Source organism: Polypterus senegalus, chromosome 10 (assembly GCF_016835505.1).
Source record: "Polypterus senegalus isolate Bchr_013 chromosome 10, ASM1683550v1, whole genome shotgun sequence".
In the NCBI taxonomy this organism is placed as follows: Eukaryota; Metazoa; Chordata; class Cladistia; order Polypteriformes; family Polypteridae; genus Polypterus; species Polypterus senegalus.
In genome coordinates this window covers 132,958,450-133,030,538 of record NC_053163.1, presented here as the reverse complement: position 1 = coordinate 133,030,538, position 72,089 = coordinate 132,958,450, and the positions used below count along the sequence as shown (strand labels likewise).

Here is a 72,089-nt window from a genome sequence, read left to right as displayed (position 1 = left end):
CAATACAAGACTAAACACTAAACAAAAGTGCAGTTTTTACACAGGCAGTCATTTTTCCTTCTATTTATAGTTTTGTTATTTTTTAAATTTTCTTTGGATATCAAATAATATTCCAATTTTAAAAAATTTCTGATTTTTCATTCATCCATCCATTTTCCAACCCACTGAATCCTATCACAGGGTCACGCTGGAGCCAATTCCAGGGCACAAGGCAGGAACCAATCCTGGGCAGGGTGCCAACCCTCCACAGGACACACACAAACACAAGCCAATTTAGAATTACCAATCCACCTAACTGGCATGAAGTGAACCTGGGTCTCCTAACTGTGAGGCAGCAGCACCTACCACTGCACCACCATGCCACCCTGAATTTTTGTTCAGTATTAGAAAATGCTGTCTGAGAGATTTTGGTGGAGTAAATGATTCCTAATACATGTAGTTTTATACCAGTTGGTTTGATCTGCCTTTATCCATGTCTGTCCACTTCTGTCTGTCCAAGACGGCCTGCAGCAGGCTGAAAGTTTGCGGCAGATACATACGAGCTCTTATTGATTTTGGGAGCAGGGGGAGGGCAAGGTGGTGATTTCATTGAGAAACAGAACAAGGCCTCATCAAAAATTCATGGCAGCATCCCGCTTGTCCGTCTATTTTAGGCAGATGGTGACCTGTACAGTATAACACGTGGCTAACTGCCCAACACAACATTCATTGACTGTTTGTGAAGGAGTCACAGGGAGAAGCATCCCCGCCCTCTCCTCTAACTTTCTGCCATCCTACCACAAACACATAAAGCAACTTAGTGTAAAGGCGCTATAAAGTGGTGTGTATGGAAGTGGTTATGCTGATGCACTTACCATAATGTCCTCTTTTATGCCTTTTTAATTAATTGTAGTCATTGTTTTGACTGGCTCTTATTATGTCTTTCTCTGTCTTTCTTTTCCTGGCATGCCTGATGATACTTTGTCTGCCTTAGAGTGCATAGACCTGTTTTCAGATGTGTTAACTAAATAATCATAGTTTATGGTCATGGTGATCCATTTCAGAATGCAACTGAGTTAGGAAAGACAAACCCTGTTTATACACTCACATGACAGTACAGCTGCTTATCTGTGCAATTGTCTAATCAGCCAATCATGTGGCAGCAGAGCAATGCATACATTCATGCAGATACAGGTCAGGAACTTCATCTAATGTTCACATCACTCACCTGAATGGGGAACAAATGAGATACAACAACAATAACAACAACATTTATTTATACAGCGCATTTTCATAAAAAAAGATGTAGCTTTACAGGATGAAGAAAAAGAAAAAAGACAAAATATAAAAATAGAATTAGGCTATACTAATTAACATAGAATAAAAGGTAAGGTCCAATGGCCATGGAGGACAGGAAAAACTAAAGAAAACTCCAGACGGCTGGAGAAAAAAAAAAAAACAAATCTGCATGGGTTCCAGGCCACAAGACCACCCAACCCCCTTTAAGCATTCTACCTAACATAAATGATCTCAATCAGTCTTCATGGTGATCTCGGTGATTAGGACTGTGGCATGATTGTGGATGCCAGGCTGGCTGGTTTGACTATTTCTGTAACTGCTGATCTCCTGGGATTTTCATACACAACAGTCTCTGCAGTTTACTCAGATTGGTATGAAAAGCAAAAAAAAAAACAAAAAAAAACATCTAGTGAGCGGCAGACAGAAACAGCTTATTGAGGGAGGTCAGATGAGAATGGCTAGACCTGAGCTTACATAAAGCCTCCAGTAACTCAGATAACCACTGTGTACAACTGTGATGAGCAGAAGAGCATCTCAGAATGCACAACACAGTGAACCTTGTGGCGGATGGGCTACAATAGCAAAAGATCACATTGGGTTCCACTGCTGTCATCCAGAAACAGAAAGCTGAGGCTGCAGTGGGCACCATCTCACCAAAACTGGAAAGCTGAAAAAATGACTGACTGAAAAAAATGTACCGTGGTGTGATGAATTTCCATTACTGCTGAGGCATACAGATGGCACAGTCATATTTTGGCCCCATCAACATGAATCCATGCAGCCAACCTTCTTGGTGGTGATGATATAATGGTGTGGAGAATGTTTTCTTGGCACACTTTTGGGCCTGTTAATACTAATAAATCATTGCTCGAATGCCATGTCCTGTTTGAGTGCACTCCATGGCCACAATTTACCCATCTTCTAATGCTATGTCCAGCATGATAATGTAGCATTTCACAAATCAGAAGTCATCTCACACTGGTTTCAAGAACAAGCCAATGAGTTCAGTATTCTTCAGTGGCCTTCCCAGTCACTGGATCTAAATCCAATTGGAGACCTCTGGGATGTGGTAGAGCAGGAGATTCATAGCATAAATGTGCAGCTGACAAATCTACAGAAGTTGTGTGATGCAATCATGTCAACATGGAGCACAATGTCATCTGTGGAATCCATACCACAATAGAACTGAGGATGTTTTGAGAGCAAAAGAAAGCCTTACCCTGTGTTAATATATTGTACTGTTCCTAACAATCTTCTTAAGGAGCGTATGTATTAGACATTGAAGGCAGTATGGGTGAAACTGAAGATCTATCGGTCAGTTGTCTCTTGTTGGCCCTCGTACCAAGTGCAAAACTAAAGGGTACAGGGCTTTTGCCGCAGCTACATCTTACATTACATTAAGGAGTTCCCTTCAACTGAATTTTTTAAAGCGAGATTGATGATACATTTCTTATTCTTTCGCTTTCCATGACCTTCAGTGATACTGTTGTTTCCCTCCTCTTAGTTATTTATTTGTTTCAATTTACTGCTGGTTGTATTGTGGTTTATTGTATTTTGTACATTTTATTTTATTTATGTTTATTGTATGTTTTAATGTAAAGCATTTTGGCTACAGCATTACTGATGAAGATTTAAATGATCTCTGTAAATAAATTGAATTTAACATTGAAGCATCCTTGTGCCTAAATAAAGACCAAAAGAGACAAAACATACCAAAAATAAACATATTGTGCAAATGGTAAGTCAATGTTGAGAAAAATATAATACAAAATCAATGAGAGTTGAAGCAAAATGACACCTTTTATTGGCTAACTGAACAGATTACAATATACAAGCTTTTGAAACAAACCAGGCTCCTTCTTCAGGCAAGATGTAGTTAAAAGAATGGAGGGTCTGAGCTGCCTCAAAAGCTTGCATATTGTAATCTGTTCAATTATGCCAATAAAAGGTGTCATTTTGTTTTACTTCTTATTGCATCCATACAAAATCAACAAAAAGTGAAAAATGAATATCTTACTGCCCTTTAGCTCTTCCCACACAGGCGTCATCCCTGACTCAGTGTTAGGGCGCCCAGTCCTCTTACTCTTAGCATATCACACAAACCCTTCTCCACATACATCCTAACCTTACTTACCACTTCTTACTATCACCTGCTGTCCCGACTCCAAGCTCATGAGAACTACTGTGAGAATCACTTCCAGACGAGAATGCCTTGTAAATGTCCTGAGGCCGTTTTGTCAAAACTCCCCCTAATGGCTGCAGGAGTCCCTGCTGTGCTAAGTCCCAACATACTGAGAGGGACAATCAACCGCACAGAGGAATGTCTACAACAGGGGTCCTCAATCACTGTCCTGGAGGGCCGCAGTGGCTGCAGGTTTTTGCTCCAACCCAGCTGCTTAATAAGAAGCACTTATTGCTCAAGTAACACTTCTGCTTCACTTTATTTGCTTCTCTCGTTAAATTATGAACCCTAATTGCTTATTTTAGTCTTAAACAGCTGTATTCTTGGTTTTTAATCACTCCTTAATAGCAATAAGAAGCAAATGACAAAAGAGACCAGCATTTCTCCATTTACCTTTTTTCCATTTATACCTGTGTGTATTTATCATCCACTATTGAGTTTAATTAAATACTTGGAAGGAAAGTGAAGAGAAAAAAGGGAAGGACTGAGAATTACTCCTCCATTTTAGCCTTCAAACCATTTGGATGATATCCTTAGAAAGGGGAAGAAAATCTAGGATATGAGAATGACCTGACATAGCAGAGTTAAAGCACTTACAAGCCATGAAATCAAATTATTGGCAAGAATTGCTTTCTAATTAATCAAATGGGTTAGAACAAAAACCTGCAGCCACTGCGGCCCTCCAGGACTGGGATTGAGGACCCCTGGTCTACAATAATACATGCAGAACATAATGAGAAACCTTTGTCACCAGTTACTGAGCTGAATTTCCCAATATGAATATTATTTAATCTATATTACATGGTGTTTTGCTGTTTGTTTTGCGTTTAAGTTGCATTTCTTTTATTCATTCAATATTTGTAATTATGCCCCATCCAGAGTTGGATAATTTCTCCCCTCAGAGGCTGCCATAATAAGTGTCTTCTTGCCCCTTGCTACCCTATACCTGATTAGGCAGGTTTAAGAATGTTACATTATACTCCACACATGTGTAAAAAGGAAACAAGCTAAACAAAGAACTGCTGGTTTCTTTTTAAAATTTGCTAATCTTATTGCTAATAAGGAGCAATTAAAAAAAACGAGAATACAGCTGTTTAAGACTGAAATAAGCAATAAGAGTTCAAAATCTTAATGAGCGACACAATGAAAATGAAGCAGAAGTGTTACTTGAGCAATAAGTGCTTCTTATTAAGCGAATGGGTTGGAACAAAAACCCGCAGCCACTGCGGCCCTCCAGGAACAACTTTGTCCACTCCTGCCCTAGGAGGTGGTCATCTCCCTTCCGTCCATTATGTTATGTTATTCCCCGACTGGGCAGGGGAATAACAACCATCCCAGCTGGAGTGCCAGTTCATCCATAATGTTGATCATAATGTTTATGTGTTGCTTACCTGCACACACACACCTTAATGTGCTCACGTGTATATTCTGATACTTGTGCTGTCCACACACTTGTATGTATTTGACTTAACAATAAGGCAAAATTTGAAACTCTCAAGTGATTATTTTGAACATACAGGTAAAAGATGATTTTGTGTGTGTGTGTGTGTTTGTGCACCCAATCTTAGAGTGTGAATGACGCTTGTCTCAGTGTGTCCATGTTCACTAATTTTTATGTGTTGTACATGTTGGAGTTTAAATAGTTATATGGGGATGCTTGAGTGTCCACAGACACTTGCATGTAACTACTTTAAATCTAATGTTGACATATATGTTTACGAGTGCTGAGACTTGTGGGAATAGTTTTACTGTTAAGTCATTGCATTTTTATGCATTAAAATAATTCATGAAGTCTGCATGACTTGAACATTTTTCTGTATGCTTTCACCAAAATTAACGCTTACATGGCTGTCCACAGTGGCTTTAGTGCATTGCCTTAGTCTGTTGTCTTGTCTTGCCCATAAGCGTAGTGAGTGTTTTATGGGGGTCACTGCGAGGGCACATGACTGCAGGGGGAGTAAAAAGACACAATCTGTAACCACATTTCCATTTCCCTTTTTTATTCTGGAAGGAAAGCTGATTGCCACCGATTTCATGGTGTCACTTCTAGGTAGCAGATCAGCCAGCCCCCTTTTGGTCAATCAGGATAAAGATGGTGCCAACTGGAAGGAGGCTGTCATTTTATAGACCACCTCCAAGGAGGAACACTTAAGCAGACGTTGCACAGTGTTGTCGGCATTTTATGCAATTTTAGTCACATTTTAGTCTATTGCCCTATGGGAAATCTTTTATGCTGCCTGTCTCCTATTTTGCGCCGTGTGTTCATAGGCTTCAACGAGTGGAGGCTGATGCCTGTACTTGAGCTTCTCAAGCATTGCAATGTATTTGTGCAGGTTTGTCATCTTTATGTACAGTATCTGTGCATAGTGAGTTTATGAATGTATGTATATTATGACCTGTACGGGGAACTGCAGTACCCAAAACCCCAGATACAACCTCACAGACACAAGTCCCAGGTTCAAATAAATGGGTTTATTACTACAAATATTCTTTAATAGGTTTCTTCACAGCTTAAGCACAGGTACAATACAATTCTCACATTCTCCTCTCTCTTCCTCCACTCTACCCAGGCAAGCTTTGTCTTCTTCCACCTGACTCCAACTCTCCTGGGTGAGGCAGAGCGGTTCCTTTTATATTAGACCCAGGAATACTAACCGGTGCCTGGATATTGCCCATAGGAAGCACTTCTGGGTCAAGCTGAAGCCCCACCAAAGTAGGGATAACTAATCCCAGCAGCACCATCCTGGTTACACCCATGGAATTCTAACTGGGCTGCCCCAAGGGACTACAGCTCCCAGCATGCCCTATGGGTGTCAGTATGGGTATTGTAGCCCAGGAATGTCACTGCCTTGTATAGAGCAAATAATCCAAGTGGGCTATCTCCCCCTATACCCACATTATACTCTCCTCTCAGATAGTAAGGATCTTTGGTTATACCCATTTCCACACTGGCACCTCCTGCTAACCTCCTGGCTAAGACAGGACATGCTTTGCTTCTCTACTTGCCCAATCACTAGCTTGGCCTCCTGGCCTGGTAAGGAACCTTGATCGACCCTGGCAGGGATGTCAGCCAATCTTTGCTTTTCATTACAACCTACACTTACGCACGTTCACTGAACATCACATTTTTGTACACTACATGGACACAGTGACTTTAGGGTCTATCAGTATCCATTGTGTACATTTTCTCAAAGAACATCTTGAATGAGAACAGTGTATATAACCAAATGACACCCTATTGTTGAGTTATATAAGTAATTATTTATTTTTTGTTTGTCATATATTTGTTTTTTTAAACATTTTATTGAATTTATTAAAATCAAATAACATTCCATACAAGCAAGTCAAATTTTACAAAACTAGATTAGAATCAAATCCCACCCATAGTTTGTCATGTGTTTTGCAGTTCTTATGTAATGCATACTGTTAATTATTTTTTTGATTTGATAAACTTTATTAAGACCCAGAGAATCCCTGATGTTGTCATTTCGCATGACCCTAGGGAGTCACAGGACATTGTACAGTGCCCCGGGAGCAATTTTTAGGTTAAGAGCCTTGCTTAAGAGCCCAACGGAGTAGGATCCCATCCCCAAGTAATGGGATTTGAACCAACAACCTTCCAGATACCAGCACTGATCCTTAGCATCAGAGCCACCATTCTGCCATATTGCATTCATTTGACATAGTGATTCCTTTGATGTGTTATTGTTTATTATCCTTTAATATTCTTTTTTAATGCACACGCTTGGAGTTTAGCAGCCCACCATTTCACTAACTATTGTACTCTGTTTATAATTATATATGGCAAATTACATTTGATTTGATTTGTATGTGCATTGATTTCCATGTGAGCCTGCATGTACACTGATGCTTGTGTGCCTGTGTGACATTTGTGCAGTGTGTGTGATTGTAAATTCTCCCAGCTCACGTTTGCGTGATTTTACTGAGCGTCTGTATACACACTGATATTTCCCACCTTTATCCTGAGTGCCGCCTACACCTGTCCTCCTTTTTATTTATGAGCTCCTCATACAGCAGCCGCTATCGACGGCTCTTCTGGATTATTGACCCACTGAGCTGGAGGAGAGCCAGTGATTTCCAGTAAAGCTGCTGACTCCTTCCTGGTATGGCAGGCTCATCCCGGACTGCTGAGGTTCCCATAAATGTGTTTCCTGGCTGCTGTCATGGTGGAGGAGGCTGCAGCTTCTACCTGCCTTGTATCTTGTCCATACACCTACTGCGACTCCACATGACCTTGACTTGAAGTTCAAGCCAAATGAGCGACATGTGTGGAGCAGGACTCCCTCCTGAGCCCTGATTTCTTTGACTGTCTCACTCTGGATCTGGCCACTTGGATGGACAAACTGTCCTGGTGATATGCTGGGTCTGACCGCTCTTCCTCTCTCCAGGTTTTCTTTTGTAGAAATGGCAGAAATGAAGGCATTGCAGGTAGGGAAGCCACCCTGTCCCTGGCACCTTATCTTAGGATTTCAGATGCCTTCCTCTCCAGCTGGTGTTCACCACAGAACTTATTTTTTTATAAAGAAAGATGGGTCACTCTGTTGTATTATATTGCCATATCTATGTGTGTGAATTAAAAACTGACTTTCAGACAATATTCACAATATTATTTTGTTTTGCTGTCTTGTTTGAGTGCTCCTAAGGTGATTTGTTGTGTGGTGAGTGTGGCAATGCGCTTGTTTGAACGGACCTCACTAAAAAGCTGAAATTTGACAAAGTCAATGAGGGACCCTCCAGATCAATGAGAAAAATCCCAACACCATGAAATTCCAGAATAGGGCAAAGCCCCCGAGCCCCCAGGTTCTGAGTATTTCTTTTGAAGACAATTACAACTTCACCTGAAGTTGATAACAACTGTGATCACTAGGCGAAGTTGCAGCATCCCAAACCCCAGACACTACATAACAAACACAAGTCCTGGGTGCAAATACATGTTTTATTAATGCAAAAGCCCTCACAGGCTTCTCCAAAAGTTGCACGATCACAATTACAGAAAGTCTTCTTCCTTCCCTCTGTCTCTTTTTCTCCACACCTCCCAGACAAATTTTGCCCATCTTTCACGTCTGACTGCAACTCACCTGGATGAGGTCGAGTGGTTTCCTTTTTGTCAGACCCAGGAGTATTTCTGGTGTTACCACACCAGCACCAGCATTTCCGGGTCAGGAGGAAGTTCTTTAAAGTGGGTACAGTCTGTCATTGCAGCTCCCACTGGTGGCACCCAAGGACCACAGTAGAGGTGCCTAACGGGACTGCAATTCCCAGCCTGCCTTGCGGGTATCCATGCATGCACAGGAAGATGGTCACCTATTGTATCGTGGGAACAAATACTCCATGCGATTGGTCTCCCCCTGTCATCCTGTTAAACTGGCCTCTTGGCTGGGTAAGGAATCTTGAACCTATCCCAGGCGGAACGGCAACCCATATCTGGTGTCCATGACACAACCTATTAAGTTGGAGAGTACTAAAAGAAATTCTTTAATCTGTGATTCAGATTTCAAAAGCATGGAATCACAGGCCCTAAACGTTTTCCTCCATATTATAGACAGTGTCTGATATGAATGATGAGCAGTTTAAGAGTATGAATGTTAACAGGATAAAGGAGAAGGAAGAATTTACTACAAGTAGAAAATAAGGATTTAGTGTTTGAACTTTGACATCACTGATAGAGACATGAGAGCTCCATCAGACTGACCCCCAAGGCCTGAGACCACCAGGAGTCACCACCAGCTGACAGTGGCTCCCCACCTCCCATCCTCAAAAATTATTTCTTCAAATTCTTCTCTCATAGTTGATTCCTTATGTGGTTGGCTTGCTTTGAGATGATGTCCTTTGTGGAAGGCGCTTTATAAAGTAAAGTTTGATTAATTGACTTAGTATTGATAAGACTAAGGGATGTGTCCCACCCATCCCCTTGAAGTTATCACATGTTGAGCAAAGGCAATTGAAGAATAAATAAATGACACCCCCATTCCATTATCTAATCTGCTCATCCAGTTGAAGGTTATGGAAAGTAGATTTTTTTAAACTAGGGGGTTCTGCCCCTGCTCGCCCACCCCCGGAAGATTGTTATTTTCATGGGAATTGTTCCATATGCATTATTTTCACTTTAACTTTAAAACTTTTGTAGAAACAATACTTGTCCTTTATTTATGGCCCTGGACGTGGTTACATCTGTTTTTCTTTTCTCACTTATAACGCTGCTTGCGTTGTGAAGGGGGTGCGGCTGAACGCATGCTAAGGAGATGCTGTCGGATCATCTGCTGTCTTTCTGCTGCTGGCAAGCTGCCTGTTCTGTTTGTCTCACTGCCTGATTATTTCAAAGCCTGTACAATAGCTGTCCTTTTGCCACTTCGTGTCTCTGCCGCTTGTGTTGTAAGGGGTGGGGTGGGGTTTGGTAGTTAGGGTGGCTGAATGCACACTAAGGAGATGTGGTCGGATCATCTGCTGGTGAACTGCCTGTTCTGCTTGTCATGCTGCCCAATCATTTCAAAGCCTGTACAGCACCTGTACTTTTTCCACTTCACATCTCTGCCACTTGTGTTGTGGATGGGGGTTTTGGGGGGTTAGGGTGGCTGAACACACACAAGGAGAAGTGGCTGGATCATCTGCTGGCTTTCTACTGCTGGCGAGCTGTGCGTTTTGCTTGTTGTTTGTTGCTTAAAGAGCTGGGAGCAAGTTGAAGTATCTCTCGCGGGACTTCATATTCTCTTCCGAGAAGATCACGTCTCGTCTCCCTAGTCTCCCTTCCCAAGATTTTCCAAGAATTTTTTTATAGTAGAGAGATATACTTTGGTCAACAGGGCCAGACCAAACAGCACAGGCAAGATCCCTTAGAACAAGAAAGGCGACATATGACAAACCACAGAGTGATATTATTATTATAAATCTTGCACTGTGAACGAAACATGAATTACACACGCAACCTTTCTAAAGAGCAATGGCAAAGTGCCAGACAAGAACAAAAAACATTACGACAGAAAAACTACAGGGATTCCATAACACTGACAACTCCAAACAAGACATTCCCTTTATATTATGGGGTAGGCAATTCCCCGTTCGTTAAGCATATTATATGACTAGATAGATAGATAGATAGATAGATAGATAGATAGATAGATAGATAGATAATTTTAACCAACTCTGGACATATATTCATATATGTAGGACACATCTAGGGCACTCAGACGAAACCCACAAAAACACAAGGAGAACATGCACACTTCACATAACCATTGCTAACGCTCTTTTGTTTTTTTAATTTTCAAAATTACATTACAGTGAATGAATTAGAAATGATTAAACATAAAATGCATTTGCATTCAGATCAGACACTCTATCCCCAAGATTGCAGAAGCACAGAATTCAGCATGGGATAACCAGGCCTGCTGAATTATTTAAAAACAGCCGTAATAAGTGTCTGCCATATTGTAAACAACTTTGAGCTGTGCATCGTAAAGTGAATTTCATTTTTAAGCCAAAAAATTACCTCATTTTTGTACAAAGTTTTAAAAGATAAGGAGTCTTACAGCTGAGCCAGATAAGGCGACTTGTTGCCTCTGTATCATGGAATACCTCAAAAGATTGCTTGTTAGGTGGTGACCTACCATCTGCTATGACTCCAAATAATGTTGTCAGCGAGTTAAGCATTGCTGTGTTTCCAAAGCTCTCTGAAAGATAAGCAAACAACGTTACTCCTTTGAGATCTTCACATGAGACATTCTAGAACATGTGACTCAATGAGATGAATACCTTATGGCAGAGTCTGTGATTAGACTCCTCAGGTCAGGATAAATGTGTACAAATTGCTGTTTTAAAATGTACTAGACCACAGACTGACGAGGACTACATTTTATCTATGCTTAGTTTCCCTTTGTTAGCTGTGTTGTTTTTCAGTCACGTCCCACCATAAAGGATGTGATTCAGATTCATGTTTTATATCAATTATGCTCAAATCCTTGATTCTTGTATTTATATTCACGCTACTTTTGTGGATCATGTGCATTACTCTTTGTGTTTGATTTTGTCTATGTCTATTTAAGCTGCCTGTGTTATTTTCCATGTGTTTGTGGGTGCCCCCCATGAGGTAGGGCATATTGAGAATCACAGCCAGGAACTGCCCTCTGCCCTGTAAATCCAGATGGTCTTCCACTGTTCTTGGCAGTTCATTATAAATGTGCTCCAGAGTTGCTGAATCCTTCTGCCTTTTTCTGTGCTTAGAGCTTTTGTGAATTTCTGGATTTTTGACGTACTTCCCTGTGTTTTGACCTCGCAGTTGGACTCTCTTTTTTGGCTATGTCTGCTTTGCATTGCCTTATTGTTCAGATTAGATTGGATTAAAGAAACTATTAATTCCATGGGGAAACTCAAATGCATATGGTAGCAGAAACATACAGAGTAAAGATATAGACTCACAGGACAGATAATACAGCCAATCAATCTATCAATCAATCAATAAAATGAACAAGTGCATTAGGTGAAAGCATTGAATTGCCTGATAGCAAGACCCCCAGTAGCTCAAGTCCTTTTTTTGTCTTTCTGCTCCACAAAGCTTCTTTTGTGCTTTAGAGCATTTTAAGAAAATAAATCATATTTTTATAAAGATTTTCTGCGTGCCTTTACATCTAGCCAGGGTTTGATGATACACCTCCCTCTAGTGGGAATTTTTGGAACTGTTCAGGACTTATTGAGACTCCCAGTTCATAGCAATTTGAAATCCATCCATCCATTATCAGCGCAGTGGTAGCGCTGCTGCCTCGCAGTTAGGAGACCTGGGTTCACTTCCCAGGTCCTCCCTGTGTGGAGCTTGCATGTTCTCCCTGTATCTGCGTGGGTTTCCTCTGGGAGCTCTGGTTTCCTCCAACAGTCCAAAGACATACAGGTTAGGTACATTGGCAATCCTAAATTGCCCCTAGTGTATGTGTGTGTGTGCCTCTGTGGTGGGCTGGTGCCTTGCTTGGGGTTTGTTTCCTGCCTTGCACCCTGTGTTGGCTGGGACTGGCTCCAGCAGACCCCCATGACCCTGTAGTTAGGATATAGTGGGTTGGATAATGGATCGATGGAACGAGAGTGTAGCTGAACGTTGTAACCTATTACACTGGCAGTGAAAATTTGCGTCACATATTGCATGTCCAACGGTGAAAAATATAAAGTGGCCTCGCGAAGTCCAACGTTTTCCAAAAAGTGAAAGCAGAGCTTCACCTCGCGCTCGTGTCCGCGGGACTGCAGCTTAAGCGCAAGCAGCCAGACACAGACAGCGCCTATTTGATTTGACGTTATTTTTTCTGAATACAAATAAATGGCAAAAAAATTGTACGAAATAAATATCTGTAAAAATCCACTATTTGTGCTTATCCGAATTCAGATTTGGCTCCACCCCTGCATTAGAGGGTAAGGCAAAACATTTAATGTGGACCTAAACCAGATCCAGGATGTCACATCAAACTTAACGCGCTCACATTCAAGTTCTTCACTTATGAATACGTTACGTTAAGCTCGCCGTTCTTACAAAAATGAGCTTGTTCAATGAATGCGCTCTTTTGAACTAGTTCATGCACAGCACTGATGACAGCCACCCTTCAAGAAGGATATTAGGGAAGCTAAAACACAGTTAGAGAGGAATATTGACACATAAGAGGAAAAATGACCCAAAGAGATTCTTTCAGTATTTTATAGTAAAAAAACAGCCAAGAAGGAGATGAAGTGTGTTAGGAACTCTAAGGGAGAGTTAAAATACACAAACAGTGAAACTGTAAATGTTCTAAACTTGCATTTTCCAAAGTTTTCAGACGTGAGGAAATGGATAACCTCCCAAGCAGTAACAAAGACTACTAAGCAGATACTGAGGGATATGGAAATTGTAGAGGGAGAAGCGTTGCTCAGATTAAATAGGCTGAAATGTAACAAATCACCGGGGCCAGACAGAATGTGTACTCAGGTGTCTGACGGGGTTATTGAGTACATAGTCATTAATACATAGTTCATGCATAGTCAGTGCTCACTGGGGAAATTCATAAGGACTGGAAAATAGCAAATATTAACTTGTTATATGAAAAGGGCGATCGGGCAGATCCAGGTAACTATGTTCCATTAAGTTTAAAGTGCATCACATGTCAATGAATGGAAGGAATTATTAAGGATAAGATTGAAAAACACATGGCAAGAACAGGAGTTTTACTCACTAGTCAGCATGGATTCAGACAAGGGAGATCAGGTTTTACTAACATGCCAGAATTCATGAAGAAACATCAAACAGGTAGGATCAAAGTGAAGCTTATGATATTATTTATCTGAATTTTCAGAAGGCATTCATAACGGTCCTACATGAGAGGTTGGGCATCAAACTAGAAGAGGTGTTGGTGGTTCAGGGTGCTGTATAAATGGGGCAGAATTGGCCAAAACACAGGAAGCAGATGGTGGCTGTGAGAGGAACCATTTTAGAATTGTCTGATTTTAAGAGTGGTGTCCTTCAGGGGTCAGTGCTGGAGCCGCTGATATCTTTAATATAAATACGCTATTTGGGTAGGAATCTAAATAACAAGTTGGTGAAGTCTGCAGAGGACACCAAGCTAGGAGGACTGGCAGATAATCTAGAATCTTTTCAATCTTACCAGACAGACTTTGACAGCATACAGGCTTAGGAAGATAAAATTTAATGTAAGTTAAATATAACGTTTTAAATGGGGGAAGTGAAATGATTAGATTTGAATAATACAACGGGAGGTGTCAACCTTGAAAGCACTGCTTATGAGAAGTATGCAGAAGTTATAGAATACTCATTATCAACTTCCAGACAGTGTCCAGAAGCTATTAAGAAAGCTAACAGAATGTGCCTTGATGTGTGGAGTACAAGTCCAAGGAGGTTCTGCTCAAGCTTTATAACACACTGGTGAGGCCTCATCTGGAGTCCTGGGTGCAGTGTTGGTCTCCTGGCTACAAAAAAGGACATAGCAGACCTAGAGAAGGTCCAGAGAAGAGTGACTAGGCTGATTCCAGGGCTACAGGAGTTGAATTAATGGGAGAGATTGAAGGAGTGGAACCTTTACAAGTTAAGCAAAAGAAAATGAAGAAGTGTCATGACTGAAGTGTTTAAAATTATGAAGGCAATACAGTGGATAAAGACTGTTATTTTAAAATGAGTTCAATGGGAACACTGGGACACTGCTGGAACGTTATACATTTTGTGCAAAGGTTTGGACATTTATGATCACAGACAAAACTATAGAAACATGGAATACAGTAAGTTACCAAGTAGTTTGGCGGACAGTAGGTCAAAACTCGACTTTATTTGCTTTTGAAGGAATTAAGTTGATAGGATGTTCAAGTTTTGTTGGGCTGAACAGTCTACAACAACAACAGCAATATTATTATTATTATTATTATTATTATTATTATTATTATTATTATTATTATTATTATATTGACTGTTTCATATTTACCGATCATTGTCCTAATTACCAAAGACCGGCCATAACCAATTCTTCCAGCTGCTGAGTCTTGTTGTATTTGTTGCCGCTGTCGGACTTTTCCTTCATTCCATGTGTTACAGCGCCACCTCGTGGTTTAATAATAGGCTCCAGAGCGCAGTCAAGCACTTCTATTGAAATCCGGTTCCGTCGCATGATTTTTACTGCTTACTTTTGGGAAAAAGTTGAAAACTAAGTATTTAAAAATACATAATATAGCACTTGAAAGGCAATATTAAGCAGTACTCTGTTTTTATTTCGTTTTCTTTTTGTTCAGTGTTAGCCTCTGGAATGATTGTCCTAAGTACAGTTTTTAAAGTAGCTGCAGGCCACTCAGAATTGGCAGAAAATTGGCATTTTGCATCCTCTGCAGTATTGTAAAAAAAAATCCCTAGGCATTCCTCCCACCTAGATAATCTTTATTTTATAAAGAACCTTTTGTAACACTTGTTTCTTTCATTTTCCATGCAGTCAACTGACTGATGCTTAATGTGAATTTCGCTTAGTGTCCACAATAAACTAACAATTCATGAATTATTAAAAATTAGGATTCAGCCAAAAACAGTGATGCATCAACACCCACGCTACGATTTTCTCATACTGAATTATGGATACTCAAAGCACGGTGTATATGGGAGGTATTTTTTGCAAAAAAAAAAAAGATAAAATTAAAATTATAAAATGAAAATGCAATCTCTCTTTTGCAATTTTATTTTCAAGTTCTGCATCATTAAAATGAAATAACCCAGGGCAGCACGGTGGAGCAGTGGTAGCGCTGCTGCCTCGCAGTTAGGAGACCTGAGTTTGCATGTTCTCCCCGTGTCTGCGTGGGTTTCCTCCCACAGTCCAAAGACATGCAGGTTAGGTGTATTGGTGATCCTAAATTGTCCCTAGTGTGTGCTTGGTGTGTGGATGTGTGTGTGTGTTTCCTGCGGTGGGCTGGCCCTATATTGGCTGGGATTGGCTCCAGCAGAACCCCGTGACCCTGTAGTTAGGATATGGCGGGTTGGATAATGGATGGATGGATGAAATAACCCCATTTGCAATTTCATTTTCAGTCTGAACAGCAATGAAGCTGCAAGCATGAAAGCAAAATGCATTTCCACTTTGCATTTTGAAGTTCTCAACACGCAAATAGTGTGTCTCAATGTGCAGGGCTTTGCACTTCGATTTCCCACAATTCTTTGTGCTTCGTGGCTTTAGAGCCACTTGGATCGATAGAGTTTTCACTTTTAATGTGTTAATTCACAGAGATTGTATTTTCACTTTATAATTTAAATTTTTTTTTTTTTCAGAAAATACCTCCCATGTGGCATAAAGTTTTAAAATATGAAGACTTGCGCGAATACAGCCCAGTGACAAAACACCAATGGGCTCGAATCTCACTGGTACACTTTTAAAAACAAGTTTTTTTTAATGACATGACTTTACTGGGTTGTGTAATTCTCTGTTGAACTATTGCTTAACAAGGAGACATTGAATTCTTTGAACAGTCCTTTGTTCATTGGTTATTTGGGCTTTGGAAAGCATCCTCAAATGTGAGCAAAACAGAAATATTTAATGTGTAGTGGGCTACCTACAGGTAGTAGGATATAAACAGATCAAGAAAACCTGAACCTAGCCTGTGTTATTGTATGCAGAAACACCCTTTAAAATCAGGAAATCATTGCATATCACAAGCCTGTTATCATCTGTTAATGGTTATTTACATAATCTGTTATGGGCCTAAATAAATACAGAAAGGTTCTTTCCCTTCACCTGGATGGTTCTTTAGGGAACCACCCAGCAAACATACACATGGTGGCCCCCTGTTGGCAGACCATGGACAGTGTGGGCTTTGGAAAGTCCAATTAAATACTGCACTGGTCCAATGTGTGGTCTGCTACAAGGGGCCCCTTAGCAAACTTCCCCTAGTGGCCCAAAATGGGCTAATATTTAGGAGTACAAGTTCAGTAAGTCCCCCATTGGAGAAGTAATGGTTTGGTAACGCTGGCTAATATAATCACTACCCCAAAGTTTCCCAGTTTTAAATGTTGTCACAGAGTTAGTTACACATCGTCATAGTAAGGTGGCCAGGGTTCACACTCCAGGTCCTCCTTGCATAAAGTTTAATTGTTTTGCCCATGTCTATGTTGGCTTCCTCCGATGTCCTCTGGTTTCTTCCTACAGTCCAAAATGCAGGTTAAGTGGTCTGGTGGTGCTACATTGACCCTATGCTTAATGTGAGTGTGTTCACCCTGTGATGGGCTGCTGTCCTGTACAGGGGTTGTTCGTGCCTGTGCCCATTGGTTGTTGGGATTGACTCCAGGTGCCTGGTAACCCTTACCTGGGGATAGATGGGACTTGTTTCGCTTTCATGACCAAGTTGGGGCTCCCTGTTTGTTTGCCCACACTGGGATGGTATTTTGGGACCAATGTTGCTCCATATTAGCTCACACTGGGCCTACACTGGCTCACTGTCAGTGTGTTTGCTGGGCAATGATGGTTCCCCTATGGCATTGCTCTGAAGAACAAATCTGACAGCTTTATTTTTAGGAGGGAAGTGTGGAGTTTGTCCAGTCTTTACGTATCTACGGGCACTTGCACCGGCTATTCTTGTTTTCCTTTTGTATTCCAAAAGATGTTAAATGGAAACTCTAAATAAATCGCATGTAGGTATGTGTATGTTCCCTCCTACAGAGTGGCATCTCACCCATGGTTGGCACTGGTTTCATAATAAACTGAACACCATTGCTCACTGGCCCAGGCAGTGCATACCCTATCCTGGGTCCGCTGCTCTTCTCAATCTACATGCTTCTGTTAGGTCAGATTATCTCGGGGTACAATGTGAGCTACCACAGCTATGCTGATGACACACAGCTATATTTATCAATTGCACCTGATGACCCAGACACTGTTATTTCACTAACACAATGTCTTACTTGTGTTTCTAATTGGATGAATAGTAATTTTCTCAAGCTAAATAAAGAGAAAACAGAAATTTTAGTGATTGGCAATAATGGATACAATAAGATGATTAGAAATAAACTTGATGCATTAGGATTAAAAGTCAAGATGGAGGTAAAGAACTTAGGGGTAACTGTTGACTGTAACCTGAATCTTAAACTGCATATTAATCAGACCACTAGGACAGCATTTTTTTTACTTAAGAAACATAGCAAAAGTTAAACTTCTTATATCATTGAAAGATGCTGAGAAATTAGTTCACACTTTTGTTTTTAGTCGTCTAGATTACTGTAACGCACTCCTCTTAGGACTACCCAAAAAAGACATACAGTGCATCCGGAAAGTATTCACAGCGCATCACTTTTTCCACATTTTGTGATGTTACAGCCTTATTCCAAAATGGATTAAATTCATTTTTTTCCTCAGAATTCTACACACAACACCCCATAATGACAACATGAAAAAAGTTTACTTGAGGTTTTTGCAAATTTATTAAAAATAAAAAAACTGAGAAATCACATGTACATAAATGTTCACAGCCTTTGCTCAATACTTTGTCGATGCACCTTTGGCAGTAATTACAGCCTCAAGTCTTTTTGAATATGATGCCACAAGCTTGGCACACCTATCCTTGGCCAGTTTTGCCCATTCCTCTTTGCAGCACCTCTCAAGCTCCATCAGGTTGGATGGGAAGCGTCGGTGCACAGCCATTTTAAGATCTCTCCAGAGATGTTTAATCGAATTCAAGTCTGGGCTCTGGCTGGGCCACTCAAGGACATTCACAGAGTTGTTCTGAAGCCACTCCTTTGATATCTTGGCTGTGTGCTTAGGGTCGTTGCCCTGCTGAAAGATGAACCATCGCCCCAGTCTAAGGTCAAGAGCGCTCTGGAGCAGGTTTTCATCCAGGATGTCTCTGTACATTGCTGCAGTCATCTTTCCCTTTATCCTGACTAGTCTCCCAGTTCCTGCCGCTGAAAAACATCCCCACAGCATGATGCTGCCACCACCATGCTTCACTGTAGGAATGGTATTGGCCTGGTGATGGCGGTGCCTGGTTTCCTCCAAATGTGACGCCTGGCATTCACACCAAAGAGTTCAATCTTTTTCTCATCAGACCAGAGAATTTTGTTTCTCATGGTCCGAGAGTCATTCAGGTGCCTTTTGGCAAACTCCAGGCGGGCTGCCATGTGCCTTTTACTAAGGAGTGGCTTCCGTCTGGCCACTCTACCATACAGGCCTGATTGGTGGATTGCTGCAGAGCTGGTTGTCCTTCTGGAAGGTTCTCCTCTCTCCACAGAGGGCCTCTGGAGTTCTGACAGAGTGACCATTGGGTTCTTGGTCACCTTCCTGACTAAGGCCCTCCTCCCCCGATTGCTCAGTTTAGATGGCCGGCCAGCTCTAGGAAGTCAAGAGTCCTGGTGGTTTCGAACTTCTTCCACTTATGGATGATGGAGGCCACTGTGCTCATTGGGACCTTCAAAGCAGCAGAAATTTTTCTGTAACCTTCCCCAGATTTGTGCATCAAGACAATCCTGTCTTGGAGGTCTACAGACAATTCCTTTGACTTCATGCTTGTTTTGCGCTCTGACATGAACTGTCAACTGTGGGACCTTATATAGACAGGTGTGTGCCTTTCCAAATCATGTCCAATCAACTGAATTCACCACAGGTGGACTCCAATTAAGCTGCAGAAACATCTCAAGGAGGATCAGGAGAAACAGGATGCACTTGAGCTCAATTTTGAGCTTCATGGAAAAGGCTGTGAATACTTATGTACATGTGATTTCTCAGTTTTTTTATTTTTAATAAATTTGCAAAAACCTCAAGTAAACTTTTTCACATTGTCATTATGGGGTGTTGTGTGTAGAATTCTGAGGAAAAAAAGGAATTTAATCCATTTTGGAATACATAACACTGGAGCACTTTAAAAAAGTGCTGAAAACACATTACTTTAACATGGTTTTCTCATAACTTCACCTTAATTTAATCCTGATACTCTTTATATTCAATTCATTATATTAACTATTCATGGTGGCCCTAAAATCCGTACTGACCCCTACTTTCTCTTCTGTTTCTTTTCCAGGTTTTCTGTGGTGGTGACCTGCGCCATCACCACCTAATCCAAGCACCATGATGTTCCTACATTGATGGATAAAAAGCCAGAAGTCTACATGACCATCATCATCAAGTCCTTCCAAGAGAATCCTAAATACAAAGAGGACCGTTTCCTTTATGTTAGGTAGAATGCCCAGAGGGGACTGGGCGGTCTCATGGCCTGGAATCCCTGCAGATTTTATATTATTTCTCTCCAGCCATCTGGAGTTTTTTGTTTTTTTCTGTCCTCCCTGGCCATTGGACCTTACTCTTATTCTATGTTAATTAGTGTTGTCTTATTTTAATTCTGACTTTGTCTTTTTTCTCTTCTCTTCATCATGTAAAGCACTTTGAGCTACATTATGTGTATGAAAATGTGCTGTATAAATAAATGTTGTTGTTGTTGTTATTGTTTGATCAGCTCAAAAATGCATTCCCTCATCAATGAGATTTTGAGCCAGAGTACGTCTGGTGAACAGAATGTTAGTACAGTAATAAGCAGGCACTTGATGGTAAGTGTACTGAACTAGAATGAAACCAGTCATTGCTCAGTTGTAAAAGCTTTAAGCTCTGGATGTGGTGTTGTAAGAGTGAGTGAATGGAGTCTGCTGTTTCCACCTTACCAGAGGCTGGTGTCAGTTCTTTCTTGGCTCTTGAGAGACTTTGACATGTAGAAAAACACAGAGACAGTCACCCCAGTTTGTGGACTATTTGCCAGTTCTTTTAATGAGACAACAGTGTGAATTGTGAATTTCCCCTTGGGATTAATAAAGTATCTATCTATCTATCATACAACACTGAGCAAGCCAAACCACTTCTCCACTTCACTTCTACACCGCCCCTCACTAGTTGCTCCTACCTTTTAGAATAAATCAGTAAACATTTTTATTTGAACATGAACTGCTTCTTGGTCAGTCTTAGATGATTTTGCTAATTGGTGTGATATGTCCTTTCAACACCTAAACTAATCATAATTAGTAGGAAACAAATAATCCAAGAAGAAGCACCATTCACCCACAAGAAACATCCATCAAAGACCGGGCATTGGAGATCGTTGACAGTTTTAAACATCTGGGGATAATCACAAAACTGACTGTTAATGAAAATACAGAAGCCATCCTCAAAAATGGACAGCAGCACCTCTACTGTTTAATGGAGCTCAGTCTGTTTAGTGTGAGTTTCTACAATTATGTCACTCTTTTTTAAATCTTGTACTATGGAATTGTAATTAATATATAATCTTTACAAATTATTACAAGTATCTACAGTACTTGTGTGTTCTAGCTCCTACTCTGTTCAATGCTTAAATGGACCGGGTGTTGGGGAGGGTCATGGGGCCCAGCGGCTGTGCGGCATCTGTTGGTGAAGAAAGATTCACTGATCTGATCTTGACTTTGCTGACGATACTGTGATCTTCACGGAATTAATGGAGGCTCTGATTGGAGCTCTCAAGAGACTGAGCAAGGAGTCTGAGTGTGCATCCTGGATAAAAACCAAGATCCAGGCCTTTAATGACCTCTTGGGTACAGCCATCAGTAGTGTGGTGTGTCTGTCTGCAGAGTGAGCAACAACCTTATTGAGAGGTTTACTTACCTCGGCAGTGACATTCATGTTTCTGGTGACTCTTCCTATGAAGTCAGTAGACGGGTTGGTATAGCAAAGGGGGGTCAGGAGGTCACTGGAGAGAATTGTGTGGCTCTCCTGATATCTCTGCAAAATAATGAAGTCTTTAAAGTCCTGGTGCTCCCTGTTTTGCTATGTGGTTGAGAGACATGGACGCTATCCAGTGACCTGATACAAAAACTGGACTACTTCGGTACTGTGTCTCTTTGGGGAATCCTTGGGTACCGCTGGTGTGACTTTGTGTCGAATGAGCAGTTGCTCATGGAGTCCCGAATTGAGGCACATTACCCACATTGTGAACGAGCATCAGATATGGCACTAAAGTCATGTGGCGTGATTCCCTGAGGGTGATCTGGCTCACAGCATCCTTATTGTTGAGGACCCACTGGACCAGGACAAGGGGATACCCATGTAGCACCTGGCTGCGCCAGATGGATGGTCTACATGGGACTGGACTGCGTGTCTGCCTGGGGGGTTGCCAACCAGGATTCTGAGATATTTTGTCTTGTTTTGGGCACAGCAAACATGCTGTACCAGTGCATGTTCCCCAACCTGACCTGACCTGATATACTTAAATGAAGTTGTAACAATGAATTATTAAAACATAACGAAAAGGTCTGAATTGAACAATAGGGTTAATTAACATTGGCTTAAAGCTTGAGCATGTGAGGTCAGCCTCATCTTAGAGAAACCACCAGCTTTATTTCCCAAGGTTAAAAAGAAGTAAATGTTTAATGAACAACCCCTTAAAAAGCAAGAATAAACTAGTGAGAAAGCCCAAACACCTCTATTATGAAGCAGTGAGAAGATCAATGGGAAAATCCGTAAGACCCCCCTATTAACAAAGCAGTGTTTATAATAATGGAAGAACTGTCATGTATATGAAGTTACTGGTGGCTGGAGATGATTGGCTAAGATAAAAGACTTCTGCATATTAAGAGTCAGATTACGTGATGTATTAGATAAGGTAATGGTAATAGAGAGTATAAAAGGGTATGAAATGCTTAATGAATTGCTCACTCCATGAACCGAGACATTTGTGCATATCTGTGTGAAAATAAAGAATTGTTCTGCATTCTCATCTGACTCTGTGACTGCCTTCATTGAAAACAGTAGTAAGTCTGCCTTTACTTATGTTCTTCTGGCCTGGATTGGAAATCTTAATGTCCGCAATAAAACAATAAATCAAAGTGTAAAATGGAGAAATAAGGTCTCAACCGACAAATCTAACAGACCTGTTTAATAAACAAGTATTACAGAAAGCAGCGTGTATTCTGTCACACAGGACTCACCCACCAAATTCTCAATTCCAGTTGTTGCCTTCAGGTCACAGGTTCAGGGCTTCAAGGACAAAAAGCAACCGGTTCAATACTCTTTCATTCCAACTGATATTATTCTTCTAACATTCACCTTTAATAAAAGTCCATAGGCTTAAATCATTAAATGAACTGTTTTGCATCAGTCATTAGGTAAGCCTGATGAAGTATCTAAACCTTCAAGATTTAGCATTTCGAGGGAAGAAGCTCATATTAGCCTGGCCTGTTCTGAGGGGGGTGCCTGCTGTTGTGGTAATCTCTAGTGGGAGCGATGCAACTACCAAGAAGTGAGAGGCTAACGTTATTGAGTCCAATGAAGATGAAGGTGATGATGGTGCCCAGGGCCTCTGCCTGATGATCTGCAGCAGATGCCTTACAGCATTTCTGTAGACTGTGCATTAGGAGGACCAATTACTCAGCAAGTAAGAGAAGTGGCTGTACAGCAAGGGTCTTCAATTTTTAACAAAGTCATTTTAGCCTCATCCTATTTTTCTGTTTCCTTATTTTGCACTCTGTTCACATTTATATATTGCTAGCCACGTTACCTGTTAAAGACATAATAAAATAAATGTAAAAATATTTCTTATCTCTTGCCCTACAAGTGCCTTTCCTCAATATTCTCTTGTGTCTGAACTTCTCTTGACCAGCGCTCCTTCTCTCCAACGTGTTTCTGTAAAGCCTGCTTCTCAAACTCTGTCATTTTGAAGTGCCTTCCTCACCTCCTATTCACTTTTGTTCCTTCCATCTTTGAAGGTATAGAAAAGTATATACTTAAAGTTGATGATTTTCATATATTCCAAGAGAACCATGAGCAAATATGAAAATAAGCATCATAGTGCATGTTAATATAGCAAGGTTAAATCACAAAAAGGCCTGTGACACTTTATTTTAATTTTTCTTAGCAAGCTGGAAACCACCAATATTTAATGAGTGAAGGTCAGACATATAGAGAGAGGCTGACAGGTAGAACCCAATCCCCCTGTTTCTTCCAGGGTGGCAAAAGTAAGGTGAGGACTAGAGATAATGTTGGCAGGAATTGGACGGGTTCAAGGTGGGGAGAGGGCCTGCCAGGTGGCCATAATGGATAAGCTAGAGTGCTACGCTCATTATGCCGGGAAATATTGGTGGAACTAATTAGAGACAAGAACAAGAGAATGGGAAGTTGAAGTCAGATAGTGAGAGAGGTAAACTTTCGATAAGGACTGCAATAAATGAAAGGTAGCCGAGCTGCTAATTGCTCAGTTCATCTGAAATGAGACCATGTGTCCATCACGCAATAAAGCTTTATTCTGCCTGCACATCCTGAGGTCTCCTGCCACAACAAAGGCGACTCTTAGCATGCTGCCTAGGCCGTTACTCCTCCTTGTGTGTCTCACACTCACATATTGTCTTTCAATTGCATCATTAAAGCCAAGCTGACCAATCACAACAAAACCAAACTGACCAATCAGATTGTTCAGAGGGACTGGACACACGTACACAGATCTTAGCATTTTTTTATACAGTAGATTGATCCTGCTTTTTTACAGACAGCTAAAACTCCACAGAAGAGCAACTAAATTGTTTCAGGACATCGGGAGATGAGTTATAAGGAAATATTAAAAGAGCTGAGCCTTTTATGTTTAAGCATAAGAAGACTAGGAAGTGACATGATTATTGAAGCGTTTAAAATTATGAATGGAAATAGTCCAGTGGATTGAGACTGTGACTTTAAAATGAGTTAAAGAAGAACATGGGGACACAGTTGGAAACTTGTTGAGGGTAAAATTTGCAAAAACATCAGGAAGCTTTTCTTTATACAGAGACACAGACACGGAATAAGAGACCAAGTAGTGTGACAGACAGCAGAAATTTTTGGACTTTCAAAACTTGACTTGTTATTTTGGAAGACTTAAATGGAGAGGACTCACTGCATTGGACCTTCATTTGAATTTAAGAAAATTAATACAGTTCTGAGGTGTCTGCACATTAGAAGATTATCTTGTTTATGAAAATGTTTTTAGTGTATTGCATTCAATATATCTCAGTGTGCGTGTATATGAGGGCACAAGAGGAGTTGATTCTTAGGGGCACCACAGAGTCTTAATTCATTCCTGAATGACAAACACTGTTTTGGGGATCCAACAATTAAAAATCCATTCAATTGTTAGGCTACGAGGCTTACCTGAAATGTACAAAGTGCACCTGTAAATGAGAAACAGCCAAGAATTCATTTCAGGAGGACACGAGAAAGTAAATGAATCATAATTCCATCTCTGACCAGTCAATCGGAAATGTAATAAAATATATTGTATTGACCTCAAAGTGTTAGGTTTGGAAAAGGAAGAAACCCGGAAGGACAAAGAAGGAATTGCAGGACAGTTTACTGGAACAGTCAAAAAAAAAATTACACGATTGTAAAAGCAAAATGAATGAACTATTTACAATCGCCTATGAATCTCTCATTGTTAAGGCCCTGAGAGATGCAGTTACTTAAACAAAAAAAAACCAAAACCGCTGATTTCTCAGGCATCACCCCTTTCACATTCACCGGCTGTCTCTCTCGAACCATCCAGAAAGAAAAGAAAATCCTGCCTCCGTCCACCGCCCCTCCATTCAGGGTGCCGCCCTTATTCCTCCCTTTACTGTCAATCATACACATGATGTCAGTCCTCCGCCACCCTCGATTGACCCAACAGTCACTTCCCCCCTTGGGTTTCAACCCGGCCGGGACGCTACACTATTCACACTCCTCTGGACTTTCCCTAGTGCTGCTATTTCCTTCCAGAGGGGTTCAAACCCAATATATGCCTCCTCCAGCTGCAACTATGCATGTAAAACTTTCCCACATTGCTATACATGTGGGAGATATAAGACTTTTTTTAATGCATATTTGCTTATTGTTTGTTATGTAGCAATAACTGAATTCAACCCAACACTTGACAAAAAGTTTGAGTTTCTGCCTGCCAGTAATAGTGGGAATCACCACACTGCATTAAATGGCCAGGTGTCTGCATGCTGCACTGTTTGCAGCACACTATTAAAAATCCTGGTTCTTTAATGACATTTTATTGTTCTGTATTGAGTTGTGTAGTTCCACGTACAGCCATTGATTGACAAAGCACCATTAAATTCCGGGAAGGGTTCTTTGCATATGAATTTGGTTCTTTGTGCTTTGAAAATTTTCCTAATATGTAGAAGAATCCTGAAATCTTTAAAGTATGGTAGGCTGACAGGACACTGACAGATTAAGAAAAGCTGGACTTAACCTGTGTTATTGTATGCAGCAAAAGTCCTTTAAAACCATGAGCCATGGTTACTTACTGTATGAAGCTTTTTTCGGATATTAATAAATAAAGGTTCCTTGTTGAGTCTTCATGTGGATGGGTCTTTTGGGAACCAGAAATGGTTCCCTTATGGCATTGCTCTTGAAGAACCACTCTGGCACTTTTATTTTTAAGAGTGTACCGTATGATCAATTCTCTGCTATGAGCTCCACTCATCACATCACCCAGAGGCCATCATCTGCACTGCACTGGGTGACACCAACCACCAACCCTAGAGGTGCCACTATTGCAGAATAAAAAGTGAATGAGAACAACTTGTAATGATTTGTTTGAAAATCAGATGAACAAGAATCGTGAGACTGGTTCTTGGGTAGCGAGTCGTTCATGAATCAAAAGACCCAAGACTCATAATTCAGGTGGTTCTTGCTCATGCGTATTAAATAGCTCAGGTTGGATGGTTGGGAGACAAAGTCAGAGAGGTGAGATTGTGCTGGTTAGGACATGTGCAGAGGAGAGATGAGGGCTATATTGGGAGAAGGATGTTAAGGATTGAGCTGCCAGGTAAGAGGAAAAGAGGAAGCTTAAGAGAAGGTTTATGGATGTGGTGAGAGGGGATATGCAGGTGATGGGTGTGACAGACCAAGATGCAGAGGACAGAAAGATATGGAAAAAGATCCACTGTGGCAACCCCTAACGGGAGCAGCCGAAAGAAGAAGAAGAAGTGTCGGTGAAACAAAAAACACTGGTGACCTCACACAGGATATGCATGTGCTACAGCACTCCACTTGCACTCTACTGAGTCAATTTATTCAAACTCTGGAATTGATTTACAGTATATGATTCACTGAAAAGAGTTGTTCAAAATGAACTAATTTTTCAAGAGCCGCCAATCACTACTGGCCGAGTCAGCATGACGTCATGCACATGGAAGTTGTCCCATTCATTCACAGTGCAAGGGAAACCTTTCTCTTGAAGATTCACTGAGAAGGGATGGAGTCATTGAATTCTGAAGGTTGCAGGTTGGCGATTGGGGGACGGCGATTAGCTATGACACCAAAGAATCAATTTCTGGACTGAAGCACACTCTACTCAGGTACTTGTTCCATACGTATACTGTTCGTGAAGAGAAATGCTTTGAAGTTTGTGTGAAATCTTAGCCAGATTTCACTTGTGTGCCTTTGTACTTGTTAAAGTAATAGCTGGGATCCACTGCACTAATTCTTTTTGTATTGACCACTTTAATTATGTCGCCTCTTAATATTCATTTGCTTAAAATGTAAAGGTTCAACTCCTTCAGTCTCTCCTCGTACCTCATAACTCTCAGTCCCAGCATCCTCCTAGTTGCTCTTCTCTGAATTTTCTCTAATGCTGCCTTGTCTTTTTGTAATATGGAGACCAAAACTGTACACAGTACTGTAGTTAAAACCTCATAAGTGTGTTATATAATGCAAATATAACATAGTCACCACCATAGTGGGCCTGAGGGGGTAATAGCTACAATATCTACATTCTACAAGAATGTAATATATTTAGAACAGCATGCACAAAAATCCAAGAGGAATGCCCCTTAACACCCCCATGTTCAATATAATATTTTATTTTATATACTTTGCTAATCCCCAAGGGGAAACTGCCTTCTGCAAGGCCTTTGCTCAAGGGCCCAACAGAGTAGGATCCCTTCTGGCATATGTCAAAACTCCAAAGGGGAAAGAATAATTAAGAACTTGTGTTAAATGTCAATACCATCACAGCAAAGACCCAGCAGCAGACAAAAATAGACAGTCCTGCCATTTATTTGTTTCTGTTGTGAACTTACCTGAGTCAAGCACAGCTGCCATGAACACTTCCAAGGTTGCCCACTAGAAACACAGTCAAAATACCCGACTAGGAACCCAAAGGACTGAGACAAATCTCTCTATTATAAAAAAAAAAAACTTGGGACGAGACCGCGACGAGATGTGATCTTTTGAAGAGAGATCTTTGAGAGACAGACAGAGAGACACTTTCATGTCCCACAAGATGGGCGTGATACACATGCAGAGCAGGTTAGAGATAATGGAAGTAGGAAAATTCGAAAATCTCAAGAAAATGAGAGTAAAGCTCACATTAGCGCAAACAAACGGAAAATATTACTCGGTGAAATAACGGAAAAGCGAAAACAGATCGAATAGTGTTTGATGATGTCTGGGGGAGAAGAGAGACAAGGCAATGACTTTAAAATGTTTGAAGTGTCGCATGAAATGCAGAACACGAGGCACGGGAGCAGCAGCAAGCCAGCTGCTGATCAAGCAAAGAGGAGGTAAAAAAACAACTGTTATTTGTTTCCCACTATATCACTGTTTAAGGGGGATTTTGGAGCAGTAAACGTGTCTCCTTGAGGGGCATTCAGCTCCTCTCTTCATAACGGCGCATAGCGCTTGGTGGGGGGGAAGGGGTTGGTGAAACCCCTAGTCTTTGGAAAAATAAATGGCTTATTTTAGCAAAAAGACTGTGCAAGCCCCAAAACTCCAAAGAACACAAAGGAGATGCCCGAAAAGGCAAGGCAATACACAGTAATAAAGTCTCAATACAGAATCCAAAAATCGTGATCAAAAACAGAGCAGAAGTTCAAGACATAACAATAAACACAATTCCAGTCAGAAATCCAGAGGCAAGGTCATAAACAGAGCAAGGCTTCAAAAAATAAATAATCACAGTCCTGATGAAATGAAATCCAAAGACAAAGTTGAAAAACGATGAGCAGGGTCGATAATCCAGAAAATACAAGCAATAGCAATAGCACAGGAACTCACCAGAACTCTCCACTCCCTAAAACAGTGGTGGCGAACCTATGGCACGCATGCCAAAGGGGGCACTCACGCCGTCGCCCGAGCACAGAGTTCGTTACTATAAAGCCAGAGGAATGCGGGGCCGGGCTGCTCCCCTCACCGCTCCCCCTCTTCACACGCACCGGAGGACCTTTCTCACATCACCCGCCCCTCTGCCCAGCAGCCCAATGGGAGCGCTTTCTTCCTCTCCTGTCTGGGGTAAGGCGGGTGGCACACATGCTGCTTGAGGGTGCGGCACGGACTGCAGCCTTTTGAGTCTGTGATTCCCGTGGTAGGTTTGGAGGGGATGTGGTATAGCGGGTCCACAGCTCAAAATTGAAAAGGCCAGTTTTAACAGTTAATTGCCGCTTTCAGCGCAAAGGGTTATGGTAGAGTGGCCGGAGCGGTTTCCGGGAGCTTTGTGATGCGGGCAGTCCTCGCTTAAGCGCACAGGTGAGGAGTCGTCCGCATCTGCAATTATTGCCAGGAGTTGCTAATCGCCACACCTGATCCACGACCCTGTAATATATAATGGAAGCTTTGGGGGCGGAGCTTAATAGGGAAGACCTGCGTGAAACACTTGAGAGGATCGAAGGGATGACAAAGGACAGCACAGTTAGTTATGAAAATGAAATCCTTAAAGTGTGGAATTCTCTGCCAAATAATCTTAAGTCAATCAAGGCACTTGAGATTGCTTTCCTTACATTGTTTGGAACATCTTATGCTTGTGCGCAGCTGTTTTCAGCTTTGAATTAAATCAAATCTGACACCAGAAACAGACTAACAGATGACCTGAGTGCTGCATGTGTTGCTCTCAAACTTACAAAGTATGAGCCAAGGTTAGACAAATTATCAGCATGCATACAACAGCAAAAAGCACATTAATTGTTCAAAAGCATACCGAATGCAAACTTTTACCTTTCAACAAAAAGTTGTTTGTATCATTGAAAGCTCCACTATTATGTTTTTCTTTTAAGACAAAAGATGTTAATGTATGAGTGGCTTTTCTAAACTAAAAGCTCAGTAGATAGATAGACAGACAGAGCATCAGTATTGGCAGTTCCGTCCAATTTATCATCCAGCTGCACTCCCAGGTATTTATTGGTCTGTACCCTCTGCACACACTCACCTCTGATGATCACGGGGTCAATGAGGGGCCTGGGCCTCCTAAAATCCACCACCAGCTCCTTGGTTATGCTGGTGTTCAGTTTTAGGTGGTATTCAGGTTAAATTGCCATGTTGGCACTTTGGGCACTTGGTTTCTAAATGGTTCGCCATCACTGCCCTAAAACATTCAATGAGCAGCAAGGAACTATGGGAAGCCCTCCCTTAAATAGACTGAAGGGCCGTTCCAGGTGGTGATTGGCAGGTGGCCCCGCCCCTATTAGAACCATCACAAAACACAAATGTTAGGGCCTTTCCCAGCACATACACAGTAAAATATACAAAACAAGCATTAACACAAATAAATGATTCAAAATTAAACAAAACAGACAAGAAACACAACTGTGAACTCCAGCCAGGGGGACAATGCTGGCTGAAACATGATAGTTTCCACATCAACCACTTTGAAGAAGGATGTATACTCATTTTTGAAAGTGTTTTTGATCCCTCTCAGATGATAATGAGATAAAGCAGGCATTAAACAAATGAGGATGGGATTTCTCCGTGGGCGTACGTGCTGCACAAGTATTATAGTTTGGCACTTTGACAATATGGTCACCCGATACTTTCACCATCAGAGTGACACATTCACCTGATATGCATAATAGTCAGTCACTGTAATAAAGTTAGCCTTTCACTTCTGTTATTCCCTAATATTTGTCATAACTGAATAGCTTTGCAAGTGTCATTTCATAAAAATAACTACCTGACAAGCTCAAGCAAAGCAGGAACTACTTACAATTTCATTTTAAAATGTATTTAGGTTACATTAATTGGCAATTGTAAATTGTCACTGTATGCGAATATGGGGCATATATGTGTGTTTAAGTGTGTGTTAGTGTGGGTGGTCTTTGTGATGGACCAGAGTCCTGTCCAGGCCTGTTTTCATCCTTTTGCCTAATCCTGGTAAGATAGACTTTAAACCTCCACCAATACCGCCCCAGCACTGAAATGGGTTGAGAAGGTTATAGAAGTGACCTGCTGAACTCAGAGTCCATTGAGGGCCACAGTGCCTGCTTAGTCCTCGAAAGCACGTGCATGTTACGCCACAGTTACATTTTCTAACTTCTTCAGATTCTGTATACTTCCGAAAAGGCTGCAGCAGTGATGAACTTTTGCTCTCTCGCTCAACGATGCCGACTTGGCTGATTATCGACACAGCCATATCATTACCCCGCCCCGTCACCTTTTCTTCAGTAGACTGCGAGTTTCACAATCACCCAAGGACTCACCAGATCGCGGTGTGCTCGCTTCGACCGGATGGGGTCACTCGAGAGCCCCGCGGACTTTGAGATCGCGACACAACGCGACGTGTACCAGTTGCTTAACTTGACTCTCAGGCTACGCCGAAACAGCGTGCAGCTCTGTCTGGGATTTAACCCGAAACCATGCCAGGTTGTCGTCCGAACACAACCGACTAGAATATCCAGCTAACTGCGTCAACAGGCACGTGTCTTCAGAGCGTTTGGTGGGACTGACGCGGAAATGTTTGTGCCTCCAGTGCTCCGGGTGTTTTTGCTCTCTCTATGTGCTTTTCCAGTTTCATACCTGGCAAACCGGCTCTCGGCTTTTGAAGAGTAAGTACAAGAGTGATTCACCCATTAACGGTCGGGAGCTAACGATTTCAGTGCGGCGTGTAGAGAAAATCAGTAAGGCGGCGGGCGGATAAACACACTGCCTCGGGAGGATAGACATTAACAAGAAAGGTCAGGCAGCGCAGCCTTTGTAGTGCCCCTGGAGAGGTTTAAGCTTACGTATAATTTCAGAAATCACAAGTGCATGTCAGTTGTGTTTCGTTTTTATTCTGCAGGGCTGCTAGAATGGGTGGCTTTCTCAGAGTCGCGGAATCAGTAGGTGGTAGGGATGGTTTACAGTCCCAAAACCGAAGCCACTATAGGTCCCCAGTCTGAGTGGCCACTCCAACTTGAACTTAAGGATGAAGAGTTAACGATACTTTGTGACTCCGCCACTCAAATCTAGAAATTTCATCAAGACCCCCTTACGACCTGAATTTTACCAAATGCGAGAGGTACAATATCTTTGTCTGGCTGCTTGTAATCGTGTGTATGGTCTCGATAAGGACTTGGGACGATCAGTAAGACGATGCACAATGCAAATGACCACCCTGCCTACACGAAAAAAAGTTTACAGACCGATGTTAACTTTTTGCATCAAATTTAAGGTTACTTAACTTTTACTTACAGAAATCTCTCACACGTCACATTAACACAATGAATTAAAGTTGAACCAAAGCAATTAAATTGTTTTAACAGAAGCGTATTCAGGCTCGGAGGCTGTTCTAAATACTCAAACATTTGACGTTAAAAGTGGTAACAATTAACACTTTAATCCTCAAACATAATGCAATATTTTAATTTCCCGATGCACATTAAGTTCATTTCGCTTAAAAAGTGCACGTTTATGCACATGACCATCCCATTGATGATGTTTTGCATAACACCCCTCCCCTTTTGTTGTATTGCGGTCCAAAGGATCCCCACACCTTTGTACAGTTGTAACGAAACTTGAAGACTTTTAGGATTGCCGTCGGTCAGAGCCGGCCATTTCAACAGGCGACATAGTCAGTGGCCGTTGTCACACGCCGGGCGCCGTTTATGAAAGTGAAGGTGCGCACGCTCCGTAAAATCCGCTGTATGTACGCAAAGGGGCGCCGTTTATGCGCGCTCCGGACACCGAGCGGGGACCACACAGGTATTCGATGTGTAATAATTGCCGACTGCCAGGTGTGGACAACGAGGGGCGATGTCCACCCACCCTGCCAAGGGCACCACATTGTCTTCAGCCTGCACTGTCGCCCGTTTTTGTGGTTGTTGAAGATGATTTATGACACGTTTTTGATACACCGGCAAACTTGTTTTGCACTTTACATTACAAAAGTATCTTTTTCTTTAATTCCAACGCAGCATGATAACTACAAAACAAATAATATTACGATTCCACGAAAAGTGCAATCAGTCAAAATAAATGAGCGTTTCTTTTCTTTATAGTTTATGTTGATGTGTTATAGTTTGATACACCCCTTACATTAAAATGTTAATTTATATATTTTTTAGTATTACTGAAATAATGTGTGCTAAAAACACCTTAAGTATATTTAGTAAATGCAGCATATTATTTAAATAGGATTACTTTTTTTAAACGATGCTATAAAAATAGTTAAAACCCCATTTTTTTGAGTAAGCTGCAATTATTTAGCAAATTGTAGTAAACACAACTCACAATAGTTGAGTCGATACTACTAAAATAACTGGCAAAAAACATAATTATAAATGTGTAGGTTTATATGAAAAAAAATCGTGTGTCCACTTACCGTAAAAATAATATATTAAAAAAACAAAACAAAACAAAAAACATTTTCTATGTAGAAGTGAATGCGAGAAGACACGTCCTAAGCTAGACAGACCTGCTGCGTAAGTCCTGTTAGGCAATGCAGTCAGAAATGTCAACAAGAGTTAAGTTGTCAGCTGATAAAAAGCGGAGCCGGCATTGGCTGAGTAAACTCGTACAGATTTTCTAAAATACTTTTGACAGTCAGCGTCTCAAATCGAGCTGATGCAGGGTCGGATGTGCTTACCAGTTGTAGTAGTTGTAACAGTGTAGATTGACTGGTAATGTCTGGATGTAGACAAGTGTTCATCGATTATTTAAGAGGGGACCGAGCCCTGAATGTCAGTTTTCAACATTTTCAATAAACGAGTCTTGCTCGTGACTTGTTGTGTGTCTCATTCCTCTAGATTGCTTTATAATACTTTTTAATATTCTAAGCGAGTCCACTCTCTGCGCTCCGTTGATGCAGGATCGGATGTGAGGCTTTTTAGGCCAGTATCAGCAATCAATAGTCGAACTATGCGCGCTGGATCTGGAAAAGGTGGCAGCAGCCGTTTAACTCCCGACTCTCTTTGCCATGCTGTGGCACCTGGGCTACAAGAGAAGGGTACCAGATACCCGGTAACAGTCGTATTGTCGCCTGATCTCGTGCATCGGATTGGGTTTTGGACGTCAGTCAAAAACAAATCTAACGACTGTAGTTGTTTCGTTATCCTGATAAAGCACAGGAGAGGCTAAAGGCTGCAATTAGATAATTCGGTATTCTGAATGAAACATAAAACGATTCTGTGGTGCTCACCTTTTTGTGTAAATAGATTAAGAAACACATGGCCACATTCGTTAAAAAGAAACTTTGTTTCAATAACGACATGTTATTACAAACATGTTGTTCAACGTACTTTTCTCCGTTTTGTAGCCTGCGGATAATTGAGCCGCAGTTGAATTTTTTTACTGCACCTGCATATTTTGACCATTGGAGGGCGCAATGACACCGAATATGCGGCTCAGATGGATTCCTGGTTCTCTCAAAACACCCCAACTATAGTGCTGATCAATAAGAGGTCGAAGTGAGTGTTTCAAAACCTGTGGGTCGCACTGGACGCCCCAAATGGGTTGTTAGCTTAAATTTATTAATAATTATAATGAATCAGCCACTGCTTTAATGTTTATTGGGGTTACTGATGGCTCATTTCAGTTCGGCACACAGTCAAATGTGCATTTGACATATGACTGTCATAATTCCAGTTACAAGCAGAAGACAGCCTGTTTTACATCACAGGATTCATTACCCATTTTAAATCAGCCTCATTTTTGACCATTTTCTTTTACTTTGTTTTAACTGGTTATAACTTCATCATCCTTCACTCAATATTCATGTTGTACCCCTCAAATAAAGAGCAGACATTTCTCTTTCGGAATTTTATGTAGCTGGAAAATTACTATGTTGTAATACGTATTTTACAGCAGAATCAGTTGCAAAATTCAGCAGCATTTTTCTATAAAATGCACTTTGAATGTTATTGTTTTTACACGGGTGTTGAAATAAGACACCATACACTATATGTCAGTGAACGTGTCAGGAACAACCAGAAAAAATGGTTATAACGTATCTACAATTAAAATGTCTAATTGATCTCATTGTTTCTAAGGTGGCCATGATAGATCGTCCATCTAGCCCTGTAAAGAGGCTTATGAAGCTCGTGTTCTGTTTTATGAATTATATTTATTGAGTTTTTTTGACACCCATTGCACGTCCAGCTGGCCTGGAAGGGGGTCTCCCTCTAAATTTACTATTCCCAAAATTTCTTCCATTTTTTTCCCCTACAAGGTTTTTTTTTTTTTTTTGTTTGGGAGTCTTTTCTTGTCTTCTTAGGGAATCACAGCTGGGGAGCTGTCAAAAATAGGGCCCGATCAAGCCTTTTGAGGCATTCTTTGTGTGATTTTTGGACTATACAACAATAACAATTTATTTCTTGTAATGTTACTGTTTTGAAGCAGTACAAGAAATAAGATTCTTTTTCTTTGTTTTTACTCTTTTCAAATAAAAGAAGATTTCCATAGCAATGCCGGTCGAAGCCCATTTGGAGCCCTAGGACGTCAGATGTCACCCCTCGTTGTCCATAGTGGGTCGCCGGTATTATTAGACTGTGCTAATCAGTTTTTGGGTCCCCCTCGGTGTGAAGAGCATGTGCACTTTTGTCACCTAATGGATTGATCGGCTCGAACCCATGTATCGTGTTAAAGGGCAGATCTTATGCTGATCTTATACTCGCTATCCAAATTGCATCACCGACAATACAAGATTCAAAAATGTCTTTACAAAAAAAAAAAAAATCCTGAAATACAGGAAATGGAAAACATAGAAAGTGGAATGTGGTGTGGTCTTATTATTAAATAAAGTCTGTGCCTCAAATTGTATGCAGTTGAATCAAGACATTCAAGAAAGCCATGGAGGCAGTGGTTGGAGACGAGTGTTGCTGGGATGCCACAATTCGGCCATCTTTGAGGGGAGACAGAAAGACACTGCAACGTGGTTTCGGGTTGTGCAACACAGCATCTTAATGGCTAAAACACTGCACTTTAAACTTAGCAATGAGTAAAAATGAATGATTTTATGGAATTAAAAAAAAATATATATTGTATTATTGTTCAGTCCTGCTGGTGGGTCCAGCAGAATGGGGCTGAGTTGAAAGAGTTAAGAAAGTTACAAGACAAGTTTCTCAAATCCCCCTTTGCATCATCTAGTCTGAACTCTTCCAATTTCCTTTCAAACTCACAAGATTCATCCCAAAAATTGGAACCAAAGAGGAATTTTAAAAGAACACACAACCCACATTTTCGGAGGGTTATATTTTCTTTCACTACGAAGCGTCAAGAACAACGGCATTATTCTGAGGTTGTGGTACTGCCAAATGAAAGGATGAAGCCTTCAGCTATAAAGACAACAAAGCATTCCCCATTGAGAAGAAAATCGTTTGACTTTTTAAAACAAAGCAATTAAACTCATGTGGCTTCCCAAAAAAACATTCTAGCGTGTTTGCACAACAAGCCAGCAGGCACTGGGGGCATCGTCTTTGTGCATTAAAGGTGTGTGCTGAGATTGCAGACTAAAACCTATTCCTCTCTGCGCTCTCTTCACTTCATTTAACTCTGATTTTGACAAACTTATGAAAATCAGACAAGACCAGGTTAGCTATAAAGAAGACAAAATTTGATTCAGCATTAAACACCTGTGTGTCGAGTTATTCTTGGATGAGTACCGTGTACATTTCTTCTATTATGTACACTTTAATATGTGGTGTGATCAAAAAATACAGTGTTTTAAAAAAGAAACGTTTATTGCAGTAAAAGGTTTACAACTACTAGTCACCCTCAAAATACTCTCCTCCACTTCGAATGCACTTATCCCAACGCTCCTGCCACTTTGCGAAGCAGTTCTGGAAGTTTTTTTTCGAGAGTGTCTTTAGTTGGGCTGTCGTGGCCACCTGGATGTCCTCAGTGGATTGAAATTGTTTGTCTTTCTTTTTTTTTTTGAAATTTTATTGCAGTCATTCCATACAAATCAACCAATTTTTACAAAAAGTAGGATTGAGAATTGTTTGTCTCATTTTACAATACAATACAACACAGTTTATTTTTGTATAGCCAAAAATCACACAGGAAGTGCCGCAATGGGCTTTAACAGGCCCTGCCTCTTGACAGCCCCCCAGCCTTGACTCTCTGAGAAGACAAGGAAAAACTCCCAAAAAACCTTGTAGGGAAAAATGGAAGAAACCTCGGGAAAGGCAGTTCAAAGAGAGACCCCTTTCCAGGTAGGTTGGGCGTGCAGTAGGTGTCAAAAGTAGGGGGTCAATACAATACAATACACAGAACAGAACAATTCCTTAATACAGCATAATAATAAAAATTTTAGAAGTACGGAGCAGAATTTAACAGTAGATGATATCACATAATAAGATTTGGATATTTTTAGAGTCCTGGAGACCTCATCCATCTAGCTGCCTCCCCATTTGGCCATGCCACGGCTGAAATGTTGCTCCGATGAAAGGACCCCTCTTTCCCATGATTCCTGTGATCCTCCATCAGGGATGACTTTACCATAGGCAGGCAAACAACTTGCAAGGTGGGCCGTGGCACCAAGTGCCACATTTGAGTGCCGAGAAGAGAAACAGAATAGGTGAGGGTTAGTATTCAATTCTAACTATCATGTTACTTATGTTTTAGTGCTAATGACTAACAACAGAGATGCAGTCTGTACAGTTAATCAGCAGTTCTAGTCAGGGTGTGCTAAACTGAAGTAGTGAGTCTTCAGCCGGGATTTAAAGGCTGAGACAGAGGGGGCATCTCTTATAGAAGCAGGAAGACCATTCCACAGTTTAGGGGCCCTGTAACTAAAAGCTCGACCTCCCACTGTTATTTTATTAATCCTTGGAATCCTAAGCAGACCGGCATCTTGAGATCTTAATGTGCGCTCAGGTTTGTAAGTCATGATAAGTTCAGACAAGTAAGCCGGACCTTGGCCATTTAATGCTTTATATGTTAAAAGGAGGATTTTGAAATCAGCCCTAAACTTAACCGGGAGCCAGTGTAAGGATTTAAGAACTGGAGTTATGTGTTCATATTTTCTTGTTCTTGTGATAATTCTTGCAGCCGCATTCTGGATTAACTGGAGGCTGTATAGAGAACAGTTTGAACAGCCAGTGAACACCGCATTGCAGTAGTCAATCCTACTAGAGATAAATGCATGAATTAATTTCTCCGAATCCTGTTTATTTAGAAAGCGCCTTAATTTCCTAACTAAATTTTCAATTTAGGGAACAGCCAGAAGTCGCACGGTGCCAGATCCGGTAAAGAAGGTGGATGCGGACACAGCATAATGTTTGTGTTCAACAGAAATATCGTACTAGGGTTATGTGGGGATATGTGACAAGGAGCGTTGTCATGATGACGAATGAAGCCATTTCAACATTTTCCTCGGTTATCGATGTTGAAGGTCGTCCTGATCTTTTCTCATCTTAAGCTGAGTCAGATCCATTACGAAATCGATCAAACCGCTTGTAAACAGTCTTAATTGTCTGTGCAGTGTCACCATAAACCGATTTTAACGTCTGATGGGTTTCCTGAGCTTTTTGCAATTTGAAACAAAATTTCATGTTAATGTGTTGCTCGATATCCATTAAGAACGACAAACTTGAAAAACACACTTGAACTCAACCGTGGCTCACAAACGACTGACAGTATCAAACAAGTTGAAACTCATCACAAAGTCGGCTCCAGGATGGACGGGTCAGAACCTGCATTGAATTGTTTTGCGTTGCTCTTGGATGGTGCTCTGCATCAACTTTCACCCCACTTTTTGATCAAACCTCGTAAATGTTTCTTTTGTAAGAGTACATCTCTGGCTCTGCAGTGTGCAACATCTTTCATGTTTTTGGACTCTTTATAGGTATTTCGGTGTTTCTGCAAAGGTATTATTCAGTTCAAGTTTATATTGAAATATATATGTAGTACCAGGGCCAGCTGTAGGCCTATGGCCAAGTGGGCACCAGCCTCTGGCTTTTCCTATCTTGTGTTGGATGTCACAATAGCATTGTGTATAACATATATATATATGAGCGCGCTCCAATCTCTGAGGTAGAAATGTTCAATGATTTCACATACAAATGTGAATATACACCAGTCTGAAAGGGGGGGGTATCCACCCACCACAGTACCCTTGAGCAGGGCCTGTGTAGTACAATGACATTTTTACTTGCACATCTCCTATAGACTAGTGGTAGCAATACAATACAGTACCAGGAACAGTGGGCCGGAAACAACAATGAATAAAACGGTATACATTAAATTGTCTTTGTGCATTAAAGGTGTGCACCGAAATTGTAGACGAGTCTTCTGCCTGCAGACTAAAACATATTCCTCTCTGCACTCTCTTCATTTCATTTAACTCTGACAAACTTGTGAAAATCAGACAAGCCCAAGTTACCTATAAAGAAGACAAATGGACGCTAAATTTGATTTAGCATTAAACACCCCTATGTCGAGTAATTTTTGAATGAGTACCGTGTGTATTTCTTCTATTATGTACACTTTAATAAATATTAAATATTTATTTAGTGTTATTTGTTAATGTATGTCATTCAAGGGAAAGTCTTGCTAGTTTATATTATAATTATTCCTAATAAAGAGTCATCACTGAACAAAGACACACAGAACTGCATCTCAAGGCCAGAAAGGTGGAGCACCACTGAGCCAAGTCACATTACAGGGGGTCCTCGGGCTACGACACAGTTCTGTTCCTACAACAATGATGTAACCCGAATTTTGGTGTAAGTCGAAACGCACCCTAGCCTAAGTCACTTACCTATCCTAACACATTTGCAAAATCATAATCTAGAACATAAAAACACAACTAAGCCATAGAAAAAGCAAAAGGACAATAATATACTATACTGTACACTTATATTTATTTCTTCTCACGTCTCGATTTTTTAAAGTTTTTATGGGAGTTAGCGTTGTAAACTCGAAACGTTGTATGTTGAGATGTTGTAACCCGAGGACTCCCTGTACCAGACACCTCAAGCCAAGTAAGCTGCTTTTCACCTGACAGTGCATCTGCTGACCCTCAATGGTGCCCCAATAACCAGATTTCCTACTTTGATCCTGGAGTGCACACCGTGAGGTTTTGAAGCAGTCTTATGTGATTCTCGATCCCTTCTGTCTTTCTAGGCCATCAGCTGTCCTAGGACTTGGTGTGGCTGCAGTGCTGGTGGTATTCAGCGTTGCGTATGCCACCGTCAGATGTGATGTTCCTGTGGACTGCATCTTCTATTGTAAGTACTGAAGTGTTGGTTGTGTGGAGGTATTGCAGTGAATGTTTGGGGTGCAGTGCTGGCATTAAGAGGTTTCTCGTTCAGTATGAAGCATCAGCTTATCTTGTATTCCTTCTGGAAGCTCACCAACTCACCACATGCATTTTATTTTTGGTATTGAGGCTTTTGGATCATCACCTTCACAATGTGTTATATTGAATCCATTTCTTTGAGTCATCAGCAATACCCACTGTTAAGGTAGATTTTCAGGTGTGTATGGTAGGGCAGGAAGATGACAAGAAATAACACCCATCTACTGAAAGCTTAGAAAGGATGGATGGCACAATGGCCATCTCTTGGAAAACTTGGAAAGCCCATAGGTGAGCTCTTTGAAAATTGGCCTGAAAGTGACCCAATTATATTCTCTTATGCCCACTTCTTGCAAACATTTTTCATTCAGTTTAGGGCTATCCTCTTCTGGTAATCATTATATGAAAAATTCTTATATATTTTGAATATATTCCAATTTTGGTTAAATATCCTGAGTACTGCCTATACATCTGTACCATATGTGCTTTTTAGATGTCTTTCATTATTCTTAAACCTTTATTTTTCTGCTCACGATGTATCTGCAAGCCAAGAAGTACTTTTAACTCCTGCATAGGTTAAAACTTTCATTTTAATTTGTGACAGAAAGCCCTTCAATAAAACAGGATTCCCTGTGCACGCAAAGTAACTTGATCAAAGAGAAGGCAGAATGGAATACACCTCGGACTGCCTCACTTTTGGAGGTGGCCGAATGCTTTTATTTGGTGGTGTAGCGTTTTCATTTCTTTTCTATTTCTTTTCATATCCATGTATTTTTTCATATTTCTTGAGAACAATCTTTTTTTTGCATCTGGAATTGTTCCCTGAACTTGATGATGTCAGGTAACGGGGCGAAGCTATGTGTGCCCACATTTTAAAGCTAGGTCCCACTAATTCATAAGCTAGCCCCCAACACACACTCGAATGTTTCTTTATGATTTTTGTAAGTCCAAGGGGGACCCCCACAACTCTGGACCGTTGATCGATCATTCAATTGTCAATCAATCCAGTTGCTCACTTCCAAGGGACCCCATCTCCCCTGGAGCTGTTCAAAAACAAGGTGGACCACCCTGGATCTTATGACTTGCCCACTCAGTTGCAATTTCTGTCTTCACCTGCGTCTGGTAGCCCCTGGATACTTGTGTGCTCTGCTGGTGCATTTGATGAAAAAGCATTTCGCTTTAAAATAACAAAATATGTTTTTGGTTGGTGGTAATTTTTGCTAGTCCAGAATATGATGAGGTAGGCCACTCTGCTTTTGGTCACAATATAATTTGTTAAAATTTTAAACCAACTTTGAAGGATTTTTTAAAATAATGTACTGTAGTTAGAGGCAATGTACTCTTTAAAAAAGGCACGTGGCCAATTTGCCTGGGCAATTTTTTTTACCTTTTTGAATGAATGAATGATTTAATAAAATGTATGGAATTGAATAGATTAACTATGGTCATGAGGATCATCTTCCTGGCAGTGCTGCAGCTTTGCGTTTCTTCTGTAAGAATATATCTCTGGCTCTGCAGTGTGCCACAGCATTCATGTTTTTGGACTCTTTATGTGTTGTTGCAAATGCATTATTCAGTTCAAGTTTATATTGAAATATATATGTAGTACAAAGACCAGCTGTAGGCCTATGGCCAAGTGGGCAGCAGCCTTTGGGGTGCCATGACTTGGTGAGTGCCAAGGCTTATCCTGTCTTGTGTTGTGTTTAACATATATAGTGTACTAGCCAACCCGCGGCGTAGCATACGCTGCATATAATTATTTATTGATGTGTGAACACTTCCTGAAAGACACAGTTGTCCAAATGGGGAGGGTATGAGGATACAACTGTCAGGGAATGAAAAGATGGAACTCTGGAGAGAGCAACATACAATTGTCTGTGAGTGAAAACAGGTTTTGGCAGATACAGGCATATTTTTTTAAACGTTTGTCCTTGTGCCTTATTAATAGTCATTGCAAATGCCAATCTAACAGGAAATTGTCTGTGTGTAAAAATAAAAGGCAAATTAGAATCTGATGGGGTCAGGGAAATCCGGGGAATAAGGACAGTTTGTGAGGTAGCAGCTGTGATAGTCTTACACTTCAGTACATTGCGGTGAATGCTTGTAACAGAAAGTCTAGCGCCATTACAGAAACCTTTTGCTTGCATGAGGTTCCTGAGAAGCATGATGACTGAACCAATGTTAATTCTGAGTTTATGCGGAGGCATGCCAGTGGGAGTAAAACTATTAAGAAATTCTTCGGGGAATGCAAGTTGATCTGCAGGATTGTCTGTGACGATGGAGTCAACGCTGGTGAAAGTTACTTTGTCGTTAGGGATAAGTTTCAGCACCTGTTCATTAAGGTGTAGTGAGTCTTCGTTGGTGACGCTTAATATACCTCGCGTACTAAGTTGTTCCAGAGTGACAGTTGAGAAGTTGATGTCGCCATATACAGTAATTGCCTCGAGAGCGATGTTGGAAGGGTGAGAGTTGGCAGGCGGGGCCTTGTCATGCGTTCCCCATGACGTGAGAGAATCAATCAATCAATCAACATTTATTTATATAGCACATATTCATACAAAAAAATGTAGCTCAAAGTGCTTTACAAAATGAATAGAGAAATAGAAGACACAATAAAAAATAAACATAAATCAACATTAATTAACATAGAATAAGAGTAAGGTCCGATGGCCAGGGTGGACAGAAAAAAAAAACTCCAAAGGCTGGAGAAAAAAATAAAATCTGTAGGGGTTCCAGACCAAGAGACTGCCCAGTCCCCTCTGGGCAATCTACCTAACATAAATCAAACAAACAGTCCTCTTTGTATTTAGCGTTTTCATCGAAGGACCGGATGATGATGGTCACGTAGACTTCTGGCTTTCAGTCCATCAATGTTGGTGCATCATGAGAAAGGCTAGAGTGGGCATTCGTGGCTCTATCGTGCGTAACCCATGGGCGGGGCTCTGTTAGAATTGGTGGGCGGGGCTCTGTGAGTTGGCGGGCGTTGCTCTCTGTCTTGTGTGCGGTGAAAAGTCAACGTGGCTCAGAGGTGCATGTGGACATTTGCACAGACGAAAGCAACTGAGGCTGTATTTGGTGAGTTATTGCGCACGGGCACATGAGTAGGCAGTGCACATGCCTCGAGAGCGACTCTGGACGCGGGAGGATGGTTACAGTTGGCGTGCGTGGCTCTGTCGTGCGTATCCCATAATGCGGTAGGAGGGTTAGAGTTGGTGGGCGGGGCTCTGTCAAGCATATCCCATGGTCTTAGAGTTGGCGGACGGGGCTCTGTGAGTTGGCGGGCGTGGCTGTCTGTTTTGCTTGCGCTCACTGTCTTGCGTGCCCTTAGTGAATTATATATATATATATATATATAGATATTGTGTATAACGATTTCACATACAAATGCCAGTATGCTCCCGTCTGAAAGGGGGAGCCACCCACCACTGTATCCTGGAGCAGGGCCTGCATAGTTAATAACATTTTTACTTGCACATCTATAGACTAGTGGTAGCAATACAGTACCAGCAACAGTGGGCAGAAACAACAATGAATAAAACAGCATACATTAAATCCAACATATACACACAAAAACACACACTGTATATTGTAAAAGCCACCACAGGACAAGGTTAGAACATTAAAACAATCTAGACGAGAACAGCCCATTCAGCCCAACAAAGCCTACCAGTCCTATCTACTTATTTCTTCCAAAAAACATCAAGTCGAGTTTTAAAAGTCCCTAGCGTCTTACTGTCTACCACACTACTTGGTAGCTTATTCCAAGTGTCTATCGTTCTTTGTATAAAGAAAAACTTCCTAATGTTTGTGCAAAATTTACCCTTAACAAGCTTCCGTCTGTGTCCCAGTGTTCTTGATGAACTAATTTTAAAATAATAGTCTCGATCCACTGTACTAATTCCCTTCATAATTTTAAACACTTCAATCATGTCACCTCTTAATCTTCTTTTGCTTAAAACTATAAAGGCTCAGCTCTTTTAATCTTTCCTCATAATTCAACTCCTGTAGCCCTGAAATCAGCCTAGTCGCTCTTCTCTGGACCTTTTCTAGTGCTGCTATGTCCTTTTTGTAGCCTGGAGACCAAAACTGCACACAGTACTCCAGGTTAGAGTTTTGGGGGCACCTTGAGGCCAACCCTGTATAATTCTTAAAAGTAAATACAGTACAATCCCTCTTAACTGGACACCTCGGGACTGGACCCATGGCCAGTTGGTGTTTTGACTGGTTAATCTGACGCATACCTATTTTAATATAGAAAAATATTTCTAAGGTATGTACTGTACCTCTTCGACGTTCCTGAAGAAACCATATCCACAAGGCTTCATCCACGATTTCACACACGGGTTTTTTTCTCGTACAATGACTGGACAGTGTGTTGTAGCGGGTACACAGCTCAAATCAAAAAGGCCACTTTTTAAATAATCGCTGCACTCTCGCCTTAGCAAGTGGGCGTGGTATGTGTGGCTGATCGGTTCCTGGGGAATTCGTGATGCGGGCGATCCTAGCTTAAGTGCACAGGTGAGGAGTTCTCAGCATCGGTAGTTGTTCCCGGGAACTGCTAATTGCCACATCTGATCCACGTCCCCGTGATAAATAGAAGCGGGAGGCGGCTAGGGGGAGAACAGGAAAGAATGGGGGTTAATGGGGAAGAAGGCAGGTAGAGGAAAGCTGGTGCAGGAGAGAGAGAGAGAGCAGATTCGATGGAGCAAAGGCTGGCAGCTGGGAGGTGAGCCCCTGCAGATGAGTGTTTGTCCGAGACTCGGTGGGGCTGAAGAAAGCGGTCGCTCTAGCTGAGTGATCAATGAGCTGGAGTGACCGGTATTGAAGACGACTGGCCATCGAAAGGCAGTGGCACTCGTGGAGGCTTTGGGCTGGTTTAACCCCAGTGTGAGCGCCCTGGCTGCTGGGGAAAGAACTCAAGTCTCGGTCCGGATGGAGCCCGACGTAGTCAGGGACTGGTGGGCTACCGGACCAGTGTGGAAGGCATCTTCACTTGCAGGCAGGGTGACTCCCCTGTTGGGAAGCCCGATGGGAGAAGCAGGGGAGCCGCCAGGTAGAAAGAAGAAGGCACCGTGCTTTGGATTTTAAGAGACCGCTTTCAGCCATTGTTTTAACCTCGTTTGTATTGTTTTTAAAGGACTTGTTTTTTTACTAATGGATTTTAACCTCCACTAATTCACTCATTTTAATGGATTATTTATTTAAAGAACACTTTTGATACACTGCACTTTATTTAATTTGAACACTGTTTTGTTGTTTTCTGGTTTTAAAATACCTCTCACCTTCCAGGAAAGAAGGATGTGCATACATATAATATAAAAAAGAACTCAGGATTACATTTTTTTTTTTAAATTTTATTTTAACAGGCCCGTTAACGCGAGGTCAGTTAAGAGGGATTGTTCTGTATATAAACTGCTCAAAAAAATTAAAGGAACACTTTGAAAACACATCAGATCTCAATGGGAAAAAGAAATCCTCCTGGATATCTATACTGATATAGACTGGGTAATGTGTTAGGAACGAAAGGATGCCACATCGTTTGATGGAAATGAAAATGATCAACCTACAGAGCCCTGAATTCAAAGACGCCCCAAAAATCAGAGTGAAAAAATGATGTGGCAGGCTAGTCCATTTTGCCAAAATTTAATTGCAGCAACTCAAAATTGTACGCAGCACTTTGTATGGCCCCTGTGTTCTTGTATACATGCCTGACAACATTGGTGCATGCTTCTAATGAGATGACAGATGGTGTTGTGGGGGATCTCCTCCCAGATCTGGACCAGGGCATCACTGAGCTCCTGGACAGTCTGAGGTGCAACCTGGTGGCATTGGATGGACCAAAACATAATGTCCCAGAGGTGTTCTATTGGATTTAGGTCAGGAAAGTGTGGTGGCCAGTCAATGGTATCAATTCCTTCATCCTCCAGGAACTGCCTGCATACTCTCACCACATGAGGCCAGGAATTGTCGTGCACCAGGAGCCACTGTACCAGCATAGGGTCTGACAATGGGTCCAAGGATTTCATCCTGATACCTAATGGCAGCCAAGGTGCCTTTGTCAAGCCTGTAGCGGTCTGTGTGACCCTCCATGGATATGCCTCCCCAGACAATCATTAACCCACCACCAAACTGCTCATGCTGAATGATGTTACAGGCAGCATAATGTTCTCCATGGCTTCTCCAGACCCTTTCACTTCTGTCACGTGCTCAGGGTGAACCTGCTCTCATCTGTAAAAAGCACAGGGCACCAGTGGTGCATCTGCCAATTCTGGTATTCTATGGCGAATGCCAATCGAGCTGCATGCTGCTGGGCAGTGAGCTCAGGGCCCATTAGAGGACATGGGGCCCTTGGGTCACCCTCATGAAGTCTTTCTGGTTGTTTGGTCAGAGACATTCACACCAGTGGCCTGCTGGAGGTCATTTTGTAGGGCTCTGGCAGTGCTCATCCTGTTCCTCCTTGCCCAAAGGAGCAGATACTGGTCCTGATGATGGGTTATGGACCTTCTATGGCCCTCTCCAGCTCTCCTAGAGTAACTGCTTGTCTCCTAGAATCTCCTCCATGCACTTGAGACTGTGCAGGGAGACACAGCAAACCTTCTGGCAATGACACGTATTGATGTGCCATCCTGGAGAAGTTGGACTACCTGTGCAACCTCTGTAGGGTCCAGGTATCACCTCATGCTACCAGTAGTGACACTGACTGTAGCCAAATGCAAAACTAGTGAAGAAACAGTCAGAAAAGATGAGGAGGGAAAAATGTCAGTGGCCTCCACCTGTTAAACCATTCCTGTTTTGGGGGTCATCTCATTGTTGCCCCTCTAGTGCATCTGTTGTTAATTTCATTAACACCACAACAGCTGAAACTGATTAACAACCCCCTCTGCTACTTAACTGACCAGATTAATATCCCATAAGTTTCATTGACTTTATGCCATACTCTGATTAAAAAGTGTTCCTTTAATTCTTTTGAGCAGTATATATATACAGTAAACCTAAATTGAGTCATCCCGACTTCTGTCTAAGGTGACTAGTTATGGCTCTTCCATATTTAACCTCTTTAGCGTTGGACCTGAGCGTAACTTGGGCTGTCAAAACTGTGCTAAAAGCGTTAGTCCCGAGTGTCAATCGGGCAACGGTATAGATGTGTTTCGCTTAAGAGCCAAGGTTTACTCAGGCTGTAAAAGAGCCAACAGCATTAGTGCCAAGCTTCACTGGGGCAATGGTATAGCCATACTGTATGTTGCGTAAGCATCAGGCCCAAGGGTTACCTGGGCAACGGTGTAGACGTGTCTTCTCCTAGCCTCATAATGGCGTCTCATAAGAAGCGCCTCTCATCAGCAGTGATGATGAAGTGAATTTGTCTTCAATCAGTGAAACTGAAACTGAAAGTAATTCTGGGAATCTAAAAGTGACACTTGCGTCATTCACACATGTGCAGCATGCTGTTCATATTATTATTGTTATACTTTCTACACTTCTGACTTTGTTCTTTTGCGTGTTTTATAGTAGAAAGAGGAGATTGAATAAAAATATCATCTTTCAAGCCAAAAAATGCAATGCTTTTTAAATGTTTTTTTTTTTGTAAAAAAATGTAACGCTAAGGAGGTTAAGGTACTCTGGGAGGAAGAGGTGGGTCCAGGTGGATGAGCGCCAGAGGTGATGTCAGGTGTCAATCATCCTTTCTTCAGAAGTGTAAGAAGAGAAGTTGTTAGTTCACAGTGCCACCTCCTGTGTCAGTGGAGAATTACCGTCACCCAAGCTATCAAGCTGTTTCCCTTGTGCATACGCGTGACAATATCTACAAGAACAATCAGTTGTCAGTAGACGTGCCTGCTGAATAACATTATGACCTGTGCATTAAAACTCTTCTTGAACCTACTGGTGCAAGAGCTAATGGTCCTGAATAAAGAAACGAGAAGAGTTACTGTTCAGCATGGTGGAGGTCTTTATACTGTTTATCCTTCTGAGGCAGCGTGTATTTTATATACGTCCCGAGCAGAAGCGAGTTGTGTGTCAACAACATTCTGAGCTGACTTCACCAACCTCTGTAGTGCTTTGTGGTCCTGCCTTGAGCTGAGGCAGTGCAGGGTGCCCCTGTAGAAGTGGGCGGCCATAGATTGCAGACATGTGGATTTGGTCTGGGAAAGCAAAAGTTGCTGTGGATCTTTACAACAAGACCTGAAATGTATTGTGTCCACTCTAGGCTGTCAATGATTGTGATTTCTAAAAAAATTAAACTGCTTATTGTCCTCTCATGTAGATGGGTGCACAGTTTACTTTAACTTTATTGTCCACAAGTGGAAATTTGCTCTGGTCCAGTCAGTGACATACATGAGCACATTCTTATATACAAGGCATGCAATAAAAGACAAATTAATGACATATTTAAAAAAAACAGAATGCTAGAATAGTTGCATAATTCACCAGCATTGAATTTGGCTTATTTAAACCTTTTATTACCATCTGTATAAAAGTATTTCTATTTCTATTTGTTTTAAGTTTTGGCAGCCAGTATCATCTTCCAGAAGGCGAAATTTGGAAACAGTTATGTAAGCAGTGTGTCAGCTTCTTTACAATTTAATCCATTTTTCTTTTTGCACTTTTGTTATATCATTCTTGAAGCCCTTGTGGTGATTGTCAACCCCAACTGTGTTGTTTCCCCAAGTTTATTTATTATTAGTCACAGTCCCTCAAAAAAAGCCAAGGATGAAGAGGTCGGTACGCATCTCAACATGACATGTATAATAGCTCCGTAGGATGCTAGCTCAAATGTTCCTTTTCCTCAGCCTTCTTAATAAAGAGCTATGCTGTCTGCATTTTTGTAAATGTATTACATGTTTTTTTATTAAAGTTCAAGCTGTTTTTCAATATGGTTCCCAGGTACTTAATGCTACTAACTTTCTCAATTTGCTGAAGGTGCCAGAGTGTTTCTTCAGAGCCGTGCCATAGGGGAACCATTTTTGGTTCTCCATAAATCCATCCACATGAAGGTTCTGGAAAGAATCTTGATTTATTTGGATCTGTTACAGGTTCCATACAATAAATAACCACAATTAAATGGCAACAGATTTATAAAACACAAGTGGCTTGTGGTTTTAAAAGGACTCTTGCTGCATACATAAAGTAACACAGCCTAAGTCTAGGTTTTCTTAAACTGATAGTGTCCTGCTAGGTAGCCTACCATATAATGCTGGGTGGTACGACCAAAATTCCATATCATGGTATTTTTTTAAATTATATCGGTTTCACAGTATTTGATGGTATTTTTTTCCCATGCATGAGTGGATGTTAACCATATTTTTCACTGCAATTACTATAGTAGACTGGCTAAGAATAATCTATTCCACTGTCATGAGAATTGTACATTGTACAAAAAAAACATTTTAATGTGCACACAAGTATTAATACAGGTTTGCATGGCCCCATAAAGTGATAGCTTTCAAGGGGGTGGCACTAATGAAGAGAAGGAATCACATTGCATGACAGTTGCAGTCAAAATATAGAAACTTTTTATTGAACTCATTTTGCAAACAACTTTAACTGCAAATAATTTTGACAACATATTTTCTTTTTTTTTCTTTTTTCTTTTTTTTTTATTTTTATTAATTTTATTGCACTCCATACAAAGCAATCAAGTTTTTACAAAAAGAAAAATAGAGTTAAGAACAGATCGATCCCCACCCTTGAGAGAGAGAGCAAGCCAAACGGCATAAAAATTTTACAGCTTTTAAACATACCTAAATTAATAATTAATAACAACAATTGACAACATATTTTCAACCATCCAAGGAGGCATTTAGACTTAGTAAAATATCCAGAGGTGCTTGTCAAAAGTTTTATTGCGCTGAACATGTCTTAGAAAAGGAATAAATAGTAACAACAGCAACATTTATTTATATAGCACATTTTCATACAAAAAAAATGTAGCTCAAAGTGCTTTACATAATGAAGAATAAAAGACACAGAAAATAAAATAAGTCAACATTAATTAACATAGAATAAGAGTAAAGTCCAATGGCGAGGGTGGACAGAAAAAACAAAAAAAAGCTGGAGAGAAAAAAAATACAATCTGCAGGGATTCCAGACCATTAAAACCACCCAGTCCCCTCTGGGCATTCTACCTCACATAAATGAAACAGTCCTCTTTGGATTTAGGGTTCTCACGGAAGGACTTGATGATGATGGTCATGCAGACTTCTGGCTTTTAGTCCACCAATGTTGGAACATCATAATGCTTTAAGTAGGTGATGGTGGTGCAGGCCGCCACCACAAAAAAAACGGAAAAAGAAACAGAAGAGAGAGTAGGGGTGAGTATGGATTTTAGAGCCACCATGAATAGTTATTATGATGAATTGAACATACAGAGAATCAGGATTAAATTAAAGTGAAGTTATGAGAAGGCCATGTTAAAGTAATGTGTTTTCAGCAGTGTTTTAAAGTGCTCTACTGTATCAGCCTGGTGAATTCCTATTGGCAGGCTATTCCAGATTTTAGGTGCATAGCAGCAGAAGGCCGCCTCACCACTTCTTTTAAGTTTTGTTCTTTGAATTGTAAGTAGACACTCATTTGAGGATCCAAGATTACGATTTGGAATATAGGGTGTAAGACATTCAGATATATAAGATGGAGCGAGATTATTTAAGGATTTGTAAACCATAAGCAGTATTTTAAAGTCAATCCTGAAAGACACAGGTAACCAGTGTAGTGACATCAAAACTGGAGAAATGTGGTCGGATTTTCTTTTCCTAGATAGGATTCTAGCAGCTGCATTCTGCACTCGTTGCAAGTGATTGATGTCTTTTTTGGGTAGTCCTGAGAGGAGTGCGTTACAGTAATCTAGTCGACTGAAAACAAACACGTGAACTAACTTCTCAGCATCTTTCAGTGATATAAGAGGTCTAACTTTACTTATGTTTCTTAAGTGAAAAAATGCTGTCCTAGTGGTCTGATGAATATGCGATTTAAAATTCAGGTTACAGTCAACAGTTACCCCTAAGTTTTTTACTTCCGTTGTAACTTTTAATCCTAATTCATCAAGTTTATTTCTGATAACCTCATTGAATCCATTATTGCCAATCACTAAAATTTCAGTTTTCTCTTTATTTAGCTTAAAAAATTACTATTCATCCATTCAGAAATACCAGTAAGACATTTAAATATTAAATATTTTTTGTAAACCAACTACACTTTCTGTTAATGTTAACAATCTCTGTCCACTGACACGTTAACTATATGGATTGTAATGGCGTTGGTTATTTTGATCCACCACTTGCTCTTTTTGTCGTAGGCAGTACCTCTTAGCAAACGTGTCTACAAATGACGTCTGACTTGAGTGTTCTCTAGCTTTTTCAGTTTTACCCGAGGACAAGGGTGTCAATCTTAGCCGTACACATGCTTTGGAGTACCATGAATGTGTGGAACTAAGGTGCTGCAGCAAATTGCTTGTGTTGTCACCTCCGGTGACAACTTTAGCTCTACAGCATTTGCAGTAACTCAAGTATCTCAAGACAACAGACACAGCTCCTTTTTTCGACAAAAGTTCTTCTGTGTCATCGTGTTCAACTTTATCGTCTGCTACATCTTCAGTTTTGTCTGTCCATTTTCGCCACTCAATACCTCCACTAACGCATATACTCCATTGCATGAGTGTTTAGTGGTGTAGCAGTGAAAAAGATCCCCCCCTTAAACACCTTCCCACTGCGCCACATTACGAACATTGTTTAGGCTATTTAAACCGGTATTGCGATATAAGGAAAATCCATATCATAACAAAAATAAAAAATGGTTTTCGGTATGAACCGGTATACCTCCCAGCACTACTACCATATGTTAAAGATTTTGGATTTTTTTATCATTGAGGGAGTTTTTCAAAGCAAAAGGAACCAACTTCATATGCAAAGAACCATTCCCAGAATGAAATGGTGCTTTGCCTAGCAGTAGTTCTATGAGGGTTAGGCATAGGGTTAGGCTTAGGGTTACCACACAATTCAGTAAAGAACCATAAGGGCCCTTAAAGAAACAGTATTTCTTTGAGAATCAGTGGTTGTACTGGTTCTGCATTCAATGAGCAGCTCTTCTGTCTTATTAAATTAAAATTAGAAAGCTGAAAATGGAAAAAATAAATAGGTAAACATGGAAGTGTTTCTAATAGAATTATCTATAAAATTAGAATATAATTGTCTTTCAGCTGTGACTAAGTATCTAATAGTTATAGTGGCAAAGTTAAAGTCTATTTTGATGACATGCTATGGTCAGAGAGCCAACAAGGAAAAGAAATCAAGGGACCTCAAGGAGGCCTAAGGCCAGCCCAGCCATGACCCAGAAATTCTAATTTAAATAAACATGATAAAGTTAGATTTATGATTTGTTGAAAATCCTCCACATCCATCTATCTATCTGTCTGTCTGTCATGGCCAGTAGCGGACATGCCAGCACCCCAGACGCAACTACACAAGGACAGTACCTTTAAACAGTACCTTTAACAGGCTTCTTTTCCTTAGTAGAACACCATTCTATTCCATTACAACCAATCCAATCCTTTTTTCTTTTCTTTTCTCTGCCACTCTTCCCAGGTGAACTTTGTCCAGCTCCTCTCCCAATTTTAACTCCCTGAGCTGAGGTGAGGGCTCTCCTTTAACTCTGGACCTGGTACTATATCCCATACTTAATCTTTTGCCTCCAGGAGACACTTCCAGTTCAGAAGGACCACAATGGTCCTTGTATCTTCTCTATCTGTGAGGTCCCCAGGATGGCCATCAGAGAACCTGACAGGACAGGCCCATTGAAGCACAACACCCATGCTTCCCATTAGGCGTCTTTAATGGGGCCTACCAGATGGGATGCTGTCTCCTAGTGTTCCAAAGTCTATACCAGTTTTTGCTCAGTGACTGTTAGGATGTCCACCCCACTGTAATGTCCTTCCATATCTATGTCCTGGCAGAGAAAACGGATAACAACAACAACAACATTTATTTATATAGCACATTTTCATACAAAAAGTAGCTCAAAGTGCTTTACATACTGAAGAAAAGAAAAACCAAAGACAAAATAAGAAATTAAAATAAGACAACATTAGTTAACATAGAAAAGGAGTAAGGTCCGATGGCCAGGGTGGACAGAAAAAACAGAAAAAAACTGGAGAAAAAAAATAAAATCTGCAAGGGTTCCAGGCCACGGGACCGCCCAGTCCCCTCTGGGCATTCTACCTAGCATAAATGAAATAGTCCTCTTTGTAGTTAGGGTTCTCACGGAGTCACTTGATGTTGATGGTCATACAGACTTCTGGCTTTTAATCCATCCACCATTGTTGGAACATCACGGGGGTTTAAGTAGTTGCGCCACCACCAAAAGGATACCGGAAAAGGAAACAGAAAAGAGAGTAGGGGTTAGTACAGATTTTAGAGCCACCATGAATAGATATAATGAGTTGGAGATATAGAGTATCAGGATTTTGATTACAGTGAAATTATGAGAAAGCCATGTTAAAATAATGTGTTTTCAGCAGTTTTTTAAAGTGCTCCATCGTATCAGTCCGACGAATTCCTATTGGCAGGCTATTCCAGATTTTAGGTGCATAACAGCAGAAGGCTGCCTCACCACTTTTAAGTTTTGTTCTTGGAATTCTAAGGAGATACTCATTTGAGTATCTAAGGTTACGATTTGGAATATAAGGTATCAGACATTCCGATATATAAGATGGGGCGAGATTATATAAGGTTTTATAAACCATGAGTAGAATTTTAAAGTCAATCCTGAATGACACAGGTAACCAGTGTAGTTACATCAAAACTGGAGAAATGTGCTCAGATTTTCTTTTCCTAGTTAGGATTCTAGCTGCTGCATCCTGCACTAGTTGCAAATGATTGATGTCTTTTTTGGGTAGTCCTGAGAGGAGTGCGTTACAGTAATCTAGTCGACTGAAAACAAATGCGTGAACTAATTTCTCGGCATTTTTCAATGATATAAGAGGTCTAACTTTAGCTATGTTTCAGCAGATATTGTCATCTATCTATCTATCTATCTATCTATCTATCTATCTATCTATCTATCTATCTATCTATCTATCTATCTATCTATCTATCTATCTATCTATCTATCTATCTATCTATCTATCTATCTATCTATCTATCATGGAGCACCCCCCAGGACTGCAGTGATATTGTCTGAGCTCAGCTTGGGTACTTCCTTGGCACTGCAGACATCTAATATTGGTATAGTAGGAGCACTTCATGTGGGGTCAAGTGGCATTGTAATCACTCTGTTGGATCATGTTTCTGCCACTATAATGGTTTTAGATTGGCACTATGAGTACCTCCCTGGAACTACAGTAGTATTGTGTTTCCTGTACAGGAATTACCCCTGTGCTGTAGATACTTTGTATTGCCTCTGCATGATTACCACCCTGGCGGCACTACTGTTTGGATTGTATTGGATATCCACAAATATCTGCTGGTACCGAAGAGAGATTTCATTGCCACTTTAGGATCACCTCCTTGGGACTTCAGTGATATCGTATTGCATTATCAGTACACAGGCATTTCTCTGGTACTGCAGAGGTCTGTTATTGGCTCTGTGTGAGCACAACCCTTGAGTTTCTATGGTGTGTAATTGTGTTTCCACAGATATTTGTCTGGCACTGAATAGCCATTGTGCCATCCGCATGATAGAAGCTCCCTGGCACAGCAGTGATATTAAACTGGCTCTTTGTGGTCATTGCTTTATCACTGCAGAGGTACTGGCTCAGTAGGAGCTCTTTCTAGGCAGTGCACTGGCATCGTGGAGGAATGTCTTCCTGGCACAATATGACTTATAGACTGGTACTACACTAATATTGTATTGAAAGTGAACAAGCATTCTCCTGGAACTCCAGAAGTATTGAATTGACTCTGTAAGTTGGTATTTCTTTAGTGGTGTATTGGCTGTGTATGGGTATGCATCTGGAGTTGCAGAATCTTTGTTTATTCTCTGTAAGTGTAGCTCTTTGGCAAGGCATTTATATTGTATTGTCTCTGAAAGGGCATTTCTTCGGCTGTGGCAATGTCTCAGTGAGTGTATCTCTCAGGCACTGTGTTGTGATGTGAAATTTTGCATACAAGTTGATAAATATTTTGTATGTCTTTATTTGTAACTTATACATAGCAATGTAATATTAGTGTTACATTATTGATAATAGCAGCAATGGTTTCATGGTTAAGAACCCCATCTCCCCTTTAGGACTGAGTCTCTTTGTAATTTTACGACAGGGTTGGGGGAGAAGTGCCTCAAACAAGTTTGGTAAGTGTTTCTCTGCAAAAGTCTCTCTCTCAACCCCCACAAGAAAGCCAGGCTCCCTAACTGCAAGGCTTTACCTTAACATATGGTTTGGAGGGCAGGGGGTAATCTGTCCCCCCATTTATCTGAAGTATGGCTGATTGGAATGGGCTTGTATCAAAAGCCTTTTAGTACCTCAAGTCCCTATTGGCTGTAGGGGTTGGACAGAAAACCTATAAATTTACTTGCTTTACCTCATCCTCTCTCTCTTACCAAACTGATGAAAGACCATCTCACTCCATGAACTGAAAGGGACAACACAATGAAAAGCACAGCTCAGCAGCCATATTGAGATAGGCATGCAGCCTGTTCTTAAGAAAGCTAACCAAAAATGAGGACTTAACTAGAAACATTTTAAGTAACTAACAAGTCTGTGTGCCGCCTGAAACTACACATCAGCATTTATCATGTTATAGGGTTGCCAATATTCAAATGTACTTTGCATATTGTTATTATTTATGAAAATTATCAATAATACATTAAAAATAATAAAATAATACATTTAAATTGTAACTTAACTCTTGCTTGCCTTTTACTACATCTCATTGCCTGAGGTTATAGACGTAGAAGGGAAGGTGGGGAGAAGTTAAATGGTACAATACCTTATAAACAGTGGTAAGTCTGGGAGATGGGAGGCATTCTGACAAAGGCTACATATTAATAATACAAAAGGGAAAAGTAGAGCAATATATTACTCTACCAAGACAAAACACACTGTATATGTATTTTACTGGTCCAGTTGAAGATCTTCCTAGGCAGTGAAGTAGCACTGCATTAATTATGTGGTGGATTCTTCTGGTCCATGCACCACAGTGGAATTCTTTTGGCTAGTCAAGGGCATTTTTGTGGCTCATAGAATCTGTGTAATTGGACCTTTTATCTGCAGCACTGGCTCACTGACTCCTTTGCCTCCTTTTTTCTTGCAGTCTTTTCAGTCTGTGCCTTCACAAGTGTTATAGATCTTATTATCGGCCTGGAACAAGATGGCTACATCAGTGGCTTCATGGAGTTTTACATGAATGAGGTAGGAAAGGAGACTTGAGTGTCTCGAACCACCAACTTTGGGCCTTTTGTGGTGCCACTTCACCTAGCGTTCTTTCTCTGTTTTGTCTGCAGGGGGAGCCCTACTTGCGCACTGCATATGGAATGATGATTTGTTACTGGGATGGCTCTGCACACTACATCTTGTACTTGCTGATGGTGATGAAGATCTCCAATGGGTGAGCATGGCAGCAGGAGGGCACCACTAGGTTTGATTTGGCCTACCAGCTAAATACACATGGAAAGATCCTAGAAGAACAGTAAAAGCTTAGCCCAGAAAGTCATTCACTTAGGGCGTTTCGGTCTCAGTGAGCCCTACTGTGAATGAGTTCAAGGATGTCCATTGAAAAGAAATATACTGCTCAAAAAAATTAAAGGAACACTTTTAATTTGATTATAGCATCAAGTCAATAAAACTTCTGGGCTATTAATCTGGTCAGTTAAGTAGCAAAGGGAGTTGTTAATCAGTTTTAGCTGCTTTGGTGTTAATGAAATTAACAACTGAAGGGCAACAATGAGGCGACCCCCAAAACAGGAATGGTTTAACAGGTGAAAGCCGCTGACATTTTTCCTTCCTCATCTTTTCTGACTGTTTTGTTTTTTTTTTTTACTAGTTTTACATTTGACTATGGTCAGTGTCACTACTGGTAGCATTAGGCGATATCTGTACCCTACAGAGGTTGCACAGGTAGTCCAACTTCTCCAGGATGGCACATCAACATGTGCCATTGTCAGAAGGTTTGCTGTGTCTCCAAGCACAGTCTCAAGGGCATGGAGGAGATTTGAAGAGGCAGGCAGTTACTCTAGGAGAGCTGGACAAGGCTGTAGAAAGTCCTTAACCCATCAGCAGGACCGTTATCTGCTCCTTTGGGGAAAGAGGATCAGGATGAGCACTGCCAGAGCCCCAAAAAATGACCTCCAGCAGGCCACTGTTGTGAATGTCTCTGACCAAACAATCAGAAACAGACTTCATGAGGGTGGCCTGAGGGCCGAACATCCTCTGGTGGGCCCTGTGCTAACTGCCTGGCACCGTGGAGCTCGACTGTCATTTGCCATAGAATACCAGAATTGGCAGGTCCACCACTGGCACCCTGTGCTTTTCACAGATGAGAGCAGGTTCACCCTGAGTACATGTGACAGACGTGAAAGGGTCTGGAGAAGCCGTGGAGAACGTTATGCTGCCTGTAACATCGTTCAGCATGACCGGTTTGTTGGTGGGTCAGTGATGGTCTGGGGAGGCATATCCATGGACACACAGACATCTACAGGCTAAACAACGGCGCCTTGACTGCCATCAGGTGTCAGGATGAAATCTTTGGACCCATTGTCAGACTCTATGCTGGTGCAGAGGGTCCTGGGTTCCTCCTGGTGTATGACAATGCCCGGCCTCATGTAGCGAGAGTATTCATGCAGTTCCTGGAGGATGAAGGAATCGATACCATTGACTGGCCCCCACGCTCACTCGCCTGACCTAAATCCAATAGAACACCTCTGGGACATTATGTTTCAGTCCATTTGATGCCACCAGGTTGCACCTCAGACTGTCCAGGAGCTCAGTGATGCCCAGGTCCAGATATGGGAGGAGATCTGTTGCCTTATTCGGAGCATGCCACGACATTTTCAGGCATGCATACAAGCATGTGGGGGCCATACAAACTACTGAGTACGATTTGGAGTTGCTGCAATGAAATTTAATCAAAATGGACGAGCCTGCCGCATCATTTTTTCACTTTGATTTTCATGGTGTCTTTGAATTTGGCCCTCTGTAGGTTGATCATTTTCATTTCCATCAAACAATGTGGCATCTTTTTGTTCCTAACACATTACCCAATCTATATCAGTAGAGATGTCCAGCAGGATTTTTTTTTCCCATTGAGATCTGATGTGTTTTCAAAGTTTTCCTTTCATTTTTTTCAGCCATTTATATTTGAATGAAGAATATCCCAAAACTTTTGGGAAGTGAGCAGAGTTTCATAACTCATTTAAGAACATGATCCACTTTTATTTATTATTGGCACAAGTTTCTTACTTTGTGCCCAGTGAAGTATGCAGAATTCTTAAAATGAGTATTTTGGAGATGTTTAGGTTTGCAGGTTATGTACATCCCGCATACACCACAGATTACATCCCTGTGATGTCCTCTCCAACTCAGGATTGGTCATCACTTCTGGATGAATGACCCAGTAAGAGTATTATTATGAATGGGATACAGTCAGCTGAGTTTCTCAGGGTCACACACAGGTCCATCTCCTTTGGCAGTTGGCTGCCAACCCTCTTCTATATCATCCATGACCCAGTAATCCCCGCTTTCCCAGATCTCACCTTCTGTATTAAATCATTTGTTTCTTCTCTCTCTCTTTGTCTCTGCAGGCAGAGCTACCGCAACGTGGGCCTTTACTGGCTGGGCTCATTGTCCATGAGCATGATTGTGTTCCTGCCAGGAAATGTCCTCGGTAAGAGCCATGTGGTCACCTCACAGTCTTGGTCTTCTCTCACTTGATGTCAGAGGGCCTTATGTATTTATAAATGAAAGAATCAGCTTGTGAATAGAAGTTGAAACTGGGCTCCATGTAGTCCAATGGCTCCCTAGCATTAATCCGCTATCTGCCTGATGCTGGGCTGCTCAAGACTTACTGGAACATTCTAGTTTTCAATGTATAAGTAAGTTGAGATAATGGATGGATGTTTACCATCAAAGACTTGGTAGAGTGAGTAAAAGTCTCGTTATTGAAGCTGAAATGAACAGTTCACTTACTGGCCTTTAGTAAGAAATTAAAAGTAGGCCTTGCTATAGAAGTGAATTAGGAAATGAAGAAAATGACCCTAAGAGACATCCAGTCACCTATCTGTCCATCTATCTGTTAGCCCATTCATGTATCTATCCACTTATTTGTTCACCCACTTGTGTATCCGCTCATCCTTCCATTTGTTACTTTGCCCTTCCACCTGTACATCCGTCTTCCTGTCTTTGCTTCCTGCCATCTTTCTGTTTACTCTTCACCTGTCTACTTATCTGTCTTTTCATCCATCTGTTCATCTATTTGTTCATCCCTCCATTCACTAATCCATTGTCTCATTAGTCTGACTGTCCACCTTCCTATTCATCCTTTCATCTATTGGTTTACCATTCTGCTTATCTATCTATTTATTATGTGATCAATTGCCCATCTATCATTCATTCTATCCATTTCCCTATCATCTAGTCCACCTTCCTATCCATCTATGAATACATTTATTGATTAATCCACCAATCAATACATTACCATATCCATTCGTCCATCCGTCCATCTTTTCACCCTTCTATTTATCCATTCATCACATTCTCTGTTTACTCATTTATCCTCTTTTCCTTTAAGTAATCATCTGTTCATCTGTGAGCACGCCCACTTTTCTTTTCACTTAGCTGTTCACCCATTTGACCATCCATCCATCCATCCATTCATGTATCAACCCATCTTCTCATCCATCCACTTATCACTCATTCTATTGGCCTTACCTGTCCATCTTATCTTCTATTCATTCCTCTGTTCCTTCATCCATGTTCTTATCTGCCTTTCCATTTAGCCCCTTGTTCATCCGTCCATCATTTCTCCAATTCTTCTTCTCTGTTTATTTATCCATGTTATTATCTGGTTATCCGTGTTGCTTCCTGACCATCAAATTGTCATCTTTCAGTCCCTTCTATCCTTCTGGTCATTCACATGTTCAGCCACCTTCTTAGTAGCAGAAAAATATAAGTGAAAATAAATCATACCAAATAGTAATGTCTGGATGTAAAGCCCTAATAAAAATACACTCTCATTTTAAAGTCAAAAAGCTTAAGGATATGGAAGCTGAAGAATAGAATCAAACGAAACATCTGTGTCAGGAGAGAAAAAGAAGGGAGGAGGTACCCTGTCTTGACTCGGCAGTCTAGCAGATGCATGGATGGGTGTCTCTTGGGTGGTTTGTCCTTTACGTCTCAGTCACCATGTGGCATTTTGGACTACACAACGTGTTATGCAGACACTGTAACTGGCTAGCTACTCTAGTGATGGACAGTATGGCTTTAAAGCTTTGATCATTAAAATATGTGTAAAGCGCTGGTATTTATTTGTTTAGCAGACAGTTTTATTCAAATCGACTTGAAGAAGATACCAACATAATCACGTAAATATCAATCTGAGGGACGGTTTGGGAACAGATGTTACAGGAAAAGGTTACAGAATTGATTATCACAAGTGAAGAGCTCAGAAAGCAAAATTCGGGTGTTTCCTAGGCTACAAAACTTAACTGATTAGTGTGACAAATTCACCAAACACTTTAAACACATCGAGGAAGTCAGAAGTTCAGATGAAGGTAGGCAGCTCATTCCACCAGCTAGACGCTACATGTGTTTTGATGACATGCAGAGGTTGTACCACCAGATGCCATTCATCAGAAGACCTGAGTTGTTGAGAAGGAACATAAGATTTCACAAGAGTCTCCATATAGGTACTGACCCATTGACTACACATCAAAAATTTCAACTTAATACATGCTGCTACAAGAAGCCATTGTAGTGATCTGAAAAGAGAAGTGACATGTGCCCACCTTGGGTGGTTGAACACCAGATGTACCACTGCATTTTGAATCATTTGCAGGGACTTGGTGACACATGCTGGCTGATAGCAGAGAGTTGCAGTAATCCAGATGTGGTAAGACCAAAATCTGGATCAGGAGTTGTGCTTCATACTTTGTCAGATACGGTCTGATCTTGCAATTGTTGTATAGAGTGAATATGCAAGACTGAGAGACCACTATGATGTGGTCAGTGAAGAACAGCTGGTCATCCCTCGCGACCTCAAGGTTACATACAGACTTGGTAGATAGAGATAGTGAGCCAAGCTGAACCGAGATGGGGGTGCTGATAAAGAGGTGAGCTGGGATAGCATGATTTGCCTTTGCCAGGTTGAACTGGAGATGGTGTTCCTTCATCCAGGTTAGAATAATAAACATGCAGAGATTGTAGGTGATGCCATGTTGTACTATAGTGGGAACACCAAGTACAGCTGCCTATCAATCGCATAGCACTGATGAGAAAAACCATATGACAGGATGATAGAACTTAGTGAGGAGGTGTATACAGAGAGAAGGGGAGAGGACCAGCACCAATCCTAGGATCCACCCCCCTGCATGCCTGGTGCAGCCTTGATATCCTTCTTCACCAGGACACATGGTAAGATTTGCCCAAAAGGTACGACTTGAACAACCTAAGGGCAGTCCTAGTGATGCCAAGGTCAGTGGGGGTGGCAAGGAGGATCATATGGCTGACCGTGTCAAAGGCAGAGGAAAGGACTAGATGAATGACTACAGACAGCACCTTGATAGCTCTAGCCAGCTGTAATGTGACAACAACAGTGAGTAGAGCAGTCACGGTGGAATGGCTCTTCTTGAGGCATGACCCTTAAATGATAGATAGTGTGATGGAGGCCTTGATAATGGAAGGTCAGGGATAGAGTGACAATATCTGCTTTCTGTACCAGCAGTCTGTTGTTAGCGTTTGAAGGGTATTTATCTACAGTACATAGTATCCAGTTCCCTCACAGCTTTTTAACTAAATGGGAAATAGTGCTTTTGTTGATTAGTAAATGAGTGAGTGAGTGAACTTAGCATTATATTTAGTATGTATACAGTATGTGTGTATGTATATATATATATATATATATATATATATATATATATATATATATATATATATATATATATATATACAGTCATATGAAAAAGTTTGGGAACCCCTCTCAGCCTGCATAATAATGTGCTTTCAACAAAAAAGATAACAGTGGTATGTCTTTCATTTCCTAGGTACTGGGGTGTTTTCCGAACAAAGATTTTTTACTGAAGTAGTATTTAGCTGTATGAAATTAAATCAAGTGTGAAAAACTGGCTGTGCAATCATTTGGGTCCCCTTGTCATTTTGCTGATTTGAATGCCTGTCACTGCTCAGTGCTGATTACTTGCAACACCAAATTGGTTGGATTAGCTCGTTAAGCCTTGAACTTCATAGACAGGTGTGTCCAGTCATGAGAAAAGGTATTTAAGGTGGCCAGTCAGAAGTTGTGCTTCCTTCCCTTTGACTCTCCAGTGAAGAGTAACAGCATGGGATCCTCAAAGCAACTCTCAAAAGATCTGAAAACAAAAATTGTTCAGTCTCATTGTTTAGGGGAAGGCTACAGAAAGCTATCTCAGAGGTTTAAACTGTCAGTTTCAATTGTAAGGAATGGAATCAGGAAATTGAAGGCCACAGGCACAGTTGCTGTTAAGCCCAGCAGGTCTGGCAGGCCAAGAAAAATACAGGAGCGGCATATGCAGAGGCAGGATTGTAAGAATGGATACAGACAACCCACAGATCACCTCCAAAGACCTGTAAGAACATCTCGCTGCAGATTGTGTATCTGTACATCGTTCTACAATTCAGTGCAATTTGCACAAAGAACATCTGTATGGCTGGGGGATGAGAAAGAAGCCCTTTCTGCACAAACAGAGTCGTTTGTTGTATGCAAATGCTCATTTAGTGCTTTGGACTGATGAGACAAAAATTGAGTTATTTGTTCATAACAAAAAGAGCTTTGCATGGCAGAATAAGTACACCGCATTCCAAGAAAAACACCTGGAGCCTACTGTCAAATTTGGTGGAGGTTCCATCATGCTGTGTGGCTAGTTCAGGGACTGGGGCCCTTGTTAAAGTTGAGGGTCAGATGAATTCAACTCAATATCAACAAATTTTTCAGGATAATGTTCAAGCATCAGTCACAAAGTTGAAGTTACGCAGGGGTGGATATTCCAACAAGACAATGACCCAAGACACAGTTCGAAATCTACAAAGGCATTCATGCAGAGGGAGAAGTACAATGTTCTGGAATGGCCGTCACAGTCCTCTGACTTGAATATCATCGAAAATCTATGGGATGATTTGAAGCAGGCTGTCCATGCTCGACAGCCATCAAATTTAATTGAACTGGAGAGATTTTGTTTGGAAGAATGGTCAAAAATACCTCCATCCAGAATCCAGATACTCATCAAAGGCTACATGAGGCGTCTAGAGGCTGTTATATTTGCAAAAGGAGCACCAACTAAGTATTGATGTAATATCTCTGTTGGGGTGCCTAAATTTATGCACCTGTCTAATTTTATGATGCATATTGCTTCGTCCAGGTGCTCCGGTTTCCTCCCACAGTCCAAAGACTAGTTAGGTGCTTTGGTGATTCTAAATTGTCCCTATTGTGTGCTTGGTGTGTGGGTATGTGTGTGTGCCCTGCAGTGGGCTGGCGTCCTGCCCAGGGTTTGTTTCCTGCCTTGCGCCCTGTGTTAGCTGGGATTGGCTACAGCAGACCCCTGTGACCCTGTAGTTAGGATATAGCGGGTTGGATAATGGATGGATGGATGGATGCATATTGCATATTTTCTGTTAATCCAATAAACTTAATATCACTGCTGAAATACTACTGTTTCCATAAGGCATGTCATATATTTAAAGGAAGTTGCTGCTTTGAAAGCTCAGCAAATGATAAACAAAAATCCAATGAATTAGATAGTGTGATCCCCGGCCGGGACGCCCAGGAGGACCGGAGGAGGGCTTGTGCCTCCTCCAGACCATGAGGGGGCGTCTGTCCTGGTTATGTAGGGGGCCTTGGGTAAAGGGCTTGGAAGCCCAGCCCTGTGGGGACCCGTGGCCACTGCCAGGCGGCGCCCTGGTGCCGGAATATCCCGTGTGGGATCCGGCCAGGACGCCCAGGAGGACCGGAGGAGGGCTTGTGCCTCCTCCAGACCGTGAGGGGGCGTCCGTCCTGGTTATGTAGGGGGCCTCGGGTAAAGGGCTTGGAAGCCGAGCCCTGTGGGGACCCATGGCCACCGCCAGGCGGCGCCCCAATGCCTGCATATCCCTGGAGCCCAGCACTTCCGCCACACCAGGAAGTGCTGGGGGGAAGACGACGGGGACACCCGGACGGCTTGGGTGCACAGCCGGCACTTCCGCCACACTGGGGTGTGGCCATGACTGATTGCCGGGAAGCAGCTGGATCCCATCCGGGTTCCCATATAAGGGGCCGTCTCCCTTCAGTCAGCAGTGGATGTCAGGTGGACAGAGCTGGAGAGAGGACGGGAGGCGGCCAGGAGAAAGGCATAGGACTTGTGTGGCCTGGACATTTGGGGGAACGGTGCGAGAGGCACTGGGGGTGCACGTGAGCACAATTTGTAAATATTATTGTAAATAAACGGTGTGTGGTGGAACTATGTTGTCCATCTGCCTGTGTCCGGGTCCCAGTTCACAATAGATAGATAGATACTTTATTAATCCCAAGGGGAAATTCACAAATTAATAGAGGTTCCCAAACTTTTTCATGTATATGTAGATATATATGAGAGGGAGAGAGAGAGCATTGACAAGACTTCCCTCCACACCTCACACTGTCGTTCCGTTCCACAGGCAAGTACAGCACGGACATCCGCCCTGCATTCCTCCTGAACGTCTTCTTCATTATTTTGCCCATTTGGGCAGGTCTCCGAGTCTTTGAGAACTCCCGCCCGGCCCCTGAGGTGGCCAGTGACAAGGTGAGTGTCTCTTAATCTGGCATTGTACCCAGTGTTGTCTTGCCCATAACCTCATGGTACCCCACTTCCTTTTAAGATTGTAGCTGAACAGAATAAGTTACCTCATCAGCGCCTGCTGGATGCCTTGCTGCTAATCTTCTTGGTATTTGCCATCACCTTCACTGTCTTCAGGGGATTTGTGAGTAGGCCAACATGGCGTCCACCTTCTTATCATTTCCTCAGGGGTCTGCCAGTAAGGTAATTCTGTACCCTTCCTGTCCATTTCAGGTGGCCCTAGAGTGCCCTTTGGATTCCTGCTTCACCTATGTGTACCAGTATGAGCCGTACATAAAGGATCCCGTAGCCTACCCCCGTGTGCAGGTGAGAGAGGTGCCACCGACCCACTTAATCCCCTTAATGCTTCAATAAAGTCTTGACATGAATGTCTTTCTGCAGATGCTGGTTTATCTCTTCTATGCACTGCCGTTGCTCTGCTTTTTTGCTTATGGTTTGCTGGTGCCCGGGTGCACTTGGATGTTAGACTGGACGTTAATTTTTGCAGGAGCTGTGGCTCAGGTGAGTGACTGGGTTTTCTGTATTGGGGTCTTATAATGTTTCTTCTAAAGGTAAAACTCACCTTTGTCGCCCTGACCTCTTCTGTTTGTGGCAGGCCCAGTTCTCACACACAGGGGGCTCCCTGCATATAAGGACACCCTTCACATACCGTGTCCCTGAAGAATCAATGTGGCCGGTGCTACTGCTCAACCTCCTCTACGTTGTAGGCCCACAGATTCTGGCCCTGCGTTGTCTGAGACACCCCGAGTTCTTCCTCCGTGTCCCATCACAAACTGAAATGGACCTTGACAAGAAACAAAAGTGAGGCTGAAGTGGGCATCTTGTTTGCACTACTTTTTTTTAAAAAACTTTTTTTTTTTTATCTGGACAATTCAATTACAGTATAGCTGAAAGGGGATCCACTGGAAAATGGCGGGGAAGCCAATGACTGGAACTGGGATGATTGTCATGATAATAAAAGCTGATTGACATGGCATCCTGTGAGTGTGGCTGTCTTTACCTAGTGGTGGAAAAAAATGAAGATGAACTGGTGTGTGGCATATCCACTGGTGAAAACAAGAAAATATGCGGAGACAAAAATGAACGAGAGGGGCAGGAAAGGGAAGGATCAAAGGGTTATGGGTAGATGTAAATTAGCAAAGAGTTTACGCAAAGAATATAGAGATATATTGTGTGTCACACACATTAAATAATAAAGTTCACAAATATTTCATTGAGGAGCTTTTGCATAAAAGGTAAAGCACCTATTGTGGTTGTCATGTCTATCTGTCAGTCTGTCTGGCCATAAGAAGCAAAAGGACTTCCAGTGGACTGATTTCGTTGACACTTCTTCAAAGCAATTAGCTCAGAAAGTTCAACTTTCATGAAATACCTTGATTGGAACTTGCTGTTCAAATTTTTTTTTTTAAATCCCATTGAAAAACACAGGCAAAATTTTAAAATCGTTGAATCTTGTAAGAGAGAATCATTTTGTGTGCATACTCAATTACTGATTCATTTACTCTTTCAGATTTACCCTAAGAGACCTTACTGAAATTTTCTATCCTCTTCTGTTTTACATGTCTGATTGCTGTTTCTGGCAGCTAAAAAGATCAGCAATTCAAGTAAATAAAACCCCAGCAGAGTCATACGAGGTACGGAACACAAAGCCAACAGCAAAAACACCGGTGGCTTAACTTATATACATATCTTTCCTTCCCATCGTGTCGTATATTTCCCTGTTTTACACGTCTGATAGCCACTTCTGATGGCTAAAGAGACCCCGGATATAAGTTCTAGAAATACATGTGACAAGTTAGCTTGGCACACATGCTCGAATTTTGACTCCTTTGGGTTCCTCTTTGAAATCGTTTCAGTTTAAGAAATACATGCACTGAGCAAATTATTAAGGACACTGAACTAATAGTGGGTAGCATCTTCTGTTGCTCTCAAACCAGCCTTAGTTCTTTGTGGTATGTATTCTACAAGATGTAACTATTTATTTGAGATTCTAGTCCATATTGACATGATTATATCACACAATTTCCACACATTCATGCTCTGATCGCCCATTCTACTCCAACCCAAAGGTGTTCCATTGAATTCAGATCTAAAGAGCACTGAACTCATTGTCATGTTCATGAAACGAGTTTGAGATGGCTCTTGCTTTGTGACTTGGTGTGTTATCATGCTGCAAGTAGCCATTAGATGGTGTAAAGAGGAGACAAGTTAAAGTTAAAGAGCTGGCGAGCACCATCCTGCGTGAACCCAATATATTAGTTGAACAGCATGCAAACAAAATAAGGCAATGTCTTTGCAGACACTAGTTCCAGACAGAACTGAAGCAGGTTGGTGGCCATCTTGATTATATAGGTCTTGGATAGGCTGGGGAGGGTCCAGGAAGGCAGACAACAGAAGTGACATCAGCACTGGAGTGGCAGTTAGGCTTCCGTTCTGCAGAGGGAGGAAGAGAGAAGGTACTAAACCACAGTACCAACCTCTGGTTTGGTGGGCTATTACCATCACCTGAGCCTTTAAGCTGTCCCCCATACTCATGCGTGTGACAATGGGTAAATTGTGGCCATGAAAAAGTGCACATGTTCAGCACCAATACTCAAACAGGCCATGGCATTCAAGCGTTGATTGATTGGTATTAATGGCTCCAATGAGTGCCAAGATAACATTCCCCTCACCATAACAACACCACCACCAGCCTGGACTATTGATTGCAAGGAAGATTGAGTGCATGGATTCATACTGTTGGCACCAAATTTTGACCTTACCATCTATGTGCCTCAGGAGAAATTGAGATACATCAGACCAGGCAATGTTTTTCTAATTTTTGGTTTGTTTGTCCATTTTTGGTGAGCCTTTGCCCACTACAACTGCAGTGTTCTGTTTTTTGACTGACAGAAGTGGAACTTGACGTGTTCCTCTGCTGTGGTTGCCCATTCACCTCAATGTTCAATGGGTTGTGTGTTCTGAGATTAGACTGCTCACTACAGTGGTACAGAGTGGTTTATCTGAGTTACTGTCACCTTTATCTTAACTCAAAATAGTCTGGCCAATCTCCTCTGGCCTCTCATCAACAATCTTTTTCTGTGTGCAGAATTGCCTCTCACTGGATGTTTTTTTTTTTCTTGTTTTTTGCACTACTTATAGTAAACTCGGAGTCAAATTTCCTGGAAATCAGCAGTTACAGAAATACTCAGACCAGCCCAGCCTGGAACCTGTAATCATGCCACGGTCGAAAACAGTGAGATCACATTTTATCTCCATTCTGTAATTAAATGTTGTGGCCACCAGCTCCCCAAACACCTGACGCAAAAAAGCACAAGAGAGTTTTATTTGTTGGGACCTTTTCTTTTAAGTGTTCCCCTTGCCACAACCACAGTCACAAAGGACAACAATAAAGCACAATACACCACTCTGCAACTCTCGCTCTCCATTCTTCCCCTCTCTGCCACTGGTCACTGCCTTCTACACTCCACCACGCAAGTTTTGTCCTCCTTTCTCCCGACTCTGGCTGAGTCTTTAATGTAGCACCCGCAAGCATGGTCCGACAGCACTTCCGGATGAGGTGGAAGCCCGATGAAGTAGGGCTCCCCAGTCCCTGCAGCTCCCATGGGACCCAACAGGGCTGAGGTTGGCAAACTCCAAGTCCAAGAATGCCCTGTGGGAATCCGAAGCTCTGCTGCAATCCAGGGGGCTGCCATCTAGGGATCCGGGCAAGATAATGCCCTGTGCACAGTCTCTCCCCTGGTCCTTCCATTGTGGACGTGTCCCAGCTGGTTAAGGGCCCCAGCCATCCTGCAAATGGTGTCTGCATGATTTTATGCATTGCAATGCTGCCACATGATTAGCACATTAGGTAGTTGCATGGATAAGCACGTGTACAGGTGTTGCTCATAATTTGTTCAGTGAGCGTATGAACTAAAATTAGACATACTGTAGACCCTCCACAACCAACACCTAGTAATATGACATCAATCCATACAATTTTGATATCACTTGAGTCGATGTCAGTGAAAGTTTTTTAGCTGCCTATAGTCTACGTGGGCTTGTTTTTCAGCTACATATTTGTTAATACATATAGATCTAATTACATTCTATTACCAGTGTTATATTTATTATGAGTTGCTGTGTTATTGTGATATTTCCCTGTACTTAACCTTTACCTATTTTCTTCAGGAATAAGTGTACTCATCAGGCTCGTTACTGGGTTGGTCTACTGTCGCACCTTAAGATATATGCATACACATAGACACTAACCACAAAAGAACCGTATGAAAGACGTATCCACATGCATGTTATTCCTCAGCATTTTAACCCACACAAGTACCATATGAATAACACGTGCACAGTCTGCTTTCCCTAGTACTCCAAGAGACTTACTTATCATAGGCGTGAACAACTTGCGATGTCTTAGATATATCTCAGACCTAAATGTTACCTTTGGTCTCCAAGAATATATTCAGACATACAAAGACTCAACATCCACAGCTACAGGCCATTTATCAAACAGTGAATGTTTTACTTTAACACACTGTTTATTATTGGTCAGAGCTCTACGTCCTCAGCTCAATAAACCTTACAGCTTGGAATAAAATAGCACTTCCTAACTGCTCCAGGTGCTCAAAGAAATTTTTCTTATTACTTCAATCACTCTAGATATGAAGACAAAATATATAAAGTTAAAAGCAACTTGGTATGTATTAAAGAGCAATAATACCAGTAGAGAAAAGCATAAAAGAAAATGTGGATAGCAAAGTATGTGTATATATATATACAGTCTTTAGAGAAAGGCTTATGAAAAGTTAAAGATGTCAAAGATGAATGCCGCAGGGCAGCATTGATCTACCAATCGAAGTTGTTCATGAGATGCTTTAGCTGATGATCAGATGCAAACAGCTGCACTTTGCCGGCTAACCCTCTCCTGACATCGTTCTGTCTTCTCTCCTTGATGTCACTGCTCACCCTCTTCTGATATCGCTCTCAGACAAGACATATTATTTGTAAAATTCCATGGGGGTTTCACAATATGTGATTGGATGAATTTGCTCAGACTCTTTAATCTGTTTGCCAAACAATAACATTTTTTTGATGCTTTAAGAATCTCCTGTCACAAGCTGTAAACCAGTTTGGCCATTTCTAGTCCCATGGCATCTCCTTCAGTTTGCAGGTTGTAAAGTAATCGGATACAGCTTGAAGCATCGGCAATGTCTTCCTTTCCCAAGCTGTAAACCAATTTAGTCCTGGTGCGCTTCCCTTCACAGGTGATAAAATCATCCAAACAGTTTGAGGTGTCTCTTGAATTCCTGCTCAGTCCAAACAGATGTTACTGTGATTGACACCGGTGCAATTCTAGAAAACAGAATGCTTTGATGTTAAACTGTCCATGCAAGTGTCCTGTATTTAAGTTCATCTTGCTTTGTCTTGAGCAAAATAATCAAAACATAGACAAAAAGTTAAACATTTTGCACACCACAACAGTTGCTGTTACAAAAGTAAACTAAAATTAAAGGAACACTCTGAAAACACATCAGATCTCAAAGGGAAAAAGAAATCCTCCTGGATATCTATACTGATATAGACTGGGTAATGTGTTAGGAACGAAAGGATGCCACATCGTTTGATGGAAATGCAAATTATCAATCTACAAAGGGCTGAATTCAAAGACAACCCGAAAAGCAAAATGAAAAAATGATGCGGCAGGCAAGTCCATTTTACCAAAATTTCATTGCAGCAACTCCAAATCATACTCAGTAGTATGGCCCCCACGTGCTTGTATGCATGCCTGACAACACGGGGGGGCATGCTCCTAATGAGACGACGGATGGTGTCCTGGGGGATCTCCTCCAAGATCTGGACCAGGGCATCACTGAGCTCCTGAGGTGCAACCTGGCGATGCTGGATGGACCGAAACATAATGTCCCAGAGGTGTTCTATTGGATTTAGGTCAGGTGAGTGAAAGTGGTGGCCAGTGAATGGTATTGATTTCTTCATCCTCCAGGAACTGCCTGCATACTCTTGCCACATGAGGGCAAGCATTGTCATGCTCCTAGAGGAACCCAGAACCAACTGCACCAGCATAGGGTCTGACAATGGGTCCAAGGATTTCATCCTGATACCTTATGGCAGTCAAGGTGCCGTTGTCTAGCCTGTAGAGGTCTGTGGGTCCCTCCATGGATATGCCTCCCCAGACCATCATTGACCCACCACCAAACTGGTCATGCTGAACGATGTTACAGGTAGCATAACGTTCTCCATGGCTTCTCCAGACCCTTTCACGTCTGTCACATGTGCTCAGGGTGAATCTGCTCTCAGCTGTGAAAAGCACAGGGTGCCAGCAGTAGACCTGCCAATTCTGGTATTCTATGGCAAATGCCAATCAAGCTCCACAGTGCCAGGCAATGAGCACAGGACCCACTAGAGGACGTCGGGCCCTCAGGACACCCTCATGAAGTCTATTTCTGATTGTTTGGTCAGAGACATTCACACCAGTGGCCTGCTGGAGGTCATTTTGTAGGCTCTGGCAGTGCTCATCTTGTTCCTTCTTGCCCAAAGCAGCAGATACCGTTGGGTCATGCTGATGGGTTAAGGACCTTCAGCCCTGTCCAGCTCTCCTAGAGTAACTGCCTGTCTCCTGGAATCTCCTCCACGTCCTTGAGACTGTGCTCTGAGACACAGCAAACCTTCTGGCAATGGCACATATTGATGTTCCATGCTG

At 41.6% G+C, this 72,089-nt stretch overlaps 1 protein-coding gene across 1 annotated transcript; it reads left to right on the top strand.

Moving 5' to 3' along the window:
- Positions 1-31,406: 31,406 nt before the first annotated feature.
- On the top strand, positions 31,407-66,356 carry tm6sf2 (transmembrane 6 superfamily member 2). The gene is made up of 10 exons (XM_039766702.1): positions 31,407-31,736; positions 40,234-40,337; positions 56,641-56,738; positions 56,831-56,934; positions 59,126-59,208; positions 65,202-65,326; positions 65,403-65,504; positions 65,594-65,686; positions 65,762-65,881; positions 65,976-66,356. The coding sequence occupies exons 1-10, from the start codon at positions 31,645-31,647 to the stop codon at positions 66,183-66,185; spliced, it is 1,131 nt and encodes a 376-aa protein (XP_039622636.1). The 5' UTR covers positions 31,407-31,644; the 3' UTR covers positions 66,186-66,356.
- The last annotated feature ends 5,733 nt before the right edge of the window (positions 66,357-72,089 follow it).

What these genes read in the sequence shown, in the direction of transcription:
- tm6sf2 (XM_039766702.1), top strand. Translation starts at nt 31,645, where the DNA reads ATGTTTGTGCCTCCAGTGCTCCGGGTGTTTTTGCTCTCTCTATGTGCT. An exon ending in TGGAGTTTTACATGAATGAG is followed by an intron (nt 56,739 to 56,830) that starts GTAGGAAAGGAG and finishes TTTTGTCTGCAG; the next exon opens with GGGGAGCCCTACTTGCGCAC. An exon ending in CTGAGGTGGCCAGTGACAAG is followed by an intron (nt 65,327 to 65,402) that starts GTGAGTGTCTCT and finishes CTTCCTTTTAAG; the next exon opens with ATTGTAGCTGAACAGAATAA.